This window comes from Balaenoptera physalus (genome assembly GCF_965194825.1).
Source record: "Balaenoptera physalus genome assembly, chromosome: 1".
Classification (NCBI taxonomy): Eukaryota; Metazoa; Chordata; class Mammalia; order Artiodactyla; family Balaenopteridae; genus Balaenoptera; species Balaenoptera physalus.
This window is the reverse complement of record NC_138882.1, coordinates 14999936-15072024: the sequence shown is the minus strand read 5'-3', so window position 1 is coordinate 15072024 and position 72089 is coordinate 14999936.

The window sequence follows — 72089 nt, the reverse complement described above, 5'->3', positions numbered from 1 at the left end:
AATAAATGATAAAACGGCTCATGGTGCATTTGGCTACTATGCAGGCAGCTATGGCCCCATTTTTGCCTGTTGGTACTGTTGATACTGAAAAGAATTACCTTATGTATCTTCTGAAATCTATTCACTAGTTATGTTAGCATCAATATTTTGTAAATAATTGCATTTTTGTTTTTAATAACATCATCACTTTAAGGGATTAAGTTTAGATTGCTAAAATTGCTGAATATTATTTCCCTAGCTGTCAATCATCTTCTCTGAGATGAAGATTCCCATTAACTTCAGGCTCCCAGCAGTTAATTGTATCATCTCTGTACAGTGGGCCCTGCTATGGACTGAACTGTGTCCAGCCCTAACCCCCCAGGTGACTGCATTAGAGAGAGGAATTTTAAGAAGATGATTAAGGATAAATGAGATTAAATGAGATCATGAATGTGGAGCCCTGATTTCACAGAAGTGGTGTCCTTATAAAAGAGGAAGAAATGCCAGACCCCTCTCTGTCTCTCTCTCTCTCACACACACACACGCACCCAAAATGCAGCCATCTGTAAGCGAGTAAGAGAGCGCTCACCAGAAAATGAGGCCCGCTGGAACCTTGGTCTTGTACTTTCCAAGCTCCAGCACTGTGAGAAAATAAATTTCTGTTGTTGATGCTTCCCAGTCGATGGTATTTTTGTTATGACAGCTTGAGTAAACTGAGGCAGATCTTTTTAGTTTCTATCAACAAGGGCATCTTTTGTAGCTTGGTGACCTGTTGTTTTTCTTTCTTTCATTTTTAGGGGTACATTTGTTTATTGCTGGTTTCTTTTATTCATCTTTCCTTTTTTTTTTTTTAAATAGACTTTTTTGTAGCAGTTTTTGGTTCAGGGCAAAATAAGCAGAAGACGCAGGGATTTTCCATATTCTCTGTGCCCCCCACTCATGCACAGCCTCCCCCGTTATCAACATCCCTCACCAGATGGTACATTTGTTGCAGTTGATGAACCTGCATTGACACATCATTATCATCCAAAGCTCACAGTATATGTTAAGGTTCACTATTGCTGGTGTACCTTCTATGGATTTGGACAAATGAATGATGTCATATATCCACCATTAATACTATCATGCATTGTAGTTTCACTGCCCTAAGGATTCTCAGTGTTCCACCTATTCATATACCCTCCCTCTCGAGCCCTGGCAGTCACTAATCATTTTACTATCTCAATAATTTTGCTTTTTTCCAGAATGTCATATAGTTGGAATTATACATTATGTATCTTTTTCAGATTGGCTTTGTTTTTTTAGTAATATGATTTAGGGTTCCTCTGTATCTTTTCATGACTTAATAGCTTATTTCTATTTAGAGCTGAATAATATTCTATTGTCTTGATGTACCACAGTTTATTTATCTGTTACCTACTGAAGTACATAGTGGTTGCTTCCAGGTTTTGCCAATTATGAGTAAGGCTATTGTAAACAGCCACACACACAATTTTTTGTGGACATAATTTTCATCTCTTTTGGATAAATACCAAGGAGCACAATTACTGGATCATATGGTAAGAGTATGTTTTGTTTTGAAAGTGTCTTGCGAAGTTGCTCTTTGTATTTGTATTCCCTCTGGCAATAATTGAGAGTTCCTGCTACTCCACATTCTATTCAATGTTTTGGTTTTGTCACTGTTCTGGATTTTAGCCATTCTAATCTGTATATAGTGGTATCTCGTTTTTATTGGCATTTCCTGATGACATATGATGTGGACCATCTTTTTATATGCTTACTTGCCATCTGTATACCTTCTTTGGTGAAGTGTCTGTTTAGGTCTTTGGCCCATTTTTTAATTGAGTTGTTTGTTTTCTTATTGTTCAGTTTTAAGTGTTCTTTGTATATTTAGATGATAATCCTTTATCAGATATGTCCTTTGAAAATATTTTCTCCCAGTCTGTGGCTAGTCTTTTCATTCCCTTTACAGTATCTTTCACAAATCAGAAGCCTTTAATTTTAATGAAGTCCAGCTTATTATTTTTTTCATGGATAGTGCCCCTGGCATTGTATCTAAAAAGATACTGTCATACCTCAGGTCATCTGGGTTTTCTCCTATATTATCTTCTAGGAGATATATAGTTTCACATTTTGTATTTAGGTCTGTGATCCGTTTTGAGTTAATTTTTCTAAAGGTTGTAAGGACAATGTTCAGATTCTTTTTTTTTTTTTTTTTTTTGCATTTGGTTTCTCAGTTGTTCAAGCACCACAGAAAAGACTATCTTTTCTCCATTATATTGCTTTTGCTTCTTTGTCAAAAATCCGTTGACTGTATATTTAAGAGGGTCTGTCTCTGGACTCTCTGTTCTGTTTCATTGATCTTTTTGTCTGTGCTTTCACCAATAACACACTGTCTTGATTACAGTAGCTTTCTAGTAAGTCTTGAAGTTGCATTATGTCAGTCCTCCAACTTTGTTCTTCTTCAACACTGTGTTGGCTATTCTGGGTCTTTTGCTTCTCCATATAAACTTTAGAATCAGTTTGTTAATATCCACAAAATATCTTACTGGGATTTTGTTTGGGATTGCATCAAGTTTATAAATAAAGTCAGGAAGAACCTGACAGTTTGACAATATTGAGTATTCCTATCCATGAACATCGGATATCTCTTGACTTAGTTCTTTTATATCTTTCATTCAAGTTTTATAATTTTCTGCATATAGATCTGGTACATATCTTGTTAGATTTATAACTAAGTATTTCATTTTTTGAATGCTAGTATAATTGTTTTGTGTTCTTAATTTCAAATTCCACTTGTTCATTGCTGGTATGTGGGAAAGCAACTGAGTATATTAACCTTCTATCCTCCAACTTTGCTGTAATTGCTTCTTAGTTCTAGGAATTTTTTTGTTGACTTTTTTTTTTTCAGATTTTCTACATAGGCAATCATTTATCTGCAAACAAAGATAGTTTTATGTCTTTCTTGCCAATCTGTATATCTTTACTTTCTTTCTTATTGCATTTGCTAAGACTTCCAGTGTGATGTTGAAAGCACTGGTGAGAGGGGAAATCCTCTGTTGTTCTTAATCTTAGTGGTAAAGTGTCATGCTTCTCACCGTTTAGTATGATGTAAGCTATAGGTTTTTTGTTGGTGTTTTTTATGAAGTTGAGGAAGTTCCCCTCTATTCTTAGTTTATTGAAAATTTTTATCATGAATGGGTGTTAGATTTTGTCAAATGCTTTTTCTCCTCTATTGATACAATCATGTAATTTTTCTTCAGCTTATGGATATGATGGATTACATTAATTAATTTTCAAATGTTGAACCAGCCTTGTTTACCTGGGATAAAACCCACTTTGTTGTGATGTATAATTCTTTCTGTACATTGTTGGGACTTAATTTGCTAATATTTTGTTGAAGATTTTTGCATCTGTGTTCATAAGAGATATTGATCTGTAGTTTTCTTTTCTTGCAATGCCTTTGGTTTTGGTATTAGAGTAATGCTAACCTGATAGAATGAGTTAGGGGATATTCCCTGTGCTTCTATCCTCTGAAAGAAGTTGTGGAAAATTGGCATAATTTCTTCCTTAAATGTTTTGGGGAATTCACCAGCAAATACATCTGGACCTGAGGCTTTCTGTTTTGGAAGGATGGTAATTGTTGATTCAATTTCTTTAACAGATATAGACCTATTCATATTGTCTCTTCTTGTGTGAGTTTTGACAGATTGTATTTTTCAAGGAGCTGGTCCATTTCATGCAGGTTATCTATTGTGGGCATAGAGTTGTTCATAGGATTCCCTTATTATCCTTTAAATGTCCTTGGGATGTGTAGTGATATACCCTCTTTTATTTCTGTACTTTGTTTATTTATTTCGGTAATTTCTGTCCTCTTTTTTTTTTCTTTAGTTTCCCTGGCTACAGGCTTATTAATTTTATTGATCTTAAGAAAAAATGGCTTTTGGTTTCATTGATTTTCTGTGTTCAATTTCATATGTTTCTGTTCCAATTCTTATTATTTTTTTCTTCTTTTCACTTTGTATTTAATATGCTCTTCTTTTTCTTGTTTCCTAAACTGCAAGCTTAGACTAATGATTTTAATCTTTTTTCTTTTATAATATATGCATTCAATGCTATAAATTTCCCTCTGCCCACAAATTTTAATAAGTTGTGTTTTCCTTTTCATTTAGTTCAAAATATTTTAAAATTTCTCTTGGAATTTCTTCTTTGACTCATATGTTATTTAGAAATATGTTGTTTAAAATCCAAATAGTTGGAGATTTTTCAGATATTTCTATTATTGATTTCTAGTTTAATTCCATCATGGCTTGAAAGCAGACATTGTATGATTTCTGTTCTATTAAATTTGCTGAGGTGTGTTTCATGGCCCAGAATATGCTCTATCTTGGTGAATGTTCCATGAATTCCATGGCTGCAGCTAATTAGACTAACAAGGGTCACTTGTTCCAAGAACAACTAACATGTAGGTTGTACAGTAAATCAATGACCTAATTAACCTGATGAGGTAGAGTAATCACATTTTCTCTGCTAGGAGGATAACGAAAAACATGTAGGAATTTGACAGTTTTAGGAGCTACAACTGCTAGTTTATGGGAGCTAGTTGAGCCTAACAGATGTATGATGCTTCTTGCATAAGTTGAAGTTGCTCAGGAACAGGAGCTAAGAGGAGAAAGTTACTTTTAGTGGGAAAGAAAGGAAACAATCAGAATGCAGTTTAATCAACTTAATGGTATAAAATGAGAATGATATCCACACTTTTCTTCTTTGCTAAGACTATTGCAGCCCCCCTCAATCCACACTTCCCCTCCCACTCCTGTCTTCCTGAGAATGGCTGCATTAGGACTGCCGGCTTTGCAATTTCAGGGGGGGGTCTCAGCTCCCTTATTGCCCTATGGTTATGCTTGTTACCAACACCACTATCTTAACTAGTCTTCTTTCTTTTTCTTTTTTTTTTTTTTTGCAACAAAAGTAGCCTCATAAGACCTGTTGCTTTTATAATACCCTCCTTTTGAAGAGCAAAATTTATGCAAAGGCATGTCTAGTGGTGTTCTAACATTATGGAGTTTTTGTATTAGGTACCTCATTAAAATTCTCCAATTACTCTATTAAATTTGTCCATACATATTTCCCTATATCATACCTATATGCTGAATCATATGGCATAGACTATCAAATAACATAACACGAAACTTCAATTTACACAAGGCAGAATTTAATAAAAAAAAAAACAGAGTTTATTTTGTGAGAATAGAGGAGATTAACCTATGTAAGAGTAGATTTCAAACATGACATTAAATAAAAACAAAAAGTTACTGTGTATGTACTTCTTCTAACCTCAAGGCTCTAACCTTCTGATCTTTTTGTTTTAGAAAAAACCTCAAAGTATTTAGTGATATGTCAGGTTATTCTCTACAAAATATTTTCTTCTTAAGATCAATATTATTTTAGAGTTGAGAAAGTTGGGAGTAACCAGAGACATAGATGAATAACTTTTACATCTCCTTTCAGTTATCACAATTTTAGATTGCATTTTGAATGTAATCCCCATCATCAGACATTTTCTTTAAGCAAAAGTGTTGTGAGATATCTTTTCCTGCCTAGAGGGAGGAAGAGCATCCATGAGAATCTTTATGAGTTAGGGGAACAGATGCCAGCCTAGAATCTCACGAAGAGCGATATCTGGCAGCCCTCATGCCATAGAAAATTCTATTCTCTGGAATCACCAATTGTTTGGCGTCCAGGTTACGAATGATATTAACTTGTCTGGAAGTGGCAATCTAAATGGGTCAAGTCCAGTTGCTGCTGACTGTAACAATGCCTGTCCTAATACTGGGATATCTAGGGACTAGTGCCATTGAGAGAAATGGAAAAGCAAAATTGAAGTATAAAATGACTTTGTGTTCGCTCTCTGCTTTATTCACACTGGCAATTTAAAACCCTCACATTTTGATCTTTTCTGGCACAATACCACTTAAATTCATTCTTCCTCGGTGTCTTCAGGGTGGGGGTGATGGGTGGCGATGCATTATTTTAAGTGTCTATTGCGGTGACCTGCAGAGGCTTAAGACAAAACCCTTTTGAAAAGGAACCGAGAGACAAAGCAGATCAGTCCTCCCTGTGAATGCCTAGATATGCAGTCTAAAGAGTGTGTTTGGCCCACCGTTGGCAGACTGTTTGGTTCCTGCCAACAATGAATTCTCTAGTGTGACAGTAGGATCTGTCAGTGGCTGCTGCTTGACAAGATCGTGGCAGTGAGGTGCAAGAAGATGGAATGAAATCACCCTGGAGCATAGCCTCCAAAGGTTCAGTACGGTCCCAGGATGCAGGACACCATGGCAGCCGAGCCTGCAGCTAGACTTTTTCTTTCTTTCTTTTTTTTTTTTTTTTCCCAGACTGCAGGTAGACGTTGCAGGCAACTCTTCTGAGCCAAGATAGTAGTGTACCATTTGTCAGAGGAAGAGGCTTCACAACTAAAGCTAAATTTTGAAATGGCTTATCTTAGAACTCAGAGCTGTTAAGGGCACTCTGAGGTCTAGTACAGTCAGTATCATGTAAAATTTAAATGACAGAAATTCAGGAGTTCAAATTTGGAGGTGGGGAGAAGGAAAGAGTGAGCATGGGAAACATGCCTTTCTGAAGTATGGGTGATCTGATGAGTGTATACCCTGGAGTGAACGTGATGTGGGAATGGTGTATGCTGCTGCGATCCTAGGCCTCTCATGGGGAGTTCATCACCATCGTCAGGCAGCCACTACGATCTCAAAATGCAAAGAAACACAGTAAGTCCCCTACATATGAACCTTCAAGTTGCGAACTTTCAAAGATGCAAATGGGCGTTCACATGTCCAATCACGTAAGTTAGTTCACGTGTCTGGCGTACATTGTCACGTCTGTGCATCCTCTACAAGTGGTTGTGCTTTTGTGTACTTTACAGTACTATATAGAGTACAGTAGTACAGTACCTTTATTTCTTGCCTGTTCACTCGATGCCAGCCCCTGTATGCCAGCTGTTGTACTGTACTACTGTACTTTTCAAGGTACTGTAGTATAATATTAAACATATTTTATTTTTTATGTTTGTTTTTTATGTATTATTTGTGTGAAAAGTGTTAGAAACCTATTACAGTACAGCACTATATAGCCGATTGTGTTAGTTGGGTACCTAGGCTAACTTTGTTGGACTTACCAACAAATTGGACTTACGAACGCACCTCAGAACGGAACTTGTTCTTATGTAGGGGACTTACTGTACACTCTTACAGCAACTTTCCTAAAAACAGGCCAACTACTGTAAATCATTTCACCTTATTGTGACTAACAAGGTATACCATTCTCTAATTTAACCACTTTATAAGCTATTTTTAAGGGACATTTTGTCCAGATATAATTCTCATCTTATGCACTGACTTTAGAATATCACCTTTAGATAGCGTGAGCGCCATTTGGTAAGCCTACATATTTCACTGGACAAGGGAAAGAGGACTTTTAAAACATGCCACCATTTGTGAGTGACACTCAAGCAAACAGTGCCACCCTTCATAAGAAGAGCATTGTGCACATAAGTTTGTGCATTTTGATAGTATCGTGTGAAATGCTTACACAGCTTTACATTACTATTGCATATGTGGTAAAATTGCCACCAAAGACTATTCCTTCACACAATAATAGATGCCAAAATAAGACTCTTATTATCTCACATACTCAGAATGTAGCTGGACCTCTGGGTGAGTGCTAGATGGCCCATTGGAGTAGGGAAAGAAAACATTAGAATGTGTATTTTTTTAATATAAAAAAAGAAGAAATTGATCTTGATTTACTTTAAACATAAGTGGACAGTTATGCCCTCAGTCAGTTTTTATGTCAAACAAAAGTGTCTTGTGTACAACACATGAATGCACTGGGGAATATTGGGAATTCCATAGGAATCAAAATACACAAATACTTGATATTATTGTTATTATTTATTTTAAATTATAAATCTTAAGCCTGAGGTACAATAAATGTTTTCCAGTGTTTAAGGATCAGATCTGGACAACAAATATTTCATGGCTGGTGTTTTAACAACTAAATACTGATTTTAATGATCTAAATATCTGATTAATTAGCACTTGCAGGACAAAAAGATTATTTAACTACTGTGATAACCTACCTTCCTTTCTATAGTTCAGTTGCTATTTATTTCCTCCTTTTAGGACTGTCTTATTGTCTGGAATCTTCTACATGTGTTTAGGTAGAAATGTTTATCTTTTGCAGTGCGATAATTAGTGGTTTTCAATTTTCAGAAGTTTTTTGGGAGGGTGTACAAATTTCACTGCTGTTGAACATGAAAGTGGCTGTCTTTTTTTTTTTTTTAATATGCTCATTGATTTGCTAAGGGAAATGCAATTATCTTATTTCTTTTTACATTGAGGTAGTAGCCCTGTTATTAAAGTGAGGGCAAATGTTCTTATAAAAACTTAGCACATTTAAGAACACCTTTCACTAATCTGTTCAAGTGCTATTTAAAAAGAAGAGCTAAATATACTTGTCTTTTGTTCTCAGTGGAAAATGATTTAACTTCCGAGAAAGACAATCTGTTTTCACATGTCATAGTATTAGGCTGATAAGTTAACAACCAAAAGAATATTGAATTTAACATTATAATAAATATTCATATCCGTAACATGGGAGTGGGACTAACTCTAGACTGACCTTAACACTTGCCCCAATTGGTCCCTTTTAAAAAAAAAACCTCTTTTCCTTTAGTATCTTCCTATCCACACCCCTGCCACCCATAGGCTTTGATTGCTACTGGAAGACACGACTATCTGACTTTCACTCCTGGCCTAGGAACCTGCCTTTTATAGCTCCAGGAGTTTCAGAGATATGAAGTTACATTTTATATCCAAGGAATCACAGTCATAATTAGAATTTCATGCCAGTTTTGGGGAGAAAGTGTATCAAGGCAGGTCAGTGCAGGGAAGTCTTCAAATCATAGCCGATTGGACACTGATTACTTTCCTGAGGCCTAACTCAGAAAAAGAGGCTAAATCTAAATATCAAGATAAAGTTGAGAAACATTTTTATAACAGAACTTTTGAAGACCTGAAGGGCCTTGTGAATTACCTAATCCAATCTCTTCCTCATGTTAAAAAAAAAAAAAGTAATTGAAAGAAGAAAGATTAAAACATTATCATTGTAATATTTATATAAAGAAGGCTGTAAAATTCTAAATATGTTTATGGAATACAGTTTTATGTGTGAGTAAAAGCATCATCCAAAGAATAGCTGTGATGGAAATTTCCAAGGTGGAAAAACAAAACAAAACGAAACACCCCAAATTTCTCCAGAAATGGAATATGTATTTAAAACTTTCAAATAGATTTTAATCTCAGGCCATAAAAACCTTAAAAAACATCAGTGAGTAACCATGACAAGAGAATAAAAAGGAGTCCAAGCATCCGTTATATGAGAATAAGAATGAGCAAAATCAAATTCTGGTCCAAAGTAAGGACAGTACAGAAATAAAGTAACTGGAGTTGTGCACAAAAAAGTTACCCTAGAGATAGAAACAGATCTAAATGAGGATAAAAATCAACTACACAGATCTTAATAACTCTTATTGTCAATGAAAGTAGAATCCCAAAAGAGAGACTGGGAAGTTGAACAATTCATTGGCTGGCAATAGAAGAAAATAAAATGTGAAAACAGCTAGATAGGGACTTAGATGTTATTTTAAAGTTAATGTACTGTGAAAAGGAGCAGGGAAATGCACAGACCCAGCATCGCTGTAATAACCAAAGTTTAGAAATTTCAAAAAGTTGGTAAGAAAATTTAATGCCTCTTTTTCATACTCTATACACAGAGGAAACAGTCGAGAGAAATCTTTATAGTAGCTTTGACACAGAAGACTTAAAAAAATCCGATGAACTGGAAAACATCATTAGCAAAAAAAAAAAAAAAAGGAAAAAATACAATTGTGTGGCAGACTCACCCTTTTAAGTGGGAGACAAAAAAAAATGACAGTTGGGAAACTCAGTGGGCCCTTTGTAAATGCTGCTGGGGGCATGGGCAATGCCTTTGTGGGGAAAACATTGTGTTTCTCTTTCTATAAATTTTTTTTATATTTCAAGGGGACAAGGTTTGATCAGCTCCCTCCTCCACGCCTTCAGTAGGCTTTCTTGACGTTCGCTTCCCCCATTTCCCAAACATTAGCTGCCTCGACTTGCCCAGTCCCATGCTTTCCAAAGTCATTTTATTTCTCTGACCTACCTTGTTGAGAAAATTGAGAGTCCCAGGCTTGAATGCTCTCAACCACCTGCCCCACCACTATCCACCCCACACTATCCATCCACTTACTTTTATCCACCCCAGCCTTACTTCCAATACTACAGGTTCACCTGATGGGGGATGCTCTCTGGTTTTAGTTTCAGCTGCTCCATCAGCACCCTTGATCTCATTCTTTTCCATCTTCTACAAGGACTCTGTCTTTAGATTGACCAAGATGGCCTTAATGTTCCCCTCCCCATGATGAACCTCTAGAAAGGCTCCTTCCTGACTTTAGGCCACTGACCTCCATTTTCTTAGAGGATCTACCTTATGAAACTCATCATTGTAAACACTTTGCCCCTCCACGATGGAAATCCTTTTAAAGCATCTTGCTAGTTTTACAACCTGGGAATATCTTTCTCAAGGATTTGAGAGCCATCCCTTTGAAAGGTGGTTGTCACGGAAAACTGGCCCATCTCCCAGTTTCTGTGGGAGGGTAGGATACTTGCTCCAAGTTGTACACCTACCTCCTGTGATGAAATATGAGAAAGTTTACTTTTCTTTGGAGTAAATCCCATGATCAGATGGCCTATGATCCCCTTTCCCCAGATCGTCAAAGTTTTCCAGTCCTCTGTTTCAGTGGAGTTGAGCTCAGACTGAGTTCTGGTCTTTCCCCTATTGTAGCAGCCTGTTTAACTTTGTCCAGCATGATTTTTAGTGTGACAAGTTATCTCAACTTTGTCTAACCTTTTAAAACTCTTTTTTTGCCTATTGGGTCACCGTATCAGCTATAATAATGCATAGCTATCCTATACTCCCTAAACAATCCTCTGGTCCTCTAGTTACCAACTTTTTTTTTCTCTACCTTCCATATCTTTTCAGTGATTAGTGGCCACTCTCTTGTTCCATGTGATTTTCTCACCAGCCATTTACTCTTCTAATTACCATCATCATTCCACTTTAGCTTTTCTTGCTGTTATCACCCATAAACTACAAACTGTCCAATCTGATACACACTTATTTCTTGCTCAGATGCTTTTGCTGTGTTGTCATTGTGGATTTCTCCCTTCTTCTTGACATCCTTCCTTCTCCTGGCTTCTCTGACAACATGGTTACTCACCTGGCTCTACTCCTTCCTCCTTACCCATTGCTTCCTGACCTCCTTTGTTGGATTTTATTTTTCTGGCCATCACTTTAACATTTTTAATTGTTTTCTTCTTCTCATATTCTAGTCACACTCTTAGAGCTTATCTATACCCAGTAATGCTGATAGCACAAGCACCCATTCTGACTTCCAGATTCAGATATCTAACCACTGAGTGGACGTCTCCCCTGGATTTTTAAACAGACTCCTTAGACATCCCATGTCCATCATCTGAACTCACTTTCCCTCCAGAGGTGCTTTTCTCCCTTTGTATCCTATCTCTGAAGCTGGTACAAAGATTCATGTCGCCCTCCCAGGTCCAGATTCTGTGACTCTTCTCCACACCCCCTTGTCCTTTAAGTCTTTTTTTTTTAGTCTTTAAAAACTTTATTTATTTAAATTAGAGTTGCTGTACAATATTATATAAGTTACAGATGTACAGTGTAGTGGTTCACAATTTTTAAAGGTTATACTCCACTTATAGCTATTATACAATATTGGCTATATTCCCCGTGTTATACAATATGTAATTGTAGCTTATTTTATACCTAATAGTTCGTATAGCTTTTTCCCTACCTCTATGTTGCCCCTCCCCTATTCCCTCTCCCCGCGGGTAACCACTAGTTTGCTCTCTAGATCTGTGTCTGCTTCTTTTTTGTTATATTCACAAGTTTGTTGTAGTTTTTAGATTCCACGTATAAGTGATATTATACAGAATTTGTCTTTTCTCCATCTGACTTATTTCCCTTAGCGTAATGTCCTCCAAGTCCACCCATGTTGCTGCAAATGGTAAAATTTTGTTCTTTTTTATGACTGAGTAGTATTCCATTGTATGTAGTATGTATATATGTGTGTGTGTGTATATCACATCTTCTTTATCCATTCATCTGCTGATGGACACTTAGATTGCTTCCATATCTTGGCAATTGTAAATAATGCTGCTATGACCATTGGGGTGCATGTATCTTTTTGAATTAGTGTTGTTGTTGTTGTTTTTTTTTTTGGATCTATACCCAGGAGTGGAACTGCTGGGTCCTATGGTAGTTCTATTTTTAGCTTTTTGAGAAACCTGTTTTCCACAGTGGCTGCACCAATTTGCATTCCCAGCAACAGTGCATCAAGTCTTGCCTCTACAAACATTCTCCCCAACAGTCCCCTTCTTTCCATCCTTAGTGCCACGTCTTCAGTTAAGATGCTCATCTTTTACACGATCTATTGCTACTAGGAAGTATTATCTGCTCGTATGGTTTTCCCCCATCCCCTATCTATCTATCCTCCACTCTTGTAACAAAGTGATCTCTCTCTAACATATATATCTGACCTTCACTCTTACTCCAGTTCAGTTTCATTGTTACCATGACTCCCTGTCTCTTACTGAGTAAAGAGTAAGTTCTTTAGCAGACATATAGGGCACATGTGACCTGGATCATGTTAATCACTTAAATTATCTCAACTACTCTTCTTTTCCTTGCAGTTTGGGCATATTGAACTATTTGCTCTTTATTAACATGCTAGTTCATTGCCTTACACATTGTCTCAAAATTCGTCCCATTATTTAAGACTCAGATATTATCTCCACTGAGAAGTTTATGCCAAGCTACACACCTCCCATACTCAATGACCATTTAGTTAGTGTCTGACATAAGTAGGGTATCAGTAAGTTTAAATTAAAATTAATAGAACTATTAAATAGGATAATGGAATCTTCCTAAAAAAAAAAAAAAAAACTACACTTACAGTTCTTTTAAAGTACTGAAATACTAAGTGGGAAAAGTGTGAGAAGAAAAAATGAGAAATGAAATTTTAGGATGGTTATTATACTGATGCTTTTCTTCTTTGTAAGTTGGGAAGATATATAACATCGAAGGGTATGTTAAGGACTCTTGAAACCCTTCCTATGCTGAAAAATATTTGTGGAATAAGGACACATCAAAATTCTGTCAGAAAGCACACTGTACCTTATTATTTCCTCAGTATTTTAAAATGGTGACACAATTTCTTCAATTCCAACTACAGCTAATTTAGTGAGAAAATATAGATGCCTCTCTTACTCTCTCTCTTGCTGAAGGGCAGGTCAAGAAAGTTCTAATATTTTTTTACAGTATGCATTTTAGTTTTTGCAATAAAACTTTTCCAGATTTCCTCACCTTGTAAATTGTAGCTTACCTTTTGGGATCACTGAGGTTTTTATTGGGAAGAGAGTAGATAATGGCAAGATAGTGAGTTTATACTAATTAGATCATATTATGGGTTGACAGATGCTAATTAATTGAACTGAAAGCTGTGGTTGCAGTGATTTATATACAATTCTGTAATGGTGCATGAAAATATACCCTTTAATAACATTTACTGAATATTTACCATGCACCAGGTCTTCTTCTAAGCACTTTGCATGAATTAATGTACCTAATCCTCTCAACATTCCTTTTAGACGGGTATCATTATTCCATTTTTGCAACGAAGGAAACAGAAAAACAGAGTTTTAGTATCTTGGTCAAGGTCACAAAGTAGAAAATGGCAAGTGGTTTATCTCCAAACTCATGTTGCTGGATTTTAAAACTCATGCTAAATAACATACAGTGTTCTGATACCTTCTTAATTATATGTCCCTTTATACTATTAAAATATTAATAATATACTTGATAGTAAAAATTTGTTAAATTCTGGGGACTCAAATGATCTATCTTTATATCATGTGTTTTCTTCCAGAATACGTATAGTTCCATCTTCTGTTTCTGTTACCCTTCTCTATTACTTTTGCTACAATACTTCTCAAATGCTGACTTGTATTCATTTTATAATTTGTTTAATTTTATGATATGTATTATCTGCACCCATTCTTCTAAGACCTTTGAAAGTATCAACTAAATAAGTTAATAACTTAAATAAACCGTGTAACACATCTATTCATATATATTTTTAATATACCCATTTCACAGATGAGAAAATAGAGGCAGAGAAAGGTTAAGGAGTATTTCTAAGGTCACAGAGCTGGCAAATGATGAAGTAGGGATTTCAATTAGGCTTCAGAGCCTATGCTCCTTATTAGAGTATGTTCCCCATGCTTATCAGTATTTAAAATCAGTCTTTTACATTGGACATAATCTCCTTGAGCAGAATGAAGTCTCTTGTTTATATTTTTGATCTATTATCACATAGAAGGTATTTTAAAAAGACTTGTAAGATTTAATTAAATTATTATCTTTGTATACCTGGAAAACTAAGCTATAGGTGCAAATGAAAGGAAGCAAAGATTTATGCATTTCTATTCTCTGCTTAATTTCTCTTGATACTTCAATAGTTGCAAAGTTCTTTCCAAAAATTCAGGATGTCCTTAAACTTTCTGTATGACAACTCTTTAGAAGCACTTTGTAAAGAAATAGATAATCTATTAATGGTCCCTGGGGGCAATGCCAATTTAGACACTTAGAAGACCTGCCGAATTTTACAGTATAAAGTCATCACTGAGCGGAGATTAGAATGGGCCATTGACATAATTGCTAATCCTGTTGTGACAGTCTACGTATGTTGTGGCCTTACCTGGTGCTACACACTGGGTAAAGTCCTTGGTGTTTGCCAAAGAATAATCCCAGCAACTGTAGGATGGCCACTGATTTTAATTCCATTTTATACGTCTAGAAACAAAAACTTGGAGAAATTAAATGATGTTAATTTCACAAGCTGTTAAGTTTTGCCAGCTGATCAGTGAAGGAGGGAGGATTTTACTACATCAGGTTTGTCTCTGGATTTGACTCTGGAGCCAACTTAGACGTTGCCAAAAATCAACTTTTATTTTTATTGTTAAAATTTTACATTGGCTTTCCAGAATGAAAGCCATGAATCCATAAAAGAATCAATGTTGGAAGGGCATGCAAAGAGCAGTAAAAGAAAATGCTTTGATATTTGCTGAGGCTACATTTTATAATATTTGTCCATGGAAGCTTAGGTTGCTGTATCTTAATATTTACCTCAGCATGTATGAAAATTGTTACTCGGGTAAAGGGAAGTCTTACGTTCTACAACATTCTGAGTTGTAATTTTTAGTTGTAGAAGAAACAGCATAGCCAGTGATTAGAAATCTTTTTTTTTTTTTTTGGTCTGATAACATGCTTTAAAGATAGAAGAAGAAAATGAAGGAAAGGAAAGTAACAAGGTCAGGGATAGCAGATGTATCCTTGTTGCTGTCCTGTGGGGTGAAAGACAAGTGAGTAGCTGGCAGGAAGCCAGCTGGCAGAATCCCGAGGCTGGCGCTCCCAGCATTATTTAATACAAGCCTCAAATGCTGACGTGAGCCAGAAGCCTCGGACGGGTAAGCAGAACATGCAGGCTACTCAGTGACACAGGCCCATAGTGTTTCTGCTTCTATGTTTTAGCAGGAAATGAATATGAGGGGGTGACAAGAAAGGACAGAAGGAAAATCAAAAGCTTCCATTTGCTGCATTGAGCTTTAGGGCCATCATTCTTTTCTCCTTTTAATTTTATTATTAAAAAATTTCCCCCTAAACCTTCTTTGTCTCTCTAGGATAGTATTCCTCACTCTCTGTTCATGATTTCAAAATTTCCATTGCTTTCTCTGCAGTCAAGGTTAGACACTCTCTTGAAATCTATGACATTTATTTTCATAGCTCCCCCGTTCAACTTTTTCATATTTAGCCTTCACTGTGGTACCCGCCACTTTTTTTTCCCCCTGGGGCAATAGCTTATGCTTGGGTAAGCTATATCATCTAAACTTAGCTATTTCGAGGCCCATTTCATTAAACTCAAGTGAGCTCTCTGTTATTTGAGAATTGATGTTAATGAGTTGATATATTATGCCTTGTGGGCAACCCATTTGCATTTTAACTGGTGCTTTTTTGAACGCCTGATTCCACAGAAGAAACTTGTAACACTAATATTGTAAGGAAAGAGACTTCTGGGGAACACTGTTTCCTCAAACCATATTATTCTGGTAGTGTTTATTCAACTTTCTTCCCCCAAAGTAGCCCCTGCCTCTATTACTTAATCTTGTCCTTTTAGGGGCCAATTTATTGATGTTCCAAGTATTGATTTAGCAAATATATATTCCCTACCCACTATCTGTCATGTACTGAGCTTGGCATCAATGTAGCAAAGATGAAAAAGATAATGCCTATACTCAAGGAGGTCAAGGCTAATAGGGGCGACTGCCACATAATTATAAAGGCCACCAAAATATGATAACAGAGATATGCATAGGAGATTTCAGGGGCTTTAAAAAGGGTACCCGACACAGGTGGCAGTGGGATAAGAAGCAGAAGAAAAATGAGGAGGGATTCTGGGTGACCTGGTATCTGAATTGTACAAGTATCAATTTGCACTGATAGCTTCAAGTGCAAGTTAACACAAAAATAAGTAAGAGAAAGAGGAAGGCCGTAGGAAAGGGGAAGGGAATGTGAGCTAAAGACAAGGAATGGCATCAACAAGTAAAGTCAAGGTGTGTGGAGAGCTCTGAGCAACTCCATGTAATAGAGCATTGAGTCTGAGTATGAGAGGGGTAAAAGATAAAGCTGGAACTATGGCCAGTCAGATCAAACTTCTTAAAGGAGAACTTTTCCTTTATTTTTTCCTAAATTAAAAAAATTGAAAGACACACTTTGATGTAGCATAATGGATCTTCAAGGTAGATATTCACCAGTTCTTTATGTATTCATGGCCATGGCATAATGGCTCTTTTACATAAATTACTTTCTTTCCTCTCTGTCTTTGAGTTTCTCCACTGGATTTAATCTCCTTCATTTATTTACTCCCAGAAATGATGACCTTCAGGAAGGAATAGTGTCTCAGAAGTTCAGAATTTCAACATTGAGTTGAAGGTTTATTTTTTTCCTTCCATCTTAATCAGGACTATACCTAAATATATGAGCCCTGCTTTAAAAATTACATATGCCTGGGAGGTACAAATTAGGAGTTTGGGATTCACATATATACACTGCTGTATATAAAATAGATAAACAACAGGGACCTACTGTATAGCACAGGGAACTATGCTCAATACCTTATAATAATCTATAAGGGAAAAGAATCTGAAAAAAGTATATATAGAGAGAACCGAATCACTTTGTTGTACACCTTAAAGTAACACAACATTGTAAATCAACTATATTTCAGTAAAAAAGAATGAAAACAAACATAATTGCATATGCCTATGAATTTGCATATACGATATTTAGAGAGCATGAAAAATATTATCTTAACCCAATTTCCTTCCTTCCAAAGATACCAGTGAATAGGACACCAGACTAAATGAAAGGAATCAGACACTGAGATGGGTTTCTCTAGTCACCAGCCTTTTATTCACCCATATTGGGTGTTGGATGGGACACCTGTCTTCAGGGATCTTTTATAGGCATATACACCATGAAACTAGCAGCAATACAGTCTTGAACAAGACAGTTAAATTCTAGAGACTTCAGGTTCTTCCTTAATAAAGTAAAGTAAATGTAAGTATATCTGAAATAGTGCACTACCCTGTCCAAAACGTCTAGGAGTCTATTCAAGAAAGAACTGGTGGGGTTTTTTTTCCAAATTGAAAATATCTCTGCCAGGCATATATTTGAAAATGTTTAATTTATATTTTTAACATATGTATATGCACATTTTATGTTATAATTCTAGTTTACCTATATAAGCTTAAAATACACTATTATAGTTATGTTTTTTCTGTGTAATAAACTGTATTTTAAAACACTATAATATTAGTTTAACTGGATTTTAAATATTAATTTAATTGTGGCAGAGGAATACTTAATCATGTTATTTTTTACCAATTTTTAAAAATCACAGTACTTTAGAAATGCTGAATTAACACTGAAGAGAAAAACGAATTGAAATCTTTCTTTGATTTGACCTAAGAAGACCCTGAAAGATTTACCTTAACATATACCAGAAAAACATCTCATATTTTTCATAAAAAAACTAATGAGGAAAAGATTAACGTACATGGCATATTACATGAACTTTGAAAATGCTGAAAAATTGAATTTTACTTTTAAACTGAAATGCTCTTATAAAAAAATAATTTCCATTCTTTGTTTATCTTTTACATAAAATAACAATTGCAGACATTTTCCTGGTCTTTCCTGTTCATTTTGGCCAAGAAAGAAATTTAAGTTCATCCCCATAAATTTCCTCTGGGACGTAACATATAATTACTGTCAAGATAGTTTGATTGATGGCACTTTGGAAAGACTTAGTGATTCATCTAACATGACGCGATGAAGTCCCTATACAGAGCTGAGGATGGAATTCAGACCACTGGGGTAATCATTAAGAAAGCATCTCTTTCATTTTAAAATAGATTTTAGTTTTCCCACAGTATTTGTTGTTGGCCATTTGTTGAATATGTGTTGTTTAGTTGATACTTGAATCCGTGTCCCAGACTTTTCTAATAGAATGTAAGCTCTCATTCTCTTTCTTCAGTCTTTTAGAACACACTAACTTTCATTACAATGTTTTCTGAAATATACATTATAGACCTTCATTGCTGACCAGATATTATCTATAAGCTATGTGCTATCTGTGTCCTAAGATGTGATTTCAGGCCTCTCTTCCATGCACCCTCTACTTCTGTCCCTCTTACCAAATCCTAATAAAACACACTGTTAGTAGAATTAACTATTCCCAAGACTTTAGCCCTCAGAGCCTCAGGATGGGGTCCTGGTCACCACTGTGTCATCAGCCCCTGCTTAGTGCTGAACATATACTAAGTGCCAAATAAATATTTGTTGAAAACCTAGAAAATGCAGAAAAACGAAGAAAACAATAAAGCAGTTAACTAAGTGTATTGCTAAGAGATAACAAAATTTAAACTTTTGGTTAATTTTCAACACTTTGTTTAAGATTTTTAATTCTAATCCATGAATATATGCATTTTGTTACCTAGCCATAGTGCCTATTTTGCTTTCTTTTCATATATGGCTATAGAAACATAGAGGAAAATACAACCAGATTCCAACTAAAATGTTTCAACTCTTCCAATTAAAAATTAACAATTTATTATAAACAATTTATCTTTATAAAATTTAAGTGTTAATGGTTGCACTGATTTAGTTGAATAGGGTTTATTTAAGCAATTTAATATTGTTTAAATTGTTTTTTCCAAATATTTGATATTATAAACAAAACTGTGATGACCATGTGAATGAATTGTCTTTCTCTGGCCAGCTGGCACACAGTTGGTAGTTAGTGAATTTGTTGAATGCATTGATGAATGATCAAAAGTCATAATTAATACTTCCCTTGTTTTGGAAGACAATTAACAAAAATTGTATTGGAACCATTTAATAAATATGTCTGAAAGGCTCCTGAAAAGATTTAATTAGATTTTCATGGTAAGGTATTTGTTAAAACCCTCAGGAACCAAGAAAGCAATAAAAAAGATTATTTGATCACAATTTCTTTGATCATATATTCACATTTTAATCAAAAAGTAAAAAACAGACTGTATATTTTAGAGATAGGTTTCTAGCAAGTCCCTAGGTTAGTTGTAATGATCTAGCAGAAGAATAGTTAAAGGTTTATGGTCCCTTTTCTATTGGTAGCTATGAAGATAATTGATTTTTGCTCTCTGAACTGGGTCAGTTACTAGCTGGTAGAAAAATATTCTCAACATCAATAATGCTAACCTCTATTTTGAGAACAGGGACCTTTCTTGACCAATTTAATGTCTCCGATTAGTGTTTAAAGCATGTAATTGTTTAATTATTCAAATGAAATTTTATTTATTAAACATGTAATGAATAGGTGTTGTGCTTGCCTGGAACTGCTCATTTCCTCATTCAGACATATCTAAGAAATACAATGTGTCAGGCCCTCAGCTCTGCCTGATGATTCCGTAACTATCCCCTGAAAAATCTAGGGGATAATATCAATGCTGTATTTTATTTTATTGAAGTATAGTTAATTTACAATGTTTTGTTGGTTTCAAGTATACAGCAAAGTGATTCAGTTATACATATATATGTGTATATATATATTCTTTTTCAGATTCTTTTCCATTATAGGTTATTACAAGGTATTGAGTAGAGTTCCCTGTGTACAGTAGGTCCTTGTTTACCTATTTTATATATAGTAGTGTGTATATGTTAATCCCAAACTCCTAATTAACCGCCTCCCCCCCCGCCCCACTATCCCCTTTGGTAACCATAAGTTTGTTTTCTGTGTTTCAATGCTATATTCTCACTGGGGACAAGGGACATAATTAGTACACTTGATAGTAATTTTACATTATACTGAAATTAATATTACAGCGCACAGTAATCCTATCAGTCTCATATTCACCGTAAGTGTAGCCTCTTGGGTTTTCAAGGTGAATTTTCATTTAGGTATTCATAAAGTACCAGCAGGAATTGTCACCAGTATTGGAGCAGCAGAGTGGGCAGCATGATATGAAGACAAGTTGATTCTTTAGCACGAGAAGAACATTCGCACGAGCAGGTGGCGCTACTGCTGCTTGGCTTGTTCTGCTTCAACTCTGTCAGCTGCCTATCCAATATAGAAAAAACAAAGCAAAACAGAAAACATGAAAAACAGGTACTTTGGGTCTTTCTGGACATGTTATTACTTGGGGTTTTGTAAATGCTTTTGTCTCAAAAGGAATTTTCATAGATTTTAGTAGTTTTCCAGTAAACGATCACATATTTGAAAGATATTGGACATCTCAATAGAGTTGCAGTTGAAGTGGGATTGACTAGTTTCCATATAATGAGACACACACACACACACACACACACACACACACAAAGGAAAAAAGAACTCTAACCTCAGCAGATAAAAGTGGAGAGGGGAGATGATTGAAGTCTGAAAACATTTTGAAGGATGTGCATATAGTAACTTCAGATCTCTTTGTTTGATCTCTGATTACCAGAATAAGGGTTACCTTTCACAATTGAAAGGAATTATAAACACATGAAACTCTTTTCCCAGAAAGGTGATGTTGTTAAAAGAGAAATACAGGAATAGTTCAGATAACTTAATTGATGGTAGATGCATGTCAGGCTGTCAAAGGAAGATCTTCAGTGTAACATTTTGAGACAACACTTACTGGAATGCTTAAATGATTGAGCTGCCCCAGGGTAACGTTTTTCTCATATTTTTTACACTTTTACTGGTAATGGAGACATTTATGTTTCTTGTCAATTTGTTCCAATAATAGTGTGGCTGTAAATGAGTCGGCCCATTGCCAGAAAGTCATAATCCTATTTTTTTCCTCCTAAATCCTGAGGCAACCCTTAAAGGAGAGCAAAGACCCTGCATCTTGCAGCTGCAAGGTTGGAGTTAAGAAGGAGGTAGCCTCTGCCCTGTGTCATTAGGTTTTTTTGGGAGCTGCTTTAGGCCAGGAGCACGAAGCAGGTTTTCTCACAGAAGATGCCCTGAGCACGGACCCATCATCCCTCATTCTGGATGATTTTCTGTTTCTCTCCAACTTTAACCTTTACTCAGTTCTTTTTTTTTTTTTTTTTTTAAATTAATTTTATTTTTATTTTTGGCTGTGTTGGGTCTTCGTTTCTGTGCGAGGGCTTTCTCTAGTTGCGGCAAGCGGGGGCCACTCTTCATCGCGGTGCGCGGGCCTCTCACTGTCGCGGCCTCTCTTGTTGCGGAGCACAGGCTCCAGACGCGCAGGCTCAGTAGTTGTGGCTCACGGGCCCAGTTGCTCCGTGGCATGTGGGATCTTCCCAGACCAGGGCTCGAACCCGTATCTCCTGCATTGGCAGGCAGATTCTCAACCACTGCGCCACCAGGGAAGCCCCTACTCAGTTCTTTTACTTTTGTATTTCAAGATGCTCATGGATACTGGATTTGTACTTTATACCACGTCATTTTTTTGGTATGGCAGTTCTACTCTCGGTGGTAACATTCTTAATATATGTATATATGTATGCATTTATCACTATAGCAACATTCTATAATGGAGAGCCTGTTATAACTAACTAAATGAGTTTACCTGTGTGTGTCTTTTCTTTCCATCTATGCTGCAAATTCCGCTATGGAGGAAAATCTCTTGCAGGTCCAACACTGTCTTACCTGAGTAGTTTTTGAAGGAATGCTGACTGCATCAGGAAACTGAAATCTAGATTTGGTTGTGTCTCACTTCTGTGACTTTGATCAGATCATTCATGATTTCAGTGTTTTAGCTTCAGGATCTTTAAAGTTACAATTTTAAATTACACGGTCTCCAAAATCCCCTTTACCTCTAAAATTTGATGACTGTTATTTTCAGGAAGTTCTAAATTATCCATGTTACGTTATGATCAGGAAGGATAATTCTGGGAGAGGGGAAGTTGTTGGGTCAAGAGGGAGCTGGATTAATTTAGAATGAAAATGTGTCATGGCATAACAGAAAATCAGTGCACCTCTACAAGACTTCCACGCTCAGACTGCTACCCAAGGAGGAGGAATTGGAAAATTTGGGGAACAGGATTCTGAAAACTCTGATAATAAGAATATAAAACCTCTGTCTCACAAGAGCCAGAAACTCAGGGTGGAATTGCCTTCTTCATTATCATTTTGCTATTAGTTTTAGCTGTATTAATTAATTAGACATTGAGTATATATTTATGGATTAATTTAATATATAGATGGTTGTGGGGTCTGTTCTTTTCACTTGATGTCACTCACAGATGACATCAACTAATACTAAAGGCCAAAATGTAAAAGTTTATCACGTGACAAATGACTGACTCAGGAGGAGAGACTGTGGCACATGGTGTCGAGAAGAGCTGGGTCACACCAGGCTCTGTGGGATGACAGCTGCATTGTCTAAGGAAAGTTAAGGGGCCACCTGGGCCTCCATCTCCTTGTCTGATAAATGGTGATAAAGATATCTGCTTCATATTGTTATTCTGAGAAGTAGATGCTACGTCAGAAGAGCTTAGCCAAGTGCTTTTCATGTGGCAAATACACAATACCCAGCAGTTTTAAAACAAAATGAGAAAGGAATCCAGTTTTTTTTACACAGCTAATATTTAAAGGCAAGTTTTTCGTTCAGTGATGGTTGGATTTTTGTGTTGACTTTTTCTTGTGTTTGTGTAGTCCCCATCATGATGGCATCTTTCTTCTGATGAAATGATGGACGAATGCAGTCAGAAGGAACATTCAATGATGCTACCCATGTTTCTGTGAACTGGAGGAAAGCTTTTGAACTTAGATTCAGTCTGGAAGTTCTATTTTTTGTACAAACGTGCAGGGGAAAATAACCCTCTCCCATCAATTTGGTGGAAAAATAAGATAGATTAATGACTAACAACTAAAATTTTTGAGAATTTATCATATGCCAGACACCATGCCAAGAACTTTATATGCATTATCTCATCAAATCCTCGCAATAATTTTATGAGTTAAGAACGATCATTATGCCTATTACAATGATGAAAGCACTGAAGCTTAGGGAGATTAAATAATTACAGTAGTTCACAAATCTAGCAAAGGATTGGAGCCAGGACTTGAATGCAGACAGTTTGACACCAGAATCTATGTACTTACTACTTTTCTATATTGACATTCCAGAAACTAGCCCCTCGACATCACTGATAAAATTTTATTTTGCCTCTGCTGTCTCTAATCTACAAAAACTTGGACAAGTTAAATGGCTGCAGAGAGCCTGAATTTCCTAATCTATAAGGAGCAAATAATTACATCTGTTTCATGGGGTTTTGTAATAAGAAAGAACAAGAATGTAAAATGCTTAGTGATATATCTGATGTATACACTGTATAATAATTAAGACTATCATCTGAGAACCGGGACGGTGTCATATGCCTTTCAGAAGGGATAGAAATAGGGAAATACAAATGGAGGAAGAAGACAGGAACATAAATGGCTGTCACCAGGCATTGACCACAGCAGTGGGGCAAATACTCACGAATGTAGCTGATTGGTATAATGTGTCTATTTAAATATAATGTCTCTATATAAATATAATGTCTCTATTTAAAAGCTGAACTTTGAGAATAGAGGAAAGAGATGCTGATATTATGTAGCGGTGATTTAGGTACTTGATACAAGGGAATTTCTAAAGTACCCAGAAGGGCATGGAGCATTTCGAGACCTATATAGGAAAGGTAGTCAAACCTGAAAAGTGGGAGAAGAGAAATCTGCTCTGGGCTAAAGTAAAGACATGTTCACTGCCACAGGTTTCTACCAAATCACCAAATGATGATATAAAAATTCAGATCATAACTCCTGTCTGGTACCTGTAGTTCTAAAATACAGTGCTGTATAACCTAACAGGTAGTATGCTCTCTGACTAATTGCACTGTGCTTGTGCACAACCCATTCAGGTATTGTTGTAAATTGATATACAGCTGTGCGGTAGCCTACAAGCACACTGAGATTCTGGTATCCTGAATGGGCAAAACTTGATAAGTGAAATCCCTTAGTAATATTGTTTGACTAGAAATCATGTGTGTGCTTCAAGTTACATTTGCACCAAATGATTACTGAAAGAAAAGAAATTCATTTTGAAATCTGAAGTCACCTGATTCCTCAGACTGTCCTTGGCATTATATAGATGTAGATGATTTACCGTGTTCACTTTCTGTATCACTTTTCAATACTGTGAATACACCTTTAATCTACAATAATCAATGATCTTCATTATTAAAAAACCCAGGTATGACAAGATTCCATATCTTGAGGGTGATTCAAAGGTTTCATAGCCTGTCAAACTCAAAAACTGAGCTGCAACAAGACGATAACAAATATCTTTAAAAAGCCTGAATCCCTGATCCAGTAAGATCCCACATGCCTCAGAGCAACTAAGTCCATGCGCCACCACTACTGAGCCTATGCTCTAGAGCCCGTGAGCCACAACTGCTGAGCCCACGTGCCACAACTACTGAAGCCCGCGTGCCTAGAACCCGAGCTCCACAACAAGAGAAGCCACCACAATGAGAAGCCCGCGCACCGCAACGAAGAGTAGCCCGCGCTCGCCGAAACTAGAGAGCGCCCGCATGCAGCAACAAGACCCAACACAGCCAAAAATAAAAAAATAAAAATAAATTAAAATAAAATAATAATTGATTAAAAAACAAAGGAAAAGATCATGAGTTAGTAAAATTTGGGGCATTCACTAACAGAAAAGGAAAGCTACGAAGATTATATGATAAGTTATTCGAGTAATATACATATTATATCCCTGAAAAATGTGTCACAAATAAGTTTAGTCATTATTTCATCATAGTTTTTGTATATGGATAGACTTTCAATCAGATTCATTCTGTTCATAGTATTGTCAGGATTCCTTTTCAAAAGTGTATAGATTACATCTTCCTCTCAAGGATTCTCACATTTAAAGAGAGCACTTCAAGGTCCTTGAGGAGATTCTCATTTTCTGCTGGAAAAAGATTTTGATTCAACCTTCGTCTGCATCAGAGGGAGTTGGCATATCCTTTGTTCAACGCTTTTTAACCCACTTGGCAGAAAATTTAGTTATGGGAGCTTTATTCTAAAGACAGAGGTACAAGAGAAGTATCTGTTTATTGTCATCATCCAATACCGTGTCCAAAGTGTCTATTAAAGAATATTAATGTTAGAGGCCAAATATTAACCGTCTTGAAACCTCACATGTAACTGAAGTGCAGAATGTACTTAAAATCATTCACTTGCCCTATTTCTCTTTCTCTCTGAACCAAGGTCTTGCCATTCTTCCCCTAAGGTGCAGTATCTGTGTTTTCGTAATGACTTTTCTTTGTTCCAAGCTAATTGGTTTAGAATGCTCTGTTACATTTTGTATTTTGATGGCCCTCTTGATATAGACCTGACTTAATACATGGAAGGGACTTAAAGACTGTCTGTCACATGGTAAGCACTTAATACATGTGTACTACTATATAACAATAATGGCTATTGTTATCATTTAAAAATTTGTCACTGACTAATTTGTAAGACTTCATGTAAGATGGGATATGTAACACAGGATATATGGAGAGCTGGACATTGGAAGTGCACACCAAAATTTAAACACATATAGGGAATCTGAGAAGATGGTGAGTGCAGCAACGTGTGAATCTTCCAGAATCCTCCCCTAAAAATAGAGCACAAAGATATCAAGACCAATCACTCACAGTCGTCATGTAAAACAAAACTAGTTTGCCACAGCATTTGGAGAGACATCTGCATGAAGACTGGGTGATTATTAAATAATAAATATATATTTACCTGTAGAGCTAAGATTTGGTGGCGTTTCAATGGAAATAGTGCAGTATGTAAAGGCTACAGTTTCTAACAAACTAACATGAATCGGGACAGGAAGTAAGAGGTGTTCATAAAAGGCAGAATAAGCTTGCTCATTGCCTTATGAATATATTCTAGTTACTAAACAAAGACAAATGATAAAATATGATCTGTTTTCACAAAGAGTTTTGAATTAATGGATGTAGGAAAGAAATACTCTTAAACACCAAAATTCAACTGAGTAAACTTTAAAGATCTTATTGGCTTTATTCAAAGATTGATTCATCAATTGGGCAACATCCCATCCAGCAGTTAGAAAGGAGCCCCAGGAGCTGTACCAAATGGAAGACTTTTACGGGTGGGAGAAGACGAGGACGAGGAAAGACTGGATTACCTCATCTTTCTTTGGGGGATGGAAAGGGTCTATCGGGCAGATTACCTCTCTAGTGCTGACCAGGAAATTTTAGAAAATCGGTTATGATTACATTTCTGGGGAAGGTTGAAACTGCAATTAGGTTAAGTATTGTCTCAGTTTGATGATGTGGGATTAGCCCAAGTGACTCCATTTTAGGTCTGTTGTCTCTCTCTTTTTTTAAGAGGCCCATTGGCTGATCACCTCACAAAAATAGAGCCAAACCGACATCACAAACCTTTTGACGAAAGAACACAATACAACCTCACCTTGAAGTAGGCATATTGAAGTAGGTGAGGTTACATGTGTTCTTTTGTCAAAAGGTTTGTGTAGCTCCTTCAATCATTAGTTCAATAAATAATTATGAAGCTCCAATACAACAGTAAGAAATCAACAGTACAACAATAAGAAATCACCTTGTTCTGATACCCATGGAATGTGCAGGGAAATAGAAAATATGGTCATTAATCCAATAATCCTGCAAATAAATGTCTTATTACCTCCGTGATAAATGGAGCGGTGTATTGTGCTCCGGGAGTAAATAATAGGAGGGCTACACCTAGTCAAAAGTGATACCTGAACTAAAGTGTGAATGATGAATAGCTTTAAGGAAACATTAGCCTGGAGGAGGGGCAGAGAAAGTGCTTCAGGGCACAGGGCAGCCTGTGAGGAGGCCCTGACTTAGGAAGGAGGACAGTATATTCCAGCACCCAGAAGAAATCCAGTACACCTGATGGGTGCAGAGTAAAGAGGGTGGGACAGGACAAAAGACAGAACAGGGAGGGGTAACTAGTGTTGTCCAAACTGGATCACTTTTGAGAGTAAAAGGGAGATACCACCAATGAGGACCCCAGCCCAACAGGTGGCCATGGGGCTGAGTCACCCTAATTGCTGGCTATGCACCCTAATTGCTGGCTATGAGAGAAGAGGTGTCTGTGCAGAGGGTGATGGAATGGTTTGGAAGGGTTCTAAGCAGAGGTTCACTTTGGCTGCTGCAGTGTGGAGAGTGGATTATGATGAGGCAGATGTGCGTGTGGAGAGACTACATATCGGCACACTCATTTCCCGGAGACAGGCTGAAAGGCAGCTTCTGTTGCTGCTATTTTTGCTTGTTAGGTTGTTGTATTCCTTCTTGTTGCAAGCAGAGACCCTGGCGTGAAATCAGATTAGGAGTTTCCTTTCAGTGGCTGGAGAAGTGCTTGCTACTTTCCATGCCCACTGCTGAAGTATCTAGAGATAAAGTTAGAGCTCACAAAAGATGATTATGTTTAGAATTACTAAAGCATAATCAATCTATTTATTCTCTGTCTCTGTCTCTATATATACACATACACATGTACACACACATATATACACATATAGGTATGTACATATACATAGTATATATATCCATGTATATATTCACGTGTTATATAATTACCAAACTGCTAAATATCATTAAAGGTCCTACTCAATGAGCTAACCTTCTTGTGGAGAGGTGTCGGCTACTCTGTGTCCTAATCTTCAGAAATACTGGTGCGTCTGATTTCTTTCTTCAAAAGAAATTTTCATTGTTTAAGTTTAAATAGTAAAACATATTACTTAAAGAAATAAATGGGAATACAGAAAAGTTTTCTTAAAAGGCAGACGACACTAAGAACATCAAATGCTGCATTTTTTAACACCTAGCTGAAATGTATCTGTATATAAAGTTGTATCCTGCTTTTTTTCAACTCTATATTATATCATAAGGAAGGTTACCAGATTTAGCAAGTAAAAGTACAGGATGCTCTATTAAATTTGAATTCCAGAGGAACAGCCTATACATAGACACACACACACACACACACACACACACACACACATATCTCAAATATTACATGGCACATACTTTTACTTAAAAATTATTGCTTATCTGGAATTCAGATTTAACTGGATACACTGTTTTATCTGGCAATCTTAGTTAAAAACATTTTCCTTGTAATCTTTATAAACAATTATAGATAACACTGGGATGAACACGTTAATTCAGGAACAGTATTCTGTTTTTATAGTATATATCCTTAGATAGATTCCCAGAAGTAAACTTTGTAGGTTAGATTAAATGTATATCTATCTCCAAGTTTATTTTATAGAAATATTATAGGCCCCAGTTACCTTTCCTTTTTTGTTTATTTGTTTATTTATTTAGCTAGTTCAAGAGCTGAGTTTGTGTCAGCATTGCTTAGCTCACAATTTTTTTTCCCGTTAAAGTATCATGATTGAGATTATCCTTGAAGAATTTATCCTCATTGGGTGGTAATCCAGTTCTTTCTCAAGTCTTACTTGAAATCTTAGATATTTCAGTGATGGAATTTCTGGACGTGTTAGATACACATTTCTGTAGCTTCCCTGAATTCTATTACTGTGCTCAGTTTATCAGCAAACAATCTGTGATATATCATCTCAGCCTCCCTTTCCTTCTTTGTTTTCCCCTTTATGGTCTCCAAGTTTTGCCCTTCTATTTTACCTTCTGCATTTACAAAGTACATGTACGATAAACGCCTATTCAGTTGGTGTCTTTGAGACTTTCACTTTACCTGCTGGGTGACCTTAGTCAAGTTACCTACCGTCTCTGAGCTTTGGTTTCTCTGTCTCTAATAATTATATGACAGGGTTTTTGTCATGACAGAATGAGAACTGTTTGGGGAAAACACTTAACATGTCAGACACGCAGTAAGTGCTACGGTCCCGAGAACACTGACGCAGACAGGGATGAACTGACTTGAGCAAAGGTCTCTAAGAGGCATCACTTACCTGGCCTGGGCATGCAGGCCTTGATCATAATCATCATCTGGGGTCCAGGATTCAGGTTCTTCCCAGACACTGGACAGTGGAAAGATGAACCGATAATGACTAGACTTTGACTTTGGAAATGACAGTGGCTCCACTCAGCATGCACGCTGGGGCAGTGAATGAAAGCCTGTTTAGATGGATGGCGTACGGGTCACGGTGGGTACATGCCCACCGTACTGAAATGGATATGGATGTGTAACAAGGTCCATATTACTGATAACAACTAAATCTCATTTCCTCCATTTCAGTGTATTTCTCAAGAACACTGCATTTCCGTAAATGCCTGCCATTCGTCACATGATATCTAGGAAGGGCTGCTCTGGCTTTGATTTTTGCTTTTGGATGCTATCCACGCTCTCTCTTGCTCACGCTTTTTGTGCACGCTCTGGAGTATTCTGCCAAGACCACGGTGCTTAGAAGAGTTTGATAAGCCTCTGGCCTTTTGGCTGAAAGAATAACTTGCTGATTGTCCCTGAGCAGAAAACGACCCTCTCACTAGAGGACAGTTAAAGTCTTCCCTGATTACAGCAGTAGCGGAGGATTTCACTGTTTAATCACTTGACATCACTGTCATATGGGCCTCATTTTCAGTGATCCACTCACACTTCTACCCATTAATTATTACTCAATATCTATTTAATTCCTCCCAGAGTTTAGTGCCAAAGAGCATTCATGAATCTTTTGATCAGAAAGTGAGATCTATTACTTAATATGCTCCCTGCAGCCACAGAAGTAGGTGAAGGACTGCAGTTTGATTGTTCATTCATACCTGGAATATCTGTTTGTCAGCACTTAAGCATTTTTTTTGTTGTTAATGTTGAAAGTATTAAAATGTTTACCTCTTAAAATTACTTTGGATCAGCGGTCTAGGTATAGAATCCAAGTAAACCAATGAAATAAATCAGATATTCCTTGAAAATGTATAACCCGCACTGATGATTCACTTTCTTAGTGAATGAAAAATGCAGCTCAACCTCAGGCACTGCTCTCTCTCTGGAGCCTTCTTCCTTGTATGCTTAGTACGATTTGCTCGCATCTGCCCAGACTTCTGCTTAATTCATTGCTGTTCAAAGGCTTTATCACTGGGTGGCACCCTGCCACCTTATTTGGAGTTTCTTTCCTCTCTCTTCTGCAATGTGACCGTATGGTGGTCAGAAGTCGGGGTCTGGACCCAGACGCTCATGTTTGGAATCCAGGCTTTGAAATGTATTAGACTCTGTGACAGTGGAGAACCTAGATAGTGTGTCTTCATCAAAATGCAGATAACAGTGGTATATATTTTATAGGATTCTTGTGAGAATTAAAAAAAAAAATTTAAAGCACGTAGAAGAGTGCCTGGCAATTAATAAACATCCAACAAAATGTATCTTCTATTTTTTTATTACCATTTCGGGATGGTACCATAGGACCTGGGAATACAAATACATGGGTAAGTCACAGAAGTTAAGAAACAGACAAAAAACAAATAACACCAAAAAAACTGTGATGATGATGATAGAGGTTAGAACCAGCACCATGGGGACAAGAAAGTGAAGTATTTATAGCAGACTTGGGGTGGTGGTCCAATAATAACTAGTTCCCAACCGTTTATTGAGAGCCTGTAAGTATAAGTGTCTGGGCCTATTCTTTGCAATATTTCCTCAGGTGTCTTTCACAACTGCTGTATGAAGTAAATATTTTATACCCATTTTCCAGCTAAGTAAACTGAGCCTAATAGAAGTTAGGTGATGTGTGTAAGGTCATTTACCCTGTAAGTGGAAGACCCCAGACTTAAATCCAGGTTGGTTTTATTCCAAAGCTCTTTCTACAGTGTGTTTTTTGCTCTGCCTATATTTTTTTTATCTCCGCTGTTACTGGTTACAATTTTAATACCTACTTCTCAATATTGTTCCTATATTCTGGAAGGGATTGGGTTGCCTGTGGCACCTAATAAGAAAATCATAACTATGTCTGCAGATTGAGCCTCTTAGATTCTGAGGTAAATGCTGAGCTGACAGAGCTGCCAGCCCTTCACTTCGCTTCTTAAAATTTCTGTGACATCCCCATTCCCTCTGTTGGGTGTGTCAGCATTTCTACTGCTGCTTGTGCTGATAAAGCCCCCTGAACACACACACCACACAGAAATCACTTGGTGACATGTTCACTAGGGCACCCAGCAGAGGAGGGAGGTCTAGATGGGAAGGACAGTATCCTGAAGATTGCTCTGTTACCCAGCAGGTCAAGGGGACAATTCAAACATGGCTTCAAACATGAGGCCAGTTTTCCCCCTGAAATGTGTGGAGCAAGTTAGGATTCCCAAGAACCTGGGAAATCAGTAGATTTCAGTAGAACTTCAGTAGAAAGAACTGAGTTTACATTCTTTGTTTTGTTTGTTTTTTAGTGTTCTTTTCCATCATGGTCCATTATAGGATATTAACTATAATTCCCTGTGCTATACAGTCGGACCTTGTTTTTTATCCATTTATAAAGACTTACATCTGCTAAGCCCAACCTCTGCCAACCGCCTCCCCCTTGGCAACCACCGGTCCGTTTTCTATGTCCATCATTCTGTTTCTGTTTCATAGGTAGGTTCATTTGTATCATTTGTTTTAGATTCTGCATATAAGTGATATCATATGACATTTGTCTTTCTCTGTCTGACTTACTTCACTTAGTATGATAATCTCTAGGTCCATCCATGTTGCTGCAAATGGCAATATTTCATTCTTTTTTATGGCTGAGTAATATTCCATTGTATATATGTACCACATCTTCTTTATCCATTCATCTGTCGATGGACACTTAGGTTGCTTCTATGTCTTGGCTATTATGAATAGTGCTGCTATGAACTGAAAGAATTGAGTTTACATTTCAATGAAAATACTAGATAACAAAGCTGTTGCTGTGTTTTACATAAGATATAGACCGATGACATACAATAAAGAAACCAGGGAGTGTAAGAAGTGGAAAAGAAGTTGCAGGAAAATTTGAACATCATACCCTCGGAGAATTATAAGCATTTACTTGTAAGCATCACCTTTCAATATCTTCTCTAACATGAAACATTACTCAGATATTTTCTTTACTGTTTTTCAGGACGGATATGAAAACTTAGGTCGCTTAGAATACGAAAGCCGTGGCTCTACGTGGCGTGATTCTAAGTGTCCAGAAACCCTCCCTTCATGTCAGAGTATATTAGACACACACCGACACACACACGGCCCCCCACATGGCACACCTCCAACCACACTCATACACAACCAAACACAGACACACCACACCTTCACACATTCCAAACACAGACAGGAACACTTGCCCCTCCCACCAGTGAGGGGATGAGGGATTGTGGACCTGGGAGAGTGAGGGTGCAATTTGCTGAAAACTGAAATTCTGTGTAGAGATTTCAGTGCAGACTGGGTGTTTTTGATTTTGATGCATTTAGATTCAGAGTGACTTGAAATACCTCACATTCAAGACTGTTATTTGTCAAATATTCTTCCATATGAATGTGCGTCTGATCATTTCTGGAGAGCTGGTTTTGACGGACAGACTGCGTGTGCTGAGGACCTGGGGCTAACGGGGAAATAATAAGAGCAGAGAGAGAGGCTGCCGAGGTGTCCAGACAGACTCGGCTAACACAGTGATTTGTCCCGGGGTCAGTGCTGAGTGAAGGCCTGTGGACACCACTGAGAGCCGTCTGTGGAGTGAATGCGGGGTTATACAGAGAATACTGCTGCTAAAGAGGATTTTCTCCTACTTAACATCAATGTGATGCTTGAAAGGTCGCTTTGGTCTGTGTAAAACCAGAGCTTATTGGCTGCAAATAAATTACAAGAGACATTTCAGGCTCCAAATCTAGGCAACCGTAAATCCCCAATCCTAAATTCTTCAAACCAATCCAAGGCTTACTATTTTTTATCTTTAAAAATAGTAAGTTTGTATTAGTTTGTCTTTTAACTTCTGTATTTTGGTAACTGGAGTAATATTTGGGTAGAGAGAGTTAATGAAAAAATGTTTTGGGAAATTGAACACAAAAGGCAATGATGATTAATGTAGACAGACTGACCTGTTTCAGAATTTAGTGTGGATTAGGAGGGTACTTTATCACAGTGTCTTATGATGGGTGGCTCGATCTGGATATGTATGAAGATTTTAATTAATCAGCTCCTCTTTAAGGAACACTATCTCCACTTACTTCCTTTCTCTGGTTACATAGGCTACAGCCTGAGTTGTAGTCTGCCATTCTCCCTAATGTTTTAGATGTTTTTGCTAAGAGGCAGTGGAAGAGAAGATAGTGCTTTGAAGATCCATTAGCTTTAAACTTACTTCCCCTTACCCAATTGATAAAGCCTACATCTGTTGACCTAGAGAGCATTCCTGGAAGGGCTGTTTCTTCACTCGTACTTCTGGCTGTGGAAATGACTTACAAGACAGGTAGAGACCAAGTTTGGTTTCAAAGTGCATCATGCTGGGTTATATCAACTGCATTCAGTGTGAATCAGTGTAAGGTCGTGTTTGAGTTTATGTTCAAGAATTTTTACTATAGCAGAAGGAAAGAAAAAATGAATATACCAAACCTGAAACCTATGAAATTATGTTGGTTTTGCAAGATTGGGAATTTTCTTATCCAATATTCTATCAAAAATGTTTAGTGGAAAATCAGTACAGAAAAACATGATGATGAGTAATTGTACACTAAATATGGTCAATGTGGATATTTTTTTTGCTGTTTCAGATAAAACTCTGCCTTCATTCTTTGTGATTGTAACATTACTCTTTCTTCACACCCCAACTGTCTGGGTAATTCATATTTATCTAACTGTTTACAGTATATGTGATGGCAGTTCAAGAGAAAAATAGAGAGAAGGGACATTTTGCTTCAAATGACATCGAACTAATGGTTCCTAAATTATCTGATTGATTGATTCATTCATTCATTAATTCATTTATTTATTCAGTAAGCAAATATTTATTGGGGACTTACTCCATGCCAGGTTCTGTTCTAGGGTTTGGAGATGGTCTTAAAAACAAGACAGACAAGAATTTTCTCCTCAGTGGGTCTTCTACTTTAGCAGGAGTGACAGACAATAAACAAACAAGTATATAGCTCCCAAATTCTCATTAAAATATCATGAAACCAGAGAAGAAGAACAATAAAATCTCATAACATAGAACATGATGACTGCAGGGAAACCAGTTTCAGAAGAAATTTTATTAACTTTAAGTTTGATAGAAAGAGAAAAAGCTTGTTCATGTCAATGCTTTACCTCAGGAAATAGCAAGCTTGACTGCTTATAGGCAGAAGACAGTTTCCTGCCTCTGAAAAGATGTTCAACATCACTGATCATCAGGGAAATGCAAATAAAAACCACAATGAGATATCACCTCACACCTGTCAGAATGACTGTCATCAAAAGAACACAAATAACAAATGTTGGTGAGGATGTGGAGAAATGGGAACACTTGTATGCTGTTGGTGGGAATGTAAATTGGTGCAGCCACTGTGGAAAACAGAATGGATGTTTCTTGAAAAGGTAAAAATAGAACTACCATATGACCCAGCAATTCCACTCCTGGGTATATATCTGGAAAAAGCTAAAACACTAATTCAAAAACATACATGCACCCCAATGTTCATAGCAGCATTATTTACAATTGCCAAGGTATGGAAGCAACCTAAGTGTCCATTAACAGGTGACTGGATAAAGAAGATGAGGTGTGTATATATATATGTGTGTGTATTACACACACACACACACACACACAATGGAATACTACTTTGCCATAAGAAAGAATGAAATTTTGCCATTTGCAACATCATGGATGGACTTGGAGAGCATTATGCTAAGTGAAGTAAGTCAGACAGAGAAAGACAAATACTGTATGTTATCACTTATATGTGGAATCTAAAAAATTCAACCTAATAAATATAACAAAAAAAGAAGCACACTCACAGATATAGAGAACAAACTAGTAGTTACCAGAGTGGGGAGGGAAGGAAAGAGGGGCAATATAGGGTAGGGGAGTAAGAGGTACAAACTATTAGGTATAAAATAAGCTACAAGGATATACTGTACAGCACAAGGAATATAGCCAGTATTTTATAGTCACATAAATGGAGTATAACCTTTAAAAATTGTGAATCATTATATTGTATACCTGTAACATATAATATTATACAGTAACTATACTTCAATTTAAAAAAGACATTTCCTGCCTCTCCCATACTGTTCATCCCTTGGCCTGAAGACTCTCTGATCTACCAACCAGTGACCTGTGCAGGCATCTTCTCACCACCTAGATGATGTGTCCACAAAATTCAACTTTCATTCAGTAACTGCTACTATTCTAGAGTAATTTGCCTTGCGGAATGAAGGTGCTGAATGTATTTTATCAGTAACTTGGAAAACTGTACTGTGAAAAAAATAGAAAAAAAAAATGTAGAGCACAAAACTCTATGTTAGCATATTAATTGTGTATGTGACAGGAGCAAAAACAAAAATCTATAAATACTCTGATCTTTCCTCCTCCCCCATCTTCTAATGAGGAAGAATCCTTTGTTCCCCTGTTTTTAGACCTTGTTTGTGTGTGGTGGTTCGGAAAATGAGTGATGATAAAAACGTGGAGAAGACCAAAGTATTAGATTTTAGGTTACTATGTTGTAAGCAAGAGAGAGTGGCTTAAACGGTATTTCTGTCTCGTATCACAGTTCAGCGGTTAAGTGCCACAGGCCAGTAGGTGCCGTGCCATGCTCCACGTAAGACTTCTGTCTCAGCATCTCAGGTGGCTGTGCTTTGCACACCACCCTTCAGTCATCAGGAAGGAAAAGGGCCCAGAAGGCTATGCACAAATTTGGTTTTAGAGGTATAATCAGGAAGTGGCATCTCATCTTTACTTTTGCTTCTACCCTAATGGTTAGAACTTTGTCACATGTCCACACGAAGCTGCAAGGGAGTCTGGAAGGGCCAAACTCTTTGTGGTCATAAACTCAGCTAAAACTTAGGAGTCCCATTATTAAAGAAGGGATGGATACCTATCGGGACAACTTGCAGTCTATACCTTAATCCATTCCTGTGGCCACCCTAATATCCATCTGTATCCTACTTGCCATTCAGAGAATCCACACAATCACCTCCACGGATGACAAAGCCACATCCAGTTACTACATACATACGTACAAACATTTATTGATTTGTTTATTTATATCTTTGATACAGCTCTTTATTTTTTAATTTTTAAAAAATTAAAACATTTTAATTTTATATTGGAGTATAGGTGATTTACAATGTTGTGTTAGTTTCAGGTGTACAGCAAAGTGATTCTGTTATACATATTAAAGTGCCAGATCTCTGAATGGTGATTGGCTCTCTTCATTGTAAATGTGTGGTTCCTGATGTTTTGATGACTTATAAACTAGTGGATAAATTAGCTGCTCCCTTCCTATACACATTAAACTGTAATGGAGAAAGAACAGGATAACGTCAATTAAAAATCTCACCCAGAAAAGAGAATAAAGGGAAACACAGAGCAGTCACTTGCCCATAGCAAGTGATCAGAACCTGCTGGGCAAGTATTGGCATTGTAAAATGTGCTTGCTTAGCTCTTGTTCTGCTCTCTAGAGGAACCCCCTTGGCCACTTGTATTTCTGGTCCCTTTGTCCATTTCCTTCTATAGCCTCATTGAAGTGCACATTGGAAAATGTGCTCCCCTTGAGGGCTGCACAGCTTGTACTGTTTGGGGGCTGAGGAGTTTTAGGAGTCAAACAATTACAGGTATTTCAAGCCAGGCTGTGCTTTCTCTGGCAATGAAAAGCCCTCCATAACTTAGCAGATGCCTTTCAGTTGCTTTCCCATCAGTTCCATGTGAAAAGTCATCAGCGCATGTTGTATCTAGATACAGTTTGTGTGTGTGTGTGTGTGTGTGTTAATTTAAAAAAAAAATTTTATTGGAGTATAGTTGCTTTACAATGTTGTGTTAGTTTCTGCTGTATAGCAAAGTGAATCAGTTATACATATAGCCACTCTTTTTTAGATTCTTTTCCTATATAAGTCATTACAGAGTACTGAGAAGAGTTCCCTGTGCTATTCAGTAGGTCCTTATTAGTTATCTGTTTTTTATATAGTAACATGTATATGTCAGTCCCAATCTCCCAATTTATCCCTCCCCCGTGTTAATTTTGTAATGCTATGATTGTCATTAGATAATTTGTGGTTGAGTTGTTAGACTCAATATGATCCAATATGTTATTGGATTGTATTTTTACTCTGTTTGAAAAAGTGGACTTATTTGGGTCATGTGTTAGCCTTGACGAACAGGATCCTTGTTATTTTTTCTCCAGCTTTATTGAGATATAATTGACACATTACATTGTGTAAGTTGAAGGTGTACACACGTTGATTTGATACAATTATGTATTGTGAAATGATTGTCACAGTCCTGTTAGCTCACACCTGTATCACCTCTTTAATCATCATTTCTTTTCTTGTGGTGAGAACATTTAAGATCTACTCTCCTAGCAACTTTCAGGTGTATAATACAGTGTTGTTAAATATAATCACCATGTTGTACATTACATCCCCAGACCTTGTTCATCTTATAACTAGAAGTTTGTACCCCTTAACCAATATCTCCCTGTTTGCCCCTCGATACAGTTCTTAAACCTGAAGTCTCTCATTTATTGGTCTCTGTGCTCAGGCTCACCCTTTCTCCCACACCTTCGTATGGTTTCCTTTGGTCCATATGAGACTAGGCTTGGTCTGGTCTTATTTGTTTGGTGGCAGACAGTTGGCTTCCTCACCTTATCACAGCCGACTTCCAACTCATCATAACCTGTGTCTCCTCATCCACTGCTAAGCCAGTGCCATAGATTTTAGGGTTTTGTGAGAGCAACACTTCTAGTACAAATTTCTAGATTAGATCGAATGCAGTCTAGTTTTTTTGTCATATAGAGACCTTAAATATAACAACTTAAGATAGGTTTTTTTTTCCTTTCTCAAATAAATAGTCCAGAAGTAGGTAATTCAGAGCTCTTACAGCGTTTTTTTCCATCTTCCACATTATTTTTGAGGATCGATGTGTTTGAACCCATTCTCAGTGACTCTTAGACTCGGGGGCTGGAGTCGGGGAGAGGGTAAGGCTAGGGAAAGAGGATGTACTCATTCTTTTTTAGGGGTGTGACCGAGAAGAAGCACTTGTGGGCTTTTCTTAGGGCGCGACCGGTGTCTCTCTGTGCTGCTCTGTTGAAAAGCAATCGTACAGATGCACTGACGGATCTGAAGAGCAGTGCTCAGCTCACCAAGTATTAGCTGAGGGCCCACTGTGTGCAAGGAACCTGTGCTAGGTATTGAAAACCAGAAAGAATAGAATGCCACGGTGCAGGAAACAAAAAAAAAACTTCTGCTCCCATCTCATTGGTCAGTCACATGACCCCAGCAAGCTGTAAGGAGCATGTAAAGTGAATCTTTAGGCAGGTAGTCATGTGACTAGCTAACATATGGAAATTCTATTACTAAAGAAAGTGGAGGTGAAGTTGGTGGAAATCTGGACCACAGCCAGACATCATAAAGAACAATGTTGAGTTACTGTGAATAGAAATCACATCACACTATTAATAGCTCTTCTCTCTGTTGGGGGAATCCTACATGCTTTTCATTTTATTTTCTATGATTTATTTAGACTTTATCCACTTATTTATTTTATTATTTCTCTACTTTTTAGATGTTTTACCAGGATCATCTTTCTGCAAAATCCATGACTGTTTTAAAAATTCAGTAAACTAAATCCCACAACTATGCGTTGTGAGAGATGCTATAATAAAAGTTGTCTGACGATTTAGTGCATAAGATAAGGCTTCAGAGGATTCTGGAAGAGAAATTCTGGCAGAGGAATGACAACTGGAGACGTGAGAAAAGAGGAAGAAAGATCTTGTTTGCCAGTGATGAAGTTACTTTCTGGGTCTTGAGAAATGGGACAGATTAAAGAAGAGTTGAACTAAGAAAGAGGAGAGAGAGAGAGAGATTGAACTTCAGTTAAGCTTAGTGATCTGGAGAAAGGATATTGCTTGCTTCCCATATTAATAATTTACATAATACTGTTTCATGTTAAGTAAATATATTGCTGTTACTATAGTAAGACGTATTTTAATTATTTCCCAAAATCATGCTAAAAGGGGATGATTCCAGCTCAGCCATGCTCCATGAAAATAACTGCATCAGGAAATTTGTGTAAAATAATAATGGTATAGGTCCTTGATTTGAAGTTGTCAAAAAAGAGTCAAATTGTAATGACAAAAAGAAAAACCCAAAAGGTCCACAGGAAAATATGTTTTGGATTTAAATGCTTGAAAAAACTCTTTATATGTGTACTATTGAGTGTTATTAGAACAAACATTGAGATGATGCCAAGAGATCTTACAAAATGCTACTTGGGCATTCTGAAGTTTATTTCTCCTTACAGATATGTTTTTAGCAATATTAACCGTCTAAAGAAAAACAAATAGTGGTTTAAAAAGAAATATTTTTATCCTTGATGTTTAAAACGTGACTATTCTTTTTGGTAACTAGCAATGAGAATTTATTCTCACTCTGTTAAACAATTTGAGTAAAAATCAATGTGGAATGGCTGCTGAGAGTTAGGCCATAAAATGTAGGGAAGACTGAGTGGTCAAGCTGTATACAGAGCAGGTAGGAGGGTAGCCCTGTGGGTCTCAGGAATAGGGATGTACGGACACAACTTCTATTATGCTGCCTTTAATGTGCCTAAGACCCTATTTCCCTCAGTCTTTTTTCTCTCTTTTTCAAGACTCAGATATCCAAGAAAAAGAACATGATTGTCCTGGCTTGGACCAGGCATCTACTCCTGGATGAATCAGCTATGCTATGAGCAGAGGGGCAGGGCCACTGGTACAAACAGGCCTTGCGTATCAAGGGCTCCCCAGAGAAGGGTGGGGAATAATTGGGAGAGAAACACTCAGTGGTGTGTTAGTTATACCATATAATGAAAAGGAAGCTAATGCTACTCGTTCTGTGAGTTAAATTTCCTTTCCATAATATTTGCAAAATAGGAACAACTGCTAAATACTCTAAATGAAAGCATGTACATTTCTAGCAAATCATTACCAGCACTTTCTTCTCTGATGTTTTTCTTATACTGTATGCTCGAATTTCTCACTTGAGCCTCATCCAATTAATTTAATGTTTGTTACATTGTTCTGATGGTTGGGAATAAGGGACAGTAAAGAAAGAAGAATATTTATAAATTAAGATATTTTCATATTTAATCAAGAGAGGACTTTTTTTAATGAATAGAGAAAACCACCAAAATTAGAGGTTTTGTTACAGCATAATTCCTTGCATATTTCTTGAGTAAGAATGAAAATAGTTCTCGTCTGGTATCTGTATAAGCCAGTTATAGCATTTTAGAATGTCGCTTATGAAATGGAAAATTTCCATTTATATAAAATTTTTATACCCTGCATAGAAACTTGAAAATGTCAGCTTCATGCAGTACATCTGGAGAAAATCTGTCTAGGGTATAACACCTTAACTGTTACATAGCGATTATAACTTATCTGTGTAAACAGTGACTTAAAACTTTGTGGAACTGCATTGTCTGTTAGGACAGTAGGTGCTTAGGCATATGGTTATAGAGTCCCTGGATTGTAGGTCCACTTAGATGGATGAATTCCCGTGGTAGATGTTGACTGAAAGGTCAGTGGAATTATATTTTTAGTAACAAGATTTTTTAGAAGACATTAACATGATGTGGTATGTTCAAACATCATTTTCATGAACTGTTCCTTCTACAGAATACTTTGGTCACAGGATAGCAGACTGCATTAAACATACCAACCTCAATAAATATTTTCAACAGGAATTGTGAACAGAAGACAATAGAAAAGGAAAAAATTTAGAAGGGACAGTTATCAGGTAATATTCTATCTCCCAAGTGAAATTGTAGTGCTACAGTGACGTCAGGAAGATAGGGAGGGTGAGGTGGGTGCAGTGAGAATAGATCCTTTAGTCATTTTGTACAATATATACGTGTATATAGTCATGCAAATTAAAAACAAACTTATGGGTTGGGTACTGTATCAAGAGGCAGGTCACTTTATCTGCAAAGATTTTTGTTTTGTTTTTGTCATGAACAGAAGAATTAAGACCTGAGTGGTAGCACAATTTAGCTTCAATGATAACAACCTGCCTTTTGCATGGATTTAATTGGGGATGCTTCCAAATATGGTAGTTATCTGGCTAAATAAGAAAGGAGTGTTACATTCATGTTTTTTCATAGTGTGTACATATAGGGATGTGCATATGCAAAACATTTCTTAGGATTGACATGAAAGTAAATATCATAAGATATCATGTCAGTGTCATAAGCATCCCAAAAAGTCTGACAAGCTCTAGCATTATATTTATAAATGTGTTAATAGATGTATCAATTTTAATCTTGACTGTACATATATGTATGTTTTCTTACGTAAATAGAGAACTGAATGCTCTCTGCTCTGTGTTCTGCTCTTTGGGAGAATCATGAATGATATAAGGGACAATAGTGTCTTTGTTAAAACATATCTGAAAATAAATTAATAAAGTTTCAGGATAATAAAATTGTTATTGGAGTCCAGAGAAGAGATTTATTTAGCCTTTAAGAAAAGAAGCAAGTAGAGATTAAGTGGCTTCCCCATCATTCCAGAATAGCAAACAGTAGATTAAGCCTTTGACCTGAGGTCTCTCTGGCTCTAAAACCCACCATCTGACACCTCCACTGAAGAGAAAGATTCATAAGAACAAGAGCAATGCCTGTTATGTTCAGCATTCTATACCCCAGCACCTGTCACAGTGTCTGGTCCTTCATCAGTACTCGTGAAATAAAGAATGGCAGAATAAAGAACCTAAATGCTAATTTTAGTTTAAAAAATCTGACTGAAACAAACTGACAAAGTATCCAAAAGGAAGTTTAGAAATAACCATGCTTTGAAGTTTGGCTGATTGATGCAGGAAAAAATTGGGGTAGCAGGTAGAGGAGAGGGAGAAAAAAGCTTGTTTTCTGAATAATGTAAAAATAGTGAGAATGGACCATCTGTCATCCTTTTCCCGGTAAGACTCTCTACCTGCAGGATTCCTCTGCACCAAGATTCTAGAATCATCACAGATTTGAAGAATAGAAGACTTAACCAGTGTCTGTTCTACATTTAGAAACACAGGGCCCAGTTAATCTTCTTTTGATGTTCACAGATGTAGGGCACCTAGTAATAGATGCCGCTCATATACCCACATATTTATTTATATTTATATATTTACTTCTACTGATTACTTAATACGTGCTTGGTGCTTTCATAGGCCCTGGTGATACAAAGATGATTGAGAGTACTCAAGGCATTTACAGTCTAGAACTGATTGGATTGTCATGTCAGTATCAGTTGTATATATTCTCATTTCACAAATGGCTTGCTTTATCAATATCTGATGTATAAACAACCATCAACTACTGCTTTTATATATAAACACTAGAGGTTTTGGTTAGGCAGAAAGGTAGGTTGGGGGTTAAACTGTGAAGTTTTTAGGATGCTGAGTTTAGATTTTACCCATTCAATAACGAGTTAATGAACACTTTAAGGATAGGAGGAACTTGCTTAAAATTGACTTTTTAAGTAACACTGGCTCTGACAGAAATTAGGAGGCTGGGGTAGAACCAGGTGGGAAGGGTACAAGAGCAGCGGCTCTTATAATAATCCAGATCTAAAGGAGAATCAGTAGAACTTGGTTAGTAATAAAATTGTGGGATAAAGAAAAAATGAATCAAGGGTATCTCTAGTTATTTTATTGTCTAGTTATGTGGAAAATAATAACTACCCTAGAAAGGGAATTTAAAAACAACAGTTTGTTTATGTTCTTTCAAAAAGCTCAAGTTTGACTATTATATTTTTGTGGCACTATAGAATATACCATTCATCCTTCTCTAGATGTATGTATGTGTATATGTATCAGGAATAGAAAAAAAGACTTCGCCTTGCAGAGCAAAGCTACTGGCGGTGGCTCTCTAGAGGAGCGTGTAGAAGAATTATGAGGCTGGATCCAGGATCCGTAGGGAAGAACACATGACTAGCAGTGTCTACCATGTGAGAAGGTGGGATGACAGCATTCTTGTCATTTTTTTTTCTATCCTTGTAGAGATGTAGCTTCAATCATGAGAGTAAATGATATATAATATAGCCATTCCCACGTGACCCATTTCTTTCACATTGATCCTCTTCCCAAGTTCTTGACCTGATGGTTTTCTTGTCCGTGTTGCTCATCTATATATGCTTCAGATCTTTTACAAATTCCCTTTCTTGAATTTCTATTTAAGCCATCTAGTACCACAGTTCCTTACATACATTAATTTTTTCTATCCCTTTCCTGAGGGCTCTAGTCCTTTCCTTAAAAAACAATCCAACAATAGATGCCCGGCCACCAGCACTTGTACCCCCAAATTACCACCTGTCTGTTTGCACCCATTGTGAGCATCTTGAATATATGTTGTATTTACCCATTACAACACTTTGCTATTTTGCCTTGTTCTACCCCATTTTCAACTACTTGAATAAAATTGGTGTTGGCTGTATTTTGAGGTACTGCGTAAACATTCATTATTGGCATTTGCAGCTGGGGCATCTCATTCATTGCCTTTCCTAGTCACAATGATGGTGTCAATTGCCTCCCTTCCCATAATTTCTCTTGTAGTAAATTGGCTACGTCCTGTGAAATCTGAGATCCAGCAATAACTTTATGTGGAAAACAAGTATTAACAGCTATTGAAAAACTCCTGCCCTAATGTTTAACCAAATAAGATGTTTTATTAGGAGCTGTATCTTTATAGCTTCTTTTTAACAGCTGTAATAAACTCTTTGAAAGCAATATGCTACAAGAGATCAAAGAGCTTTACTCAATTAGAGTCATTCCTTATTAACCATAGTCAGAAAAGGAAGAGGAAATAAATCAAAGTGTGTCCGATATGTCCTTTAGCAGACTGAGAGAGTATTGTGTCACTGTGATATGCAGCTTTCAACCAAATTAAAAGTCCTGCAAAGCACAGAAGCTCCCTGAGCAATGACAGTGGACCCGCTATGGAGATCACGCCTCGGTTTCTGATATCAGTGCCCCCTCTGAGCTCTTCGGAAGCATCCAGAGGTCAAAGACAAAAAGCACATCAACAAAGTCCTAGGATGCAGCCTGTTTCCCATCACTGAAGAGATGTGCAGTGTAAGTTGACTGTACCAATTTCAGCTTGAGCAAAATAACAGCAGGTTTCTAAGCAGCTGTCGTATGTTAGATGAAGTGAGGTTATCAAATGCAGTAAGGGCAGAAAATGTTTGAAACTGGGATTCACTGAAAAACAACCTCGCATCATGTGGCCTGGTGTGAAACCATAGCAGCAGAGCAGTGCAATACACGGCCTTAATGGGTCGAGTTAATCCCTTTAAAAGGGCTCAAAAAGCTACCTTAATTGTGCCACCATTTTCTGTCCATCCGGGGTTCAAATGTCCAGTCATCTTTGACTGTTTGAACTCTTTCATGAGGTATATCCAGGCCGCACATCTATTGATCGTTTCCCCTTAGTTGTCCTGTGTATCTGTCTGCCTCTCATTCTATCTGTGTACCTGTTCTTCTCTCTTTCTCACTACAGCTCTGTGAATTCCTTTTATCATGATTTATGGTGAAAGAACTGAGTGTTAGATCAAGTAAGTAACTTTCTCAAGGAGAAGCTGTGATAAGCAGAGCTGATCAGCTTTCTTCTCCTGTGTGAAGCATTTCTTAACTGCTCTGCTCCGTACTCTGATAAACAAAGGTGATGATTTTTTATTTTGAACCTCATCTCTGACTTCATCATTTTCTTTTACCACCCCCCTCTCCCCTATTCCCATAGATATGACCACCTTGGGGTTTGATTTGATGAAGACGAAGGTCAGTTTCACTTGTGGATTCCTAGGAGGGTTTCTCTTCCACGAAATGTCAACTGTTAGCAAGAGAGTAAAATGGAAATGTCTCAGCCTCACTTTAACAATGTAAGAATTTCCAGAAGTCTATGTAGCCTCGGTCCTTTTCCGTATTATAACATTGCTTCCACTTTCCTCTTAATTCACCCCTTCCACTTCCATAATAAGCAAAGAGAGCTTTTATCAAGAAAGAGAGAGTGGAAACACTTTTGCTCTGTTTCAGTATTCTTATCTCCATTTTGTGAGCTCTTCTGATTTTGCACTATCCATCAATTTGCTCTATAAAAGCTTCCCAGATGGATCTGTCTGCTTTTGATATTTTAACATCACAGAGACCACTTAAATTACTTTCCAGAATGCATCAGAATGACACGGGCCTAACATTTGCATAAATCTCATATGACAAACAAAGGCATGATGAAGCATTCAAATTCTAGTATTTTACATTGATCAAGAAAGGAAGTTATAAACTATTTTAATACTAAAAGGATTACAGAATGCCTTCATATAATCCTTTTCATAGACGTCACTCATGAGACAAGAACGGCTCTGCCTAGCACATCTGAAAAGGAGTGATATGCAAACCAAACCAGGGAGGCTAGTGTAGGTTGTCTAAGTTTAAAGGAAATGAACAATGTCAGAGTAAATGTGCCTGAGCTGGAAAATAAAGGCAAAAAGAATGTATGCCAAGGCAGGGGTCAGATATCAGTGGATTAAACTGGTGTTTAATGTGTATGAATCCAACAAATATTTATTAAATTGATTGAGTGCACATATATCTCCCTTTAAAGATGATATAACACAAGGACAAAAATAAGTGTTTTCTTAAAAAATAGTTTTAGAACTTAGCATATCCCTTAAAAGCAGAGTAAACACTTGAAACACATTTGTGACTACCTGTTTCTAACCTTAGCTTCCATGTGCCTTAAACCAAACCAGCTTCATTCCAACCAGGTTCCTTCTTTCCCAGCCTCTGTGTTTTGGTCTCACTATTAACCAGCTTCACAAACCTCACCTTCCCACTCTACCTAAACAGACGTTTCCTTTCCTTTTTTGTTTTCAACTGTAGAACAGAAGTGGGTAGCCTTTTCTGTAAAGGGCAGTAACTATGTGGGGCTTTCCCGCCACATGGTCTCCATCACAAATACTTAGCTTTACTGTTGTCATGTGAAAATAGCCACAAATGTGAACAAATGATCACGTCTGTGTTCCGAGAACATTTTATTTGTGGACACACAGTTGAATTTTAGGTAATTTTCTTGTGTCTAGAAATCTTTCTATTTTTTTTCTTTTTAGTCACTTAAAAATGTAAAATATCATTCTCATTTCACAGGCCATACAAAACCAGACAGCTAAAGTTTAATCCACTGGCCATAGTTTGCTGATAACTGTTATAAGGTCAAGTTTCTGTTTCTTTTGCTTCCCTCTGTCCCAGTTGAACATCTCTGGATTTTATTGACCCACCTCTAAATACTTGGATTTAAGATACTTATTTTCTGAATTACTCATTTTGACCCATTTATTTATATCCACACGTTCTTGCTTAACGGTTTAATTAACATGTACCATTTTTACCCAGTTGGTTGTAAAGTCTTAAAGAGAAGAGGCTATCTTTGTATCTTTTTTTTTTTTAATCTTCTAAGACACATAACTGTCAACTGAAAAAAAATGCACAGCCTAAAAGTTGAACATTATGTTCTTCAGAGCCCTCGCCCTGAGGGAGGGCTCCGAAGAGGTAAGGGAGGAGCCAGGATATATAGGAGTTTTTGCAGCAAAAACCAGGTAGTGGAACATCAAAAGATTACTGTTAATTAAAGAAAACCAGAAATCTCAAGTTAAGGAATTTAGTGCTTTTCTGTGTATGGGAAGATCTTAAGAGTCTGGGCTCATTGAAGTCATTCCTTTGATATGCACCTCAGCTACCTGGGGCCAGGATCCTGTTTTTCTCCATCCTGAATCCCCTCAGGGTGCACAGTCAGGGTGTGAGTTTGGCTGCTGGCTGATGGCCACAACACCCTTTGTTTACTGACATGGCAGGTGGCCTTCTCAGTCCACATCACAGTGGGCAGTGTGTAAAGGAGCTGTGTATAAATGCTAGTTGTGTGAAACAGGAACAGTTTTTTTTTTTTTTTTTTTAACCTAACAACATAATTTTTAATTGACAAAAGCAAAAATTGTTTGTCTTTAAAAATATTATATTTAGTAAGCATAGTTTTATCAATTTTTATCAAATTGATGATTTTTTTAACATCTTTATTGGAGTATAATTGCTTTACAATGGTGTGTTAGTTTCTGCTTTATAACAAAGTGAATCAGCTCTCGACAGATGAATGGATAAAGAAGATGTGGCACATATATACAATGGAATATTACTCAGCCATAAAAAGAAACGAAATTGAGTCATTTGTAGTGAGGTGGATGGACCTAGAGACTGTCATACAGAGTGAAGTCAGTGAGAAAGAGAAAAACAAATACCGTATGCTAACACATATATATGGAATTTAAAAAAAAAAAAAGGTCATGAAGAACCTAGGGGCAGGACAGGAATAAAGACACAGACCTACGAGAGAAAGCAACAGTTTTAAGCAGCCCTTCGAGGTAGCGGCAGCAGAGTCCAGTCCAAGGCTGTGTCTCACAAGGCCTCTCTGTAGAAAGGAGTGCTAGTGCCCCATGTATTGTTTCATCAAAACAATAATAATCTGAATCAATCTCATAGGCGGCCTCTGTGGTATGATCTGGAGGGCTGTAGGGGAAGAAATTGCTCTCAGTGGCACCCCAAATACCATCACTGGTACTGCATTGGTTCTGTTAAACACTGTCCTTTCCTTAGTCCTTTGATCCTCAAAAAGAGGGGTTGCACAAACTCTGGGAGGGACTGATATTTATATATTGATCAAAAATTGGGACATCTTTTAACAACAGATACAAGAAAAAGCATGGCCATCATGACTCTGAGCTAGTGGTTCATAACCTTCATTGCATGTTAGAGTCATCTGGGGAGTGTTTAAAAAAAATCTCAGCATTTAGGCTACACCTGTGACAATGAAATCCAAGTTTCTGTGAGTGGCGCCCTCTTGGCAGTAATTTTTCCAGCTCCACGGGTGATTCTATTGTGTAGTCCAGTTTGAGAACCCCTGCCCTACACCTGCTTGTTAAATGCAATCCTTACTCAGGAGAGGTAACAAATTAAATTACTCTTATTTTAATCTAATGGATTAAAAGAGGGGAAGGATTGAAAAATAAATTACATATCCCGAGGCTAGTGGTCATTAAAATGTGGATGAAATAGAGACATGGCTGAGAGGGAAGTGGGGGAATCTTCCTCCTATATATTTTGTTGAGTTAGTCATTCAGGACTTCTGTGAAAATCAGGAACAAATAATAATTGCATAACTGAACAGCCCTCCCATATTGCATTGGTTATATTTTTAAATTTTGTAAATTAGTCCTTTAACATCTACCAAATGGCCAGTAGCTATAGCCAAGTAAATCCTGGCTCACCCCCAAACATCTGGAGACTTTAGATGGCCCCATACCATATGCTTTAACAGTAATAATGAACATGAACTTTCCAGGGTATCACTTTCAAACATAGCTAGCTGATCCTAAACCTACCTAGCCTGCCTCGCCAGTGGCTTCTCCTAGAAACCACAATAAAGGCGGTCCCCACAAGTAAACTTTCTCCCTCTGCCTCATTACAGATCCTAGGGCTTCCCTTGACTGCCCCACGTGGCTGCTGTGTTCTCCCCAGGGAACTGTGAAAATAGCAAAACTGTAAAACTGCTTTCTCTCCCTTGACCTGCTTCTGGTCTCATCACCACACTCAAGGTAATATGGTTAAAGCACATGGAAATAGGGGGGGTTTGGAAAAACAGTGCCCATTCAGACATAAATCCCTGTCCTCCAGACAATCTTTCAGATTTATGAGAGTCTCTCTCTTCAAAGGGTGCAGCTTCTGGGTAACTATGTCCTTGTATTAATACAACAAACCTTTTCTTCTTAGAATCATTAAAAAAGTTGTTTTGCTCTTTAAAAAATTGTGTTCCCTCGGAATTCCCTGGTGGTGCAGTGGTTAAGAATCTGCCTGCCAGTGCAGGGGACATGGGTTTGATCCCTGGTCTGGGAAGATCCCACATGCCACAGAGCAACTAAGCTCATGCGCCGCAACTACTAAGCCTGTGCTCTAGAGCCCATGAGCCACAACTACTGAGCCCGCATGCCACAACTACTGGAGCCCGCATGCCACAACTTCTGAAGCCCGCATGCTTAGATCCTGCACACTGCAACAAAGAGTAGCCCCTGCTCAACGCAACCAGAGAAAGCCCGTACACAGCAATGAAGACCCAGCGCAGCCAAAAAAAAAAAATTGTGTTTCCAGATAGTTACCATCTGCTTGATGAATCCAGATATTAAGGTGAAGTTTTACATTTCACTTCTTACAGGTGAAAACTTTATGTCAGAAAGTAGATGGGGTAACAGCTCTAGTTTTCCTTAATGGGAACTGACATGCCATTGATTAGAGTTTATTGATATTTTACTTTGATAAATGCTTGAGAGGCTATTTCTTTGTTGTTTCATTTTGAATACGTTTTCTTTCTGGTTTATTGTGACTATTATTTTCCTGGTGATTTGGATGTTATATATGAGGGTAAAACTTGATCAACCCGTCAGATTTTGAGAGAGGGTACATACAAACACAACAGTTGCCCAAAACTGTTCTTAACAGTTATCTTACAAATGGATCTGAATTTTATATAGAAATCTAGGGAATTAGAATGATGATGAACTTGAATATGCAATCTCTTATTTTGGGGAGGGGAACAACTTTTGACAATATAATAAAAGATAATATATTGCTACAAGTTGTACCTTTTTAGATATTGTGGGATTTTTATTACAGCAAAGTGTATGGTAAGTTGAGGCAATAATAATAATAACATTTATTGAATATTTACTGTTTTTGCTTGGAGTGGATTTAGGGTCTTTGCATGGTTTAATCCATGGAATCTAAATGTTGTACTTTAAAGTGGGTAAAACTGAAACACAAGAGTTTAAAGTAACTTTCCAACATCAACACCTAATTAGAATTTCAGAAATCATAGCCAGTGAGACTCCAAGAGCTCAAAGTCTTAAGAGCCACAAAATACTGCCTCCTGGAATCATTAGCAGTAATTATAATCCCAGATTCTGATTTGATAAAACAGGCAAAAATCCTTCAATAAAGAGGAAAAATGTTTTAAGTATTTCTGGCTCATCTTAGCCAGATTGCAGGATAATTGCTGAGATTTCCACTCTGCTGGTGTAGACACAATCAGCATTAAGCATATAACACACTGCTTTTTGAACATGCTGAAGACTTGAATTATTTTGTATGTTAATCAGACAGAGGGGCCACAGTAAGTTACGGGGAGGTTTGTAGATTACCTTATGAATTCAGAAAAAGACACCTTGACGTATCTAGATAATTGTTAATTCTCTATTTCTGTTGACTTGGTTAAAAAAGTCTCAGCAAACACTTTTTTGGTTTAGGCAAGAGGCAGACTAAAGAAGTTATCTTTGGAAATACAGAACTTGGAATCTCATACTGGGAAATTTTACAGTGTCAGTGCAGAATGTGGAATTACAAACTGATAGTATGAGAAAGTGCTCTTGTCAGGTTATAAGGTAACCTTGTAATATACAAATATTAGAAAACTGAGGTCCATCAGAGTGAACAGAGACAGGGACAAGGTTAAGAAAAGAGTAGTGGGGATGGGATTGCTACTGAGGACTGAAATATTTGAATTATGATGCAGGCCTTCTTCCTGTACATCAATTATAACAATACAATCAAAAATAAATTCAAACGGAAGAAAGAGTGAAATATGTTAGGAATAATCACACTTTATTGCAAGGAACATGAAGACAACCACAAGATTTTGTGAGGTTGTTTGTTTTGTGAGGTTGTTTGTTTTGAAAGCAATGATCAATTTCAAAAGGCTCATCAGCTCCAGGAAATACTAGAAAATCCTCTGCTTTGACACAGAATGGCTCTTAAATTTGTGTAACTACAATTGGGAAGTTTCTTGTGCAAGATTAATTACTATGTTAATATAATGAAATAGTTTGGTTCGTTTGACGCTCTTTGTAAATTTTCTTTCATTGTTTGATAAGGAGGATTCAATGTCAATATCCACTTGAAACCAGAACTATATTTCTTTTCTTGCAGTATTTGAGCAGATCCAGTTACTGGGTCATAAACATTTTATTGAACTGAGGCATGACAGATCTTTTTGTTTTTTATTGGCTGCTAACATTCTTGTCATATTTAATGTTTCACCTGGGAGTTGGCTTTTAGTCAGAGTTCACTGTTATGTGTGTCTACCTTTCAACCTTGATGCAAAACTAATAACTTATTATTATCTCAGTCATAAATGAATCTTCAAAAGACATCAGGGACTTTCTGTAATCCTGTTAAGGAGGTTTTCTTTGAGGTAGCTATTAACTGTGCAGGTAGTTCTATTGAGTTTAATGACTTAAACCATTATTTTAATAATACGTGCCCTTTTGCTAAAAATATCAGAATTCCTCTTTAATAGTCTTTCAATACTATTCAAACTATGATCACTTATATAATTGAAGCATCTTTATTCATGGGTTAATTTCTGGGCTTCAAGGAAACATTTTGAAAGATTCTCATTGCTCTCAGAGCCATAAACATCCACGGAGGAATCCTTGCTCAGTGAGAAGTACTTTATGATATATATATATATATTTTTTCTTTCATAGCATGCTTTATAACTTTAAATAGACATTATTGGTTTATCCTATGTTTAACTAAAGGAGTTATGTTTTCCCCAAGATCCCTGATGTTATACAGTTATGTAGGTAAATTATAAAACTTGCATGGGAATGACATATACCAGCTTTATTTTTTTGAAAAAACTTCCAAAACAAATATGGCAAAATATCAACATCTATTAAATCTAACTGGATACCTGGTGTCCAGTGATGTTCTGTTTATTGGGAAAATGAAAGATAATATAAAATTAAATGAAGATATAGATTTTAACTTAAATTTCTTCTTTCACATTGATTTTTCTCTGTTTTCCTTAGTACTTATGTTTTCCATACCTTTTATCACTCTTTTCTAATTATTTCTTGTTAATCATTTCACTCACCTTCCTAAAAGACAATGTATTTATTATCCTTCTCATATATCTCATAATGATTCTTATAATTTGGGAATAATTCAATATTTTTTAAAATTTTATTCTATTTTTTTTTAACATCTTTATTGGAGTATAATTGCTTTACAATGGTGTGTTAGTTTCTGCTGTATAACAAAGTGAATCAGCTATACATATATTCCCATATCTCCTCCCTCTTGCGTCTCCTTCCCACCCTCTCTATCCCACCCCTAAAAATTGTATTTTAATGTAGCCGGATACAAATCCAAATCCCACACAGTATTTGAATATTTTATTTCTCCACTTAAGATTTTACCTGGAGTCAAATTTTTACATTGCACATCTCTTTGAATCTTAAATTACCTACCATACTTGAGACCACTATTTCTTCTTCTTCATAGTTGTCATCACCTATAACTTATTTTAGTTCACAGATGTACACGTAAGCAGGCCTGACTACTGGCAAAAGATAGAGAGGTATAGGGGTTTATCTTCATGTTCCTCCATATCTTTACAGAATTCTCTCTTAAGGGCAATTGCTCAATGCCTCACCCCAACTGGCTTGCCTTTCATTGCCAATCCTGACCTGCTTTCATCTGGCTTAGATTTTGTATGGGATCTGTGAAATATCTCAACAACAAAAGGATGTGTTTGTGTACAAACTACATGCCTGGCATTATTCTAGGTGCTGGAATTAGAACTGAGATGAAGATAGGTCCCTGGCCTTAAGAATCTTTCAGTTCTTTGCATTTATATTTGTATCAAGGGTATCTGCTGTCCTGTCTACTCCACATCCAGACCCCGCTCCAGACTTTCCCTTCAGGTAACTTGGTTTGTACTCCTACCCAGTTAGGTGGCTAGAGAACAGCCAGAGCTTGTGAGAGTCCTCTGTGATTTGGTGGGGGGTATTCTCATTCTTGGGAAGAACTGGTTTTGCCCAGGCATGTTTACGATCCACTAGTTACACTGTGGATGGAAATTTAATGGTTAATTGAGATCTGAAAGCACCGGCCAGTTGTACTCACACCAGCCAGGGGAATTCTGCCCTAATAAATATCCATGTGACCTTATGTTGAGATTGTTCCTCTAGTTCAGTTACTGATCCTGGATGTCCATTCATTGGAAGCCCTTCCCTGCATTGTTTCCTGGTCACTGAGTCAGGCTCTTCTTCAGTTTCAGAGCTGCTCTCTGACTAGCCTCAAAAGGGGTTAGGGTTTCCAGTTTCAAAGAACTAGTACCTCTTGTCCTAATCTCTCTACCCCACATTTTCTTTAAATCCAGTTTCCATTACTCTTATCTTAGCTAAACATAAATGTTCCAGTGAAGTTTTGGTATCAGGTATAAACTTTTAAGAAACCGACTCTACATATTCCAATACTAACTTACACTTGTAAGAAGTTATACGCTTGTAAGAAGTTACATAGGATTGTCATTGGTTAAATACATCACTCCAATAAGAAGTCTTTCAACTTTAGGAGGATTAGTTCCTTGAAGGTATTTTCATAGCAGTTTTTCAAGCCTCAGTGATAGGCCTATGAGAGTGATTTGTTCACTCGGCCTTTTGGTATTTCCTAAGATATATCACAAAGACATTCTGTAACTTACAGGAAAGGTAAGTTATGCCTCTATATCTGGTACTGAGCACCTACTATGTGCAAAGCACTTTGGGAGGCACTGGGATGCAGAAGCAAACAGAGTAGCTGTGGTTCTTGCCCTCAGTATACCTATGTTCAGATGAACTCCACTATGCACTAGTTGTGAGACCCTGGGAAAAATTACTTAACATATCTGAGTCTCATCTGTTAAAAATGAAAAACGGTAATCCTAATACTTGCTCTGTTAAACTCACAGGTTGTTTTGTGAATCATACCTAATGTATCTGAAGTTACTTTAACTATAATGTGCTAAACTATAAGTATTCATATTTTCTTTAACATTGCAGTAAAACACATTCTCAGAAAACACTAAGAAATCTAAGAAAGAAAATTTAAAACTTAACTGCTTAAGACATAGAGAACAGACTTGTGGTTGCCAAGGGGGAGGAGGGGTGGAGGAGGGAAGGATTGGGAGTTTGGGATTAGCAGATGCAAACTAGTATATACAGAATGGATAAACAACAAGGTCCTATTGTAGAGCACAGGGAACTATATTCAATATCCCGTGATAAATCATAATGGAAAAGAATATGAAAAAGAATGTATATATATGTATAAATGAATCACTTTGCTGTGCAGCAGATATTAACACAAGATTGTAAATCAACTATACTTCAATCAAATTTTAAAAAAATAGTAAAAATAAAACTTAACTGCTTAAAATTGAAACAGGATAAGTAATGAAGAGCCCTTCCTGCTTTTATCTAGCTACTTCTAAAATACAGCTCAAACATCACTGTTATAAAATACTTACCATTATTGTATGGACATTCTATTCCTACCCTAATAATCAAGAATGTACATCCAGAACTGAATGGACTAAGTCCCAAGGCAGAATTCACAACTCATGGAGAAAAAATTAGTGAAATGCCAAAATCGTTAACAGATGTAAGAATTCAGATTTGTTAAAAGAAACTTTATAAAATGGACTAAAGGAATTTAACAACATTTATGTACCAAGTATTTCAAGATTTATGTAGAATGCATGCTTATCCTGGTTTCTGTCATAAAAAATGACAAGCTTTTATTGCCCTACCCCCTTTGTCCAAGGGATGGCTTAACATTTATGACACAGTTTGCCACTGAGAGTTACCAATGACACAGGAAGGTGACTAGATAAACACTAAACACAGTTGATGAAGATAAATTTAATTACTTCACTAGGGGGGTTTGAACTAGTTAATTGTGGAATTTTTTTTCTAAGTAAACTTTATATGTCAAGATGCCTCATTGATCTCAAAGGAATTTAAAAATAACTTGTAGGAAAACACAAACAGTGGTAATTTGGAGATGGAAATCAAATTGCAAAAACAGGTTTCCTAAATCTGAGAGTATTTTTGGACTCTTTTGTTTTCTTCTTTTTATAAATAACCTGCCGTTGGGATCCAAGGGCATTACTGTTCACCTTTGTGTGGGTGGCATAATTACACAGAATACTTTAAGTAGAAATATCTTTATATAAATGTTAGATTACAATCGGAACTTGATGTCACCTACATAGAATCTGATAAATACACTTGTATGAAATGTCAAAAACAGGATATAATGTTCTACTTCTAAAAATAGCTCCTAATGAGGTGAAATAATTAAGCTTCTGATTAAGAGCACAGATACTCCTCATTCTTTGTCTTCTTACTGGGTAACTAATTCCGGTGATACTCTTAAAAGCCTTGAAAAATAAAGTTTTGAAGGTTGTCCCCTCTCTCCCATTGGGGGTCAGAAGATAAATTGGTGCTGTCTACAAAGAATATTTCGAAAAAATAATGTCTTTCTTCAGCCTCCAGTATCGTCTTTAATAACCATTAGATTTCACATTATCTTCATTTCTCTGTAGTTGAAAATATACTCCCGATTCTGTAGAAATGCCTTATTTTTTAATCTCTCCAAACCAAAATGTTAAATTTCCTTTAAGTCTCTGATCAAGTAAGTCATCAATATTTGCTGTATGTGCATTTTATTGCCTGATACTATGGTAGGCACCGTAAAAGACACAGAAATGATAGGACAGTTTTTGCCCTCAAAAAGTTCTGTAAAGAAAGGAATCCCATCTTGCACTTGTCTGAACCAGTGTTTAGCAAATATATATTGATTTGACTTGACAAGGAAATGAGATGTAGGAATATATCAGTGCCAAATCTGATGCTGAGTTTTATGATGAACATGTTAGAGATTATATTATGTATTAGAAATTGTGTTGAGATTATATCTACATTTTCATATTTTTCTAATACAGAAGTAATGCATATTCTTTTGAGAAACTCTTAAAATTAAATAGGAGTATAAAAAATGGAAAAAATTCCAGTTTCAGTATATAATTATAATCGTTGATAACAACATTTTGGTATATTTTCTCCTATTCTTCCGTGCATGGGTTAAAAATATTATTGTAATTAGGTTATGTGCAATTTTGCTTTTATACAGTATTGCTTTTTCAGTTAACATGCTATGTAAATATTTTTCACATTATTGCCTCTTTTAGTCACTAAACACTTGGTCCTCACTGATTTGGGGGAATTTACTAGGTGCCAGGCTCTAGACCTAGTCCTTGTCCTAAAGGAGATTATAGACATAGCTAGGAGACAGACAAGTAAGTAAATAATTTCAGTTCAGAAGGATAGGTTATGAGGAAAATATTCAACATTTACTTTATAGGCACACAAACTGACTTTTTTTTCCCAACCATTTAAACTTTTTATTCTATATTGGAGTATAGCCGATTAACAATGTTGTGATAGTTTCAGGTGCACAGCAAAGCGACTCAGCTATACATATACTGTATCCATTCTCCCCCAACACTCCCCTGCCATCCAGGCTGCCACATAACACTGAGCAGAGTTCCCTGTGCTATACAGTAGGTCCGTGTTGGTTATCCATTTTAAATATAGCAGTGTGTACATATCAATCCCAAACTCTCTAACTATCCCTTCCCTCCACCCGTAGCCCCGGTAACCATAGTTTGTTCTCTAAGTCTGTGGGACCTAGAGATTGTCACAGTGAGTGAAGTAAGTCACAGAGAGAGAGAGAGGGAAATACCGTATATCACCTATATGTGGAATCTAAATACAAATGAACTTATTTACAAAACAGAAACAAACCTTTTGTTTTGTTTTGTTTTTAGTATATCTTTATTCCAGATTTAAGGATGACTTTTACATAGCTAGATAGACTTTTTTTTTTAATTTATTTATTTTTGACTGAGTTGGGTCTTCATTGCTGCACGCAGGCTTTCTCTAGTTGCGGCGAGCAGCGGCTACTCTTTGTTGCGGTGCACGGGCTTCTCACTGCGGTGGCTTCTCTTGTTGCGGAGCATGTGCTCTAGGCACGCGGGCTTCAGTAGTTGTGGCTCGCGGGCTCTAGAGTGCAGGCTCAATATTTGTGGCACACGGGCTTAGTTGCTCTGCGGCATGTGGGATCTTCCTGGACCAGGGCTCGAACCCGTGTCCCCTGCATTGGCAGGCGGATTCTTAACCACTGTGCCACCAGGGAAGCCCCAGACTGACTCCTGAATGTCACAAAATATCTCTACTTATCCACCATTTTCTATGACATTTGTCATACCTAGTACTCTTGGTGGCCCATAAGCTACTCTTACATAATGACTTTTACTAACTAATGACCTCACTTTGGAAGTACCTCCTCTCTACCCTTACCTTTTTGTCTTCTGTTTTATAGGGTTTAGCTTAGGTAACTATTTTCTTAGAAATGTTTTGAACTAATCAGATCATTCTTGATATTTACAAACTCTTCAGATTGAAGGAGATTTAAGTTCTGAGCATGTTAGTGGCCAGCACTTGGTGTAACTGACGTTTCATAGAATTCCTCTGTCAATATGTCACGAGTTTTAGCAACTATTCCTATGTAGGATATTTGGTAGCGGTAGACATGAAGTTGCTATGGAACCTAGTCTTAATGTTTGTCCCATCATGAGGGAAGATGAGTCCCTAACATGTGGCAGTTATGTAAAAGACGTTTTTGTACATTTCCTACTCAATTCCTATGAAAACCCTAATCTGTTAGGGATTTATCTTTTTATCAGTGAGGAAACTGAGAGTCCAAAAGTATGAGTAACTTGCAGGAGATCGCAAAACTACTCAGTGGAAATAAATATTCTGTCTCATTCTTTGAATCTGTAGTTGATATTGATATATTTCATACATCCTAGAATTCTTACCCATTATCTCTTGAAATATTGCCTCAGGCTAATTTTCTCCTTTTTTTTTTTTTCTTTCTGAAATCCAGTTTAAACACGTTAGGACTTCTCACCATGTATTCCATGTCTCTTCCCCTCTGTTGTATAGTTCTACCATTTTTTATTTTCTTATAACATATCCTGGTTTATTTCTACTAATCTAGTTTCTAGTTCACTTCTATTTTTTTCCGTTTGCTGCCATCTATGTTCAATATGTTTCATACTGGTTGTTGTACATTTTATTTCTAGAAATCATTTTTGTTTCTTCTTCAGATTGGCTGTCATTTAGAGTTTCCTACTACCTATCGATAATTCCAATCGTGTCATTTATTTGAAGAGAATGATTGTTTTATAATGTTTGATAATTCTAATACCTAAGGTTTGTGTGAGTCTGTTTCTAAGGTATATTGTTGTATTTATTCTTCCTCATGGTGCCTCGGGTGCATGGTTCCCTTTGGTGAGCTAACATTTGCCTTGGGGAAAATGTTTGTGGGGATTCTTCAAAGTGTAAGGAGGTGCTCCAAGACAGAAACTGCCTTAAGGCAAGTTCAGGGCTTGTGCTTCCCTGGCTCACTTAGCCTTGGGTATCTTGGCTGCATATTCTTCTATAGTACACTCTAGTGGCACAATTTATCAAGCAAAGTTTTTGTTTGTTTTGTTTCCTTTGGTTTTCCGTACTGTTTTCAGAGCCAATCAAATGTCTGCCTGCCTTGCACCAGAATTGTGGTAGTAGTGAGGGGGGATACCAGTTCTGGTTCACTTTCTTCCTATGGTGTAGATTTAGAGGAATTCCCACATATTGTCAGGCAATGCCCTCTCTATGGCTTTTCACCTAGAGTGGCCCAATGAGGCTGCAGACCAAAGCCCAAGCTTGCCATTGGACAGACTGATACCCTCAAGATGAAAGCAGTTTTAGCACACTGATGTATCACTCCCTGCTCTGGATTTAGGTTATATTCCTCAGAAGTTGGCCAGGCAGTTTTCCACTATCTTTTCAGCTCAACTATGCTTTAATATTCATGAAAAATATGTATTTATCTAGTATATTAGTTGTTTTTACCTAGCCTACCTCTTTTTTTAAATAATATGTATATATGTTTTTTAACATCTTTATTGGAGTATAATTGCTTTACAATGTTGTGTTAGTTTCTGCCGTACAAAAAAGTGAATCAGCTATATGTCCCCATATGCCCTCCCTCTTGCGTCTCCCTCCCACCCTTCCTATCCCACCTCTCTAGGTCATCACTAAGCACCGAGCTGATCTCCCTGTGCTATGCAGCTGCTTCCCATTAGCTGTTTTACGGTTGGTACTGTATGTATGTCAGTGCTACTCTCTCACTTTGTCCCAGCTTACCCTCCCCACTCCCTGTCACCTCAAGTCCATTCTCTATGTCTGTGTCTTTATTCCTGTCCTGCCCCTAGGTTCTTCATGACCATTTTTTTTTTTTTAGATTCCATATATATGTGTTAGCATACGGTGTTTGTTTTTCTCTTTCTGACTTACTTCACTCTGCATGACAGACTCTAGTCCATCCACCTCACTACAAATAACTCAATTTGGTTTCTTTTTATGGCTGAGTAATATTCCATTGTATATATGTGGCACATCTTCTTTCTCCATTCATCTGTCAATGGACACTTAGGTTGCTTCCATGTCCTGGCTATTGTAAATAGTGCTGCAATGAACATTGTGGTACGTGACTCTTTTTGAATTATGGTTTTCTCAGTGTATATGCCCAGTAGTGGAATTGCTGGGTCGTATGGTAGTTCTATTTTTAGTTTTTTAAGGAACCTCCATACTGTTCTCCATAATGGCTGTATCAATTTACATTCCCACCAACAGTGCAAGAGGGTTCCCTTTTCTCCACACCCTCTCCAGCATTTACCCTTTGTAGATTTTTTGATGATGGCCATTCTGACCGGCGTGAGGTGATACCTCACGGTAGTTTTGATTTGCATTTCTCTATTGATTAGTGATGTTGAGCATATTTCATATGTTTGTTGGAAATCTGTATACCTTCTTTGGATAAATGTCTATTAAATTCTTCATTCCCATTTTTGGATTGGGTTGTTTGTTCTTGTAATACTGAGCTACATGAGCTCCTTGTATATTTTGGAGATTAATCCTTTGTCAGTTGCTTCATTGGCAAATATTTTCTCCCATTCTGTGGGTTGTCTTTTCGTCTTGTTTATGGTTTCCTTTGCTGTGCAAAAACTTTGAAGTTTCATTAGGTCTCATTTGTTTATTTTTGGTTTTATTTCCATTTCTCTAGGAGGTGGGTCAAAAAGGATCTTGCTGTGATTTATGTCATAGAGTGTTTGGCCTATGATTTCCTCCAAGAGGCTTATAGTGTCTGGCCTTACATTTAGGTCTTTAATCCATTTTGAGGTTATTTTTGCGTATGGTGTTAGGAATTGTTCTAATTTCATTCTTTTATATGTAGCTGTCCAGTTTTCCCAGCACCACTTATTGAAGAGGCTGTCTTTTCTTCATTGTAGATACTTGCCTCCTTTATCAAAGATAAGGTGACCATATGTGCATGGGTTTATCTATGGGCTTTCTACCCTGTACCAATGATATTTATTCCTGTTTTTGTGCCAGTACCATACTTTCTTGATTACTGTAGCTTTGTAGTATAGTCTGAAATCAGGGAGCCTGATTACTCCAGCTCTGTTTTTCTTTATCAAGATTGCTTTGGCTATTCGAGGTCTGTTGTGTTTCCATACAAATTGTGAAATTTTTGGTTCTAGTTCTGTGAAAAATGCCATTCATAGTTTGATATGGATTGCATTGAATCTGTAGATTGCTTTCGGTAGTATAGTCATTTTCACACTGTTGATTTTTCCAGCCCAAGAACATGGTATGTCTCTCCATCTGTTTGTATCATCTTAAATTTCTTTCATCAGTGTCTTATACTTGTCTGCATACAGGTCTTTTGTCTCCTTAAATAGGTTTATTCCTAGGTATTTTATTCTTTTTGTTGCAGTGGTGAATGGGAATGTTTCCTTAATCTCTCTTTCAGATTTTTCATCATTAGTGTATAGGAATGCAAGAGATTTCTGTGCATTAATTTTGTATCCTGCTACTTTACCAAATTCATTGATTAGCTCTAGTAGTTTTCTGGTAGCATCTTTAGGATTCTCTATGTATAGTATCATGTCATCTGTAAACAGTGAGTTTTACTTCTCCTTTTCCAATTTGGATTCCTTTTATTTCTTTTTCTTCTTTGATTACCATAGCTAAAACTTCCAAAGCTATGTTGAATAATAGTGGTGAGAGTGGGCAACCTTGTCTTGATCCTGATCTTAGTGGAAATGGTTTCAGTTTTTCACCATTGAGAACGATGTTGGCTGTGGGTTTGTCATATATGGCCTTTATTAAGTTGAGGTAGGTTCCCTCTATGCCTACTTTCTGGAGAGTTTTTTGTCGTAAATGGGTGTTGAATTTTGTTGAAAGCTTTTTCTGCATTTACTGAAATTATCATATGGTTTCTATCCTTCACTTTGTTAATATGGTGTATCACATTGATTGATTTGCGTATTTTAAAGAATCCCTGCATTCCTGGGATAAACCCCACTTGGTCATGGTGTGTGATCCTTTTAATGTGCTGCTGGATTGTGTTTGCTAGTTTTTTATTGAGGAGTTTTGCATCTGTGTTCATCAGTGATATTGGCCTGTACTTCTCTTTTTTTGTGACATCTTTGTCTGGTTTTGGTATCAAGGTGATGGTGGCCTCATAGAATGAGTTTGGGAGTGTTCCTCCCTCTGCTATATTTTGGAAGAGTTTGAGAAGGACATGTGTTAGCTCTTCTCTAAATGTTTGATAAAATTCAACTGTGAAGCAAACTGGTCCTGGGCTTTTGTTTGTTGGAAGATTTTTAATCACAATCTCAATTTCAGTGCTTGTGATTGGTCTGTTTATATTTTCTATTTCTACCTGGTTCAGTTTCAGAAGGTTGTGCTTTTCTAAGAATTTGTTCATTTCTTCCAGGTTGTTCATTTTATTGGCATATAGTTGCTTGTAGTAATCTCTTATGATCGTTTGTATTTCTTCAGTGTCAGTTGTTACTTCTCCTTTTTCACTTCTAATTGTGGATTTGAGTCTTCTCCCTTTTTTTCTTGATGAGTCCTACTAATGGTTTATCAATTTTTGTTTATCTTCTCAAAGAGCTTTTAGTTGTATAGATCTTTGCTATTTTTTCCTTCATTTCTTTTTCATTTATTTCTGATCTAATTTTTATGATTTCTTTCCTTCTGCTCACTTTGAGTTTTTCTTGTTCTCCTACTCTAATTGCTTTAGGTGTAAATTTAGTTTATTTGAGATGTTTTTTGTTTCTTGCGGTAGGATTGTATTGCTATAAACTTCCCTCTTAGAACTGCTTTTGCTGCATCCCTTAGGTTTCGGGTTGTTGTATTTTTATTGTTATTTGTTTCTAGGTATTTTTTGATTCCCTCTTTGATTTCTTCGGTGATCTCTTGGTTGTTTAGTAGCATATTGTTTAGCCTCCATGTGTTTGAATTTTTTACAGGTTTTTTTCCTGTAATTGATATCTAGTCTCATAGTGGTGTGGTCAGAAAAGATACTTTATACAATTTCAGTTTTCTGAATTTTACCAATGCTTGATTTGTGACCAAAGATACGGTCTATCCTGGAGAATGTTCCATGAACACTTGAGAAGAAAGTGTTTTCTTTTGTTTTTGGATGGAATGTCCTATAAATATCAATTAAGTCCATCTTGTTTAATGTGTCATTTAAAGCTTGTGTTTCCTTATTTATTTTCATTTTAGATGATCTGTCCATTGGTGAAAGTGGCATGTAAAGTCCCTTACTGTTATTGTATTACTGTTGATTTCCCCTTTTATGGCCGTTAGCATTTGCCTTATGTATTGAGGTGCTCCTATGTTGTGTGCATAATATTTACAGTTGTTATATCTTCTTCTTGTATTGATCCCTTGATCATTATGTAGTGTCCTTCTTTGTCTCTTGTAATAGTCTTTATTTTAAAGTCTGATATGAGAATTGCTACTCTAGCTTTCTTTGATTTCCATTTGCATGGAATATCTTTTTCCATGCCCTCACTTTCAGTCTGTATGTGTCCCTAGGTCTAAGTGAGTCTCTTGTGGACAGCGTATATATGGGTCTTGTTTTTGTATCCATTCAGCCAGTCTGTGTCTTTAGGTTGGAGCATTTAATCCATTTACATTTAAGGTAATTATCAATACGTATGTTCCTATTACCATTTTCTTAATTGTTTTGTGTTTGTTATTGTAGGTCTTTTCCTTCTCTTGTGTTTCCTGCTTAGACAAGTTCCTTTAACATTTGTTGTAAAGCTGGTTTGGTGGTGCTGAGTTCTCTTAACTTCTGCTTGTCTGTAAAGATTTTGATTTCTCCATCAAATCTGACTGAAATCCTTGCTGGGTGGAGTAATGTTGGTTGTAGGTTCTTCCCTTTCATCACTTTAAATATGTCCTGCCACTGCCTTCTGACTTGCAGAGTTTCTACTGAAAGATCAGTTGTTAACGTTATGGGGATTCCCTTGTATGTTATTTCTTGCTTTTCCCTTGCTGCTTTTAATATTTTTTCTTTGAATTTAATTTTTGATAGTTTGATTAATATGTGTCTTGCTTTGTTTCTCCTTGGATTTATCCTGTATGGGACTTTCTGCACTTCCTGGACTTGATTGACTATTTCCTTTCCTGGTTTAGGGAATTTTTCAACTATAAGCTCTTCAAATATTTTCTCAGACCATCTCTTTTTCTCTTCTTCTTCTGCGACCCGTATAATTTGAATGTTGGTGTGTTTAATGTTGTCCCAGAGGTCTCTGAGACTGTCCTCAATTCTTTTCATTCTTTTTTCTTTATTGTGCTGTGAAGCAGTTATTTCCACTATTTTATCTTCCAGGTCACTTATCCGTTCTTCCGCTTCAGTTATTCTGCTGTTGATTCCTTCTAGAGAATTTTTAATTTCATTTATTTTGTTGTTCATCATTGTTTGTTTGCTCTTTAGTTCTTCTAGGTCCTTGTTAAACGTTTCTTATATTTTCTCCATTCTATTGCCAAGCTTTTGGATCATCTTTACTATCATTACTCTGAATTCTTTTTGAGGTAGACTGCCTTTTTCCTCTTCATTTGTTTGGTCTCGTGGGTTTTTACCTTCTCCTTCATCTGCTGTGTATTTCTCTGTCTTCTCATTTTGCTTAACTTACTGTGTTTGGGGTCTCCGTTTCACAGGCTGCAGGTTCCTAGTTCCCTTAGTTTTTGGTGTCCGCCCCCATTTGGTGAGGTTGGTTCAGTGGGTTGTGTAGGCTTCCTGGTGGAGGGGGCTGGTGCCTGTGTTCTTATGGGTGGGGCTGGATCTTGTCTTTCTGGTGGGCAGGGCCACATACAGTGGTGTGTTTTGGGGTGTCTGTGACCTTATTATGATTTTAGGCAGCCTCTCTGCTAATGGGTCAGGTTGTGTTCCTTCTTGCTGGTTGTTTGGCATGGGGCATCTAACGCTGGAGCTTGCTGGTCTTTGGGTGGAGATGGGTCTTAATGTTGAGACGGAGATCTCTTTGAAAGCTCTCGCTGATTGATATTACATGGGGCCGTGAGGTCTCTGGTGGTCCAGTGTCCTGGACTTGGCTCTCCCACCTCGGAGACTCAGGCCTGACACCTGGCTGGAGCACTAAAACCCTGTCAGCCACACAGCTCAGAAAAAAAGTAGGAACAAATAGGAAGAAAAAAACTAAATTAAATTTTTAAAAATTTTAAAAAAACAGAGCAACCAAACCAATAAACAAATCCACCAATGATAACAAGCACTAAAAACTAGACTAAGATAAACATAAAAATCGGAAACAAGTCAGGCACAGACAGCAAACTCCAAGTCTACAGTTGCTCCCAACATCCACCACCTCAATTTTGGGAACATTCTTGTCTATTCCGGTATTCCACAGATCAGGGTTCATCAAGTTGTTTGCCGAGATTTAATCCACTGCTCCTGAGGCTGCATGCAGAAATTTTCCTTTCTCTTCTTTGTTCACACAGCTCCTGGGGTCAGCTTTGGTTTTGGCCCCGCTTCTGTGTGTAGGTCACCCTCAGGTGTCTGTTCCCCACCCAGATAGGAGGGGGTTAAAACAGCGGCTGATTATGGCTCTCTTGCGCTCTCAGGCCAGGGAGAGGGAAGGGTACGGTTGTCATAATTGGAATGCGGGGCGAGACTGTGGTGACAGAGGCTGGCATGACATTGCAAGAGCCTGAGGCACGCCGTGTGTTCTCCTGGGGAAGTTGTCCCTGTATCTTGGGACCCTAGCAGTGGCGGGCTGCACAGGCTCCTGGGAGGTGTGGACAGTGACCTGTGCTTGCACACAGGCTTGGTGGCAGCGCCAGCAGCCTTAGCGTTTCACGCCCATCTCTGGGGTCCGAGCTGATAGCCAAAGCTCATGCCCATTTCTGGAGCTCGCTTAGGCGGTGCTCTAACTTCTGTGGGCACACGGGGAAGGAATCCCCTCTCCTCTCATGCGCCGTACCAGTGGTCTCTTGCCTCTTAGGCAGGTCCAGACTCTTTCCTAGACTCCCTTCCGGCTAGCTGTGGCGCACTAGCCCCCTTCAGGCTGTGTTCACACAGCCAACCCCAGTCCTCTCCCTGGGATCCGACCGAAGCCCAAGCCTCAGCTCCCAGCCCCCACCCGCCCCGGCTGGTGAGCAGACAAGCCTCTCGGGCTGGTGAGTCCTGGTCGGCACTGATCCTCTGTGCAGGAATCTCTCCGCTTTGCCCTCCGCACCCCCTGTTGCTGTGCTCTCCTCCGTGGCCCCGAAGCTCCCCTCACCCACCCACCCATCCATCTCCACCAGTGAAGGGGCTGTCTATTGTGTGGAAACTTTTCCTCCTTCACAATTCCCTCCCAAAGGTGTAGGTCCTGTCCCTATTCTTTTGTCTCTGTTTTTTCTTTTTTCTTTTGCCCTACCTAGTTACGTGGGGAGTTTCTCACCTTTTGTGAAGTCTGATGTCTTCCACCAGCGTTTAGTAGGTGTTCTGTAGGAGTTGTTCCACATGTAGATGTATTTCTGATGTATTTGTGGGGAGGAAGGTGATTTCCACGTCTTACTCCTCCGCCATCTTGAAGGTACCCCTAACCCAGCTCTTCATACCAGAAAAGAAATTGTCCTACCCAGCTTCAGAGCTGGAATTCATAGCTGATCTGCCTCTAGGTTCCAATGAATATTCTATTATTTTCCTTTAATGCTGCATTCCACCCACCATAATTGTTTGACAGTTTTTACTGATAAATCCACATGTCTTTCCTGTAAGGGTCAATTAAAAACAAAAATCTACAAGAAGTTAACATGAATAGTGTTTCCTCAAGCACACCTAGTTAAAACTTAATGTTCAAACTCTTCACAAGTTGTAGAAATACAGGGTTTCCCACTTGAAATTTAAGACTGTGGTGTGTTTTTGCCTTTCGTGGCCTTGCATTCCTTTTAAATCACAAGGTGCAGGAATTTATTAGAGTTTGATGTGCAAGTGACGGCATGCTTAATATGTTATATGAGTGCAGTGTCCTCTAATGCTCCCTGGACCAACATAAAAACAAAAAGTTGCCTCTCATTGGAGATTTTGAAGCACAAAAAATTTTAATAAATAAGAATTACGGTACAATAAAATTCATCATTCTGTGAGGAATTGGTATAGCACTAAATGTCTTTGGAAACTCATATTATTCTTTTGCTCTTCTTGTTTCTATTCCATTCTACCATTGTAATGAATTCTTTAGGTATTTCTTAGGGGGATTTTAAAATCCCAACTACCCTCAAATCCCCTTTTCTCTAAAATGACTCCAGGATTGAATTTTAAGATTATTTTGCTCTTTCACAGTAGGACAACTACACATTCTATGTAGACTTCACATTGTAGAGAAATTTACAAAGGCTATTCTGATTCTGATTTTGCTTCTTTCTTTGTGTACTCTGTAGTGGTTGCTGCCAGTGCCCTGTCCCTAGCTCCTTGGCAGTTACCATTTTCATGCACACTGGTGCTATTTCCAACTGCTGGTGTCTGTGACTCTGTCTGAGGATACTCTTGGCCATGTGAGCCTCTCCTTTCCTGATACAGGCTGGAAGTACCAAGGAATTTCTAAGAATTTAACCAATGACCATTGGATACTGTTGGATAAATGCTCCTGCTTCCTTACTCCTTAGACAGGATAACTGAGGTTTGTGTTTTCCACTGGCTCCCAGATTTCACCAGTGGGATTAAGCTGTGCTTGTCCATGGTGGTAACTTCCTTGATAATGGACTTATTATTGGCTTTCTTGTCTCCCTTTTTTCACTTTTCTACTCCCCCCCCGAAGTTTCCTGGGATCACTTCCAAATAAATGATACATACCTAAATCCTTGGAATAAGGTCCAGTTCTGGGAGAACCAAATAAAGACTCACCCCTTGCTCTTCCCTCAAACCACATTACCATGGAAAAGGCGCTGATTAACTGAAAAACTGCAATTTAATGCTGGATTTGTCTTTAGCTTTCCTGAATCATTAGAGACTTCACAGATACTCAAAGTTACATATTGCTATAAGAAATCTTAATGGAAAATAAGTTTACTAAATGCTTGTCTAACTTTTTTAAACTTATAGAATAGACCGGCAGTAGCAGCTGTTACTAAAAAGATAAGAAATAATGCTATGGAATTCTTACAAAATATATATTTCATATATATTAATACCTCACAATATCCCTATTTGAATGGAGCTATTATTATAAGCATTTTTCAATGAAGAAACAGGGAACCAGTAATTAAATGACTTGTCTACAGTTGAGGTCTGTCCCTGTTAGAGATGGGTGCCAAGCAGACCCACTCCAGAGGCTGCAGGCCTACACTCTGTGCTCTGGATGATTAAAGCACAGTTTTATTTCCAAGCAGGGCTGAAGGTAAACCATACATGCTTTAGAAGTTTCTATAAACACTCTTTAAATCTGTGATCAAATACAAGTGAGTCTGAGAACACATTACTGTTTTCATAGGCAATCTGGAGGAGAAGTAAATCATATTAACGGTGAATCAGACCCTACTCTTGTCTGTTTACAAAGGTATAAGTCACTGGGAAACTGAAGTTGGTATGAGGATTCTTAGGCTTTTGCTCCACTAGTCTCTTTCTTTTTTTTTCTTTTTTTGGGGGGACCATCTGTCCGTTTGGCATGCGAGATCTTTGTTCCCTGACCAGAGATCGAACCCGTGCCCCCTGCAGTGGAGGCATGGAGTCTTAACCACTGGACTGCCACGGAAGTCCCCCAGTAGTCTCTTTCTTGAGACTTGGAAATTTTCCCTCCAAGCCTTTAATTTGATTTGATCAATCACTACATCCAGGGTTATTAATCATCTAAAACATGCATATACAAGTGTTGCCCCATTTCTTATCCAAAATGGAAATGACCCTCAGGCATTCATGTTGCCTCCAGTTCAATAGCATCAACAATATAACTTTGTATGTTCTTCTTTTGGGTCTGGTGGATATTGCAGTCCTATTTATTCATGACATTTAAACTTCAAGATCACAGATTTTTAAAAGCAAACATATGCATTCCCCTAAGCTTTATGTATTAAACTTTTTATGGATATGTGATTCTCCTTCTATGTGGTAGAATATCATTTATGAGAAACATATCTTTTTTAAAATTTCTTTCATTTTTATCTTCATCTTTTAGGTTTTATCTATTTTATTCAAGTATAGTTGATTTACAATGTTATGTTAATTTGTGCTGTACAGCAAAGTGATTTAGTTATACATTTATATATACATACTTTTTCATATTCTCTTCCATTATGGTTTATCACAGGATATTGAATATACTTCCCTGTGCTATACAGTAGGACCTTATTGTTTATCCATTCTCTGTATAATAGTTTGCATCTGCTAATCCCAAATTCCCACTCCATCCCTCCCCCATGCCCCTCCCCCTTGGCAACCACAGGTCTATGTCTGTGAGTCTGGAGAAATGTATCTTTATAAACATGACTAATTCTTTAAATATAATCTGCTAGCTATTACACATGTAAAGCCCTGAAATTAAGAGAAGATCTGACAAAACAGAATTGAAGCTACTACTTTAAATTATGTATAAAATGCCAAAGAACAGAAAACAACATTAAAATGGAAGTTAGAATCCATGCGTTTTTGCTTGGCTGGAATTTTTTTTAAAAAACCCTTCTAGTAGAAGTTAGAATCCATAGAATCCATGAGGTTTTGCTTGGAGATATTGCAAAGGAGTGAAATGTTATACTTTGACAGGGTCTTGAGGGTCATAGTAAGAACTTAGCATTTTCTTTGGGTGAGGTGGGGACCACTGAAGGAAAATGAGCAAAAGTATGACATGAGCTTACTTGCTTTTTAACAGAATGACTCTGGGTGTTAGTTTGGGGTGTAGACTACAGGGGGCAAGACCGAGTCAGAAGGCCATTTGGGAGACTGTACAATAAGCCACATGAGATATAAGGTGGCTTGGATCAGGTTAGCAGCAGTAGGGGTGGTGAGAGAAGTAGATTTCTGGTCATATTTTGTAGTTACATCTAACAGGACTTGCTGACAGAGGAGCTATAGGGTGTGGAAGAAAGAGGCATCAAGGGTAACACCAAGGTTTGGGGCCTGAGCAAACTGGGAGGTGGAGCTGCCATGAACAGAGATAAAGGCTCCAAGAAAGAGTTAACTTAGGGGCGGCAAGAGAGAGAGAAACTCGGGTTTTGATTATGTTGAATTTGAGATGCTTGCCATAGAGCGCTGAGAAATTCTAGGAAATTGTTCTGATAAACACCCACAAACTGGCTCTTGCAGACTATATGACCCTGGTGCCAATGGTTTTTGGTTTGTTTGCACATTTGTTTTTTTTAAGCTAAACCCTTTTCTCTTGTTTTGTGTCAAAGAGTTTTGAATGAAAAGTCCAACGTTGTCCAATAGAGTATTTTCTGAGTTGTTCTTCATGTTGTTTTTGGTGAAGACGAGTCGAATTAAATATGAAAATCCCTCCACTCCCTCTGTGAGATAATTGAATCCATTTTTCCATCCGCCTCTCTAACACCACCAGCAACAGCAAAGTTATACTTGTTTGAATCTCCTTGGCTAGCATTTATTCTACAACCATCACTTGATCTAAAATCGAAGCTCATGTCTCTAGTCACCTGCTCAGAGATGCTATTCATTAATTTTTAACAGGTGACATCTAACTTGTTCTCGTTACAAATGGATGAGTGTGGGCTTACATCGCTGTTCCATTTTTTACCCCCTTTCTCTTGTAGAGATCTGTCCTGGCATGTTTAAGAAAAAAAACAGGCCAAATGAAACTTAAGCTTCTCATTTCTGGCATGCTTAAAGCCCAGCATGTAAATGTGGCTCCAGAGACAAGCAAAGACAAGCTTATAAACAGATGTTTTCACAGGTAAACCACTGATTTTTAACCTTGAGGAGATAATAAAGCCATGTCAGTATCTATTTATCAGTGTGAGAGGGAAGTCATCTATCACCCCCAGGGGCTTACAATGCTTATAAATGAATAGTGGTGCAATGTCAGTGTGACACTTCTGATACTGTAAAGCCTTAGATCTCTTTGAGGTTGGGATCTTATACTGAGAGACCCTACTAGAAGCAGCGTATTTATTGAGTGTTCCTACATCTTCTACAGCTGATCATAGATCTTTCTGTGTTTCCTCACACCATCTTCCAGACTGACATCAGCCAGGGGGACCCTTATAGCTTTTAAATCACAGTGCCTGTTTCAAACTTTTCCAAAAGTACTTAAAATGCACACATTTTAAAACAAATTTTTTTCCCTGTGAAAATATTTTCTTTAAAAATTATTGGGAAATACGAATAAACAAACAAAAACCAATAATAAAGTGAAAGCACCTCTAATTCCACACCCAGAAGAAAGTATCATCCATTATTTGTGAATATTCCTCTCGGCTGAGATCCTGGTATGTATTCGTGCCTTTACAAACTACTCAATTGGCATGTACTCTTTAATCTCCTTCATTTAAGATTATGTTATTTGCGTCTTTCCATACAAATAAATATTCTTTTATAAGCTTATTGTTCTGTGGTTGCATAGGAGTACACTGTGTGGGTAAATTATAATTTATTTAACCAAGTCTCTTGTTGGACAGTTAGATTTATTCTCATTTTTATCTATTTTATATAATGCTATGGTGAATATCCTTGAATTTATGCATATACATGTTAATTATTGTGGAGATTTATTGATTTTTTTCTAAATTTTATTAAAGTAGAAATACAACTTAAACACAGAAAACTATACATTACTGTAAGTGTACAGCTCAAGAGATTTCCACCCGTGAAC